The sequence below is a fragment of the Phacochoerus africanus genome, chromosome 8 (assembly GCF_016906955.1).
Source record: "Phacochoerus africanus isolate WHEZ1 chromosome 8, ROS_Pafr_v1, whole genome shotgun sequence".
Lineage (NCBI taxonomy): Eukaryota > Metazoa > Chordata > Mammalia > Artiodactyla > Suidae > Phacochoerus > Phacochoerus africanus.
Window position 1 is genome coordinate 127,682,424 of NC_062551.1, and position 72,089 is coordinate 127,754,512.

The 72,089-nt window shown below is 40.4% G+C and overlaps 1 protein-coding gene across 3 annotated transcripts; it reads left to right on the plus strand.

Moving 5' to 3' along the window:
• Positions 1 to 1,635: 1,635 nt before the first annotated feature.
• Positions 1,636 to 42,521, plus strand: ADNP2 (ADNP homeobox 2). Of its 3 annotated transcripts, none has more exons than XM_047794179.1 (4): positions 1,636 to 1,729; positions 14,735 to 14,855; positions 32,894 to 32,983; positions 37,796 to 42,521. In XM_047794179.1, the coding sequence occupies exons 2-4, from the start codon at positions 14,748 to 14,750 to the stop codon at positions 41,069 to 41,071; spliced, it is 3,474 nt and encodes a 1,157-aa protein (XP_047650135.1). In that variant the 5' UTR covers positions 1,636 to 1,729; positions 14,735 to 14,747; the 3' UTR covers positions 41,072 to 42,521. The 3 variants fall into 3 exon arrangements, with proteins under 3 accessions (XP_047650135.1, XP_047650134.1, XP_047650133.1); XM_047794178.1 differs by lacking the exon at positions 1,636 to 1,729 and adding an exon at positions 4,326 to 4,414; XM_047794177.1 differs by lacking the exon at positions 1,636 to 1,729 and adding an exon at positions 10,487 to 10,670.
• The last annotated feature ends 29,568 nt before the right edge of the window (positions 42,522 to 72,089 follow it).

The following is a 72,089-nucleotide window of genomic DNA, read 5'->3' on the forward strand; positions in this document are numbered from 1 at the left end:
GCCTGGGAACCTCCTTATACTGAGGGTGTGGCCCTAAGAAAAGAAAAAAAAGAAAGATAGAATGAGAAATAGTCTGTCACCTGGCTTTAGGACAAAAATGATGAGAAAGTATCCAGAATAAAACCTGTAACCCTGCAGATCAAACAACTAGCTGCTTCACTCCCCAACCAACCATCTATTGACAAGGACATGATGTGTGTATATACTGTATAACGAGGGACACTAAAATACAGATTGTCCCATCTTGCAAAAGAAAGACCAAGACAAAGTCTCGATTCAGATCACCGAAGGTGCTCCAAGGAAGGGAACCTCACCCTTAAATACTCAAGGTGAATTAGCTCATTAACATCACTCCATGTGATGTTCGACCTAAGCAGTTCCTGGTCCATACGAGTGTGTCTCTTCCCACATTAAATTCTGTTACTTTTCAGTAAACACAACACAACAGGTGGGAAGTATTGCAAATAACCCCCAGGTTTTCCAGATCTTTCAGTCCTTTAAAGTCCTATGAAAGCAGGGATTGAGTTTCTTTTCTGCTCATCACTGTCTACTTGGCATGTAGTAGATACACACAAATAAATGTAGAACAAAAGTGAAAAAGGCAAGATCATATGTAAGCTGTTCACAAAGAATATCATCTCCCCTTTCTATAGAAATGTCAGTGGTTTTGGATTAACCTCAGCAATGTATTTATTATAGATGAGCATGTGTACAGCTGTGTCCTTGTGTGTAGACCAAGCAAGGTTGCCAGATACAGCTGTAGAAGGTGCGTAGGAGACATGGAAATCCAGCCTACTCTGCTTGTTGAGGTTTGCACCCTGATGTGGGTCTGCCTAGAGGAAGGGACACTTTCTTTTTTAACATTTAAGCCACTTTTATCTGGAAGCTGGGGTCCTCAGGGCAGTGCACACCCAAAGGGCTTCCTCTGCGGGCTGGCATGTCAGGCTCTGGGGCCAGTTTAAGATTTTTCCCCATTCTCTGGTCACCCAGATTTCTCTCTTTATGATGGACAATTATTTACAAAAGCTGATGCTAATTATAAGAGAAATTGGATGAGAGAATAGGAAGAATCCAGCAAGGCATCTTTAGACACAGCTGAACAACTAAAATCAAAGCATCTGTACTCATATTGACACCAAGTAGGTTGAGAAGAAGCAGAACATACAGTGATGTGACATGACTAACATATAAATCCTCAGGTCTAACTTCTGATTTTGAATGATTTGATGACTAAGTCCCACTGGGTCACATTGTGCATTCCTTTTATCATGGGGAGGAGGAGTCCTTTCAACATCAAAGCTGTTGATTGTAGTTTTAAACTTCATTTGTTACATATCCATGTCTATTGTGTTTAGGGACACAATAGACAAAGTCCTCATTTTCCTTTGCATGCGTCAAAAAGAAAAGATGGATCAAGAGATGAATAGTTGGATAACTGGGTGACAAAGCAAATAGAGCAAAACTGTTAATTGTAAGATGTAGGTGATGGTGCTCGCTCTACATTTATTTCAACTTTTTAGGATGTTCAAAATATTTCATAATAAGATGTTGGGAGAAAACTTAATTCATTCAACATTTAACAAAACTATTATATTTACTAAAGTAATTATTTATATTTATTATAGTGACCTAGGCATCAGGGATACAGTGATGATCAGAAGACATGGTCCCTGTTGGTACAGCATCCTCGAGAGACAGACAAATTAGCAGATGATGATAAAACAGCATGGTGAGTTCTGGGAATATCAAGAAGAACCTCCCATTTTGCCATGTTTATATGTGTGGTGCTGGTGGGCAAGGGGATCTTCCTGGAAGAGAAGCCAGCAGAACTCAACCATAAATGGCAATGGGGTAGAAATCAGTTCAGGTAGTGGAGAGGGAAGGAATTTCATGAACATTGCATAGTGTTTGCAGGAGCAGGAGATGGGCTGGGATGGGCCAGCTCTGGAGAGTTTATGTTCCATGCTGTTCTCCTGTTGGGAGGGGTTGGAATGCCCGAAAGTAAGGTTAATGACACAGTCAGATTTGCTTTTAGCTATATCTCTAAGATGGCAGACTGGAGAGCATCCCTGAGAGGCCAAAGCTGGAGGTCAGGTGGGTGCCTGTGCCTGTATTCCCATCAGGAGATGCACATGTAGTAGGAGGGTTACAGGTGAGGGAACAGATTTGAGGAGCATTAGGATGTACAATTAGAGGACTGGAGGCTGGAAAAATAAAGGATAGAAGAGCATACTCTTTACTGTTAGAAGGGCTGTTGACAAGGGGATGATGGGCTCAGCCTGTGGGGCACCTGAGTGGAGCTGCCAGTTGGCAACCAGAAAACTAAAACTGGAAACTTAGGAAAGAGGTGGATACACTGATTTGGAATTGAAATGATGAAGTTTGAAGCTGTAGTTGAGATTAACAAGAAAGAGTATGCAGAGTAATAAACACAGGCATGGGGTTTCCAATAACTGGAACAGTGCCTGGCATATAGGATGTGGTGATAAATAAGAACGGAAGTGGGTAGAATTCTGGGACAAACATTCAAGGACGGGCTGAGAAAGGGAAACTGGTAAAGGTTAAGGACAAATCAGAGAAGGTGAAGAAGATTAAAGGTTATTTTGGAGGGAAGGGCTTCAGGAAAGGGAAGAGGTTACAAATAAAAGATGAGGACTAAAATCTGTTCTTGGGTTTAATTGTTAGGAGGAAACTCACAATGGTGAGAAGTGGAGATAAGTGATGCCATGCTTATCACAGTGGTGATAAGTGGAGCTAAGCGCTTCTGTCTGGATCAAGGGGGAATGGAAGGCTTTAACTTTTCATCATACTCATGATTTCTTGAAGAAAGTTATATAGGGACATCATACTCATTTACTGCTGATTTATTATCAAATTAAGTCATAATTCATAAATAATTATAAAGAGCAAACTCTCCTTCAATTGTGACTTATATTCTTGTAGGGAGAAAAGGAAACTGTGATTAAGAAACATCAGCCCAGCATTTAACACAATTTTAAAATTAATTCAGACATTTATTTAGTACCTGTTATGTTTTTAGTCACTGGGCTAAACTGAGCAGAAGTTACCAAGAGAAAGAGAGAAGCTAAAATTATGGGAATGGGGTGACTTGACAATGAGGTGTGGTGCAGGGCAAACAAGGCCTAAGGTTGAAGGGACTGGCTGGTGAGCACGAGTGGAATGCATCCTCTGATCAGGATGGTTGCTGAGGAAAAATGTATGCATGTAGCGCGGGGGAGGTCTAGGGAGATCAGGACTGATGGTCTTGGTGTGAAGGAGGAGACATGGTCTTCTACTGAAGAGGAAGCTGATGAGGAGCAGGTATTGCCCTGGCAGCTTCAATGAAGTGAGAAAGATCTGGAATGGTCATTGTGGAGTGGAAATAGAACAGGTACCTGATAAATTAAAGTTGTTCGCACAGCATGAGGCCTCTAATTAAAGGGCAAGCTCCCTGAGGCCGATGTGGTCCTTCTCTTCCCTCCTGGACACTTGACTCAAAGGATGAAGACCCAAAGCCATTTTGAAAGCTCTCAGTCATTTTGAGAAATACGTTATTGCTTCACAATTTTTAAGAAATCTGGGGACAAGTGATGAACTTTTATGCCATTTAAGAGTTTTTGCAAATGTATGTACACAACACGAAGCTCTAACTAAAAATCAGAATTCTCAAAAAGGGTGTGACATTAATTTTCTTAGAAAATATTCATTAAGTCAGGAGACCCTATCCAGTCAAATCACCAAGATGTGTCCATCAAGAGCATACTTGTCAAAGTTCTGATAGAAGTTCTATCCTCCAATGGCAGGGCAGAATTCTCCTCATAGCTGGTTTCCCATTGGTTCTGAGATGTGGGCGGGGTCACCTATTCCTGGGGCTGCCAATAGCTCCACCCCATCACATGCAAATGAAGTAAAGGCTCTGGTGAAACCACGTGATTGGTCATGTGGTGAAGAACGACCCACTAGCTCCACCCCTTCTAATGACGTCACTACCCACTCACTCTCACGAGAGTTTGTACAGTTGCTGGTGAGAGGCTGACAGGCCAGTCCACTGTGGCAGGAGGGGGTCAAGGGAAGGTGCTCCAGTACGGACCCCCATTCCCACTGCTGGGCCTCCAGTTCAGCTTAAGGCAGTGGCCCCTAGGGGCCTGTGGGGCAGTGCTCAGGGGGGGTCCATGCACTCTCCCCCCATTGGCTGGCTGCACTGGTATGCAAATGAGGGCACGCGTCACTTCCGGAGGCCAATCGAGCGCCATTTTCTCTTTCTGGCGGAGCTGGGAGGAGGGGACGGGGTCGCGCGGGGTGGGCGCGCGCCGAGCGGGGGTCCCGCCGCGCGGGGCGGAGGAGGACGGGCGCGGGGCCCCGGCGGGCGCTGCGAAAGCTGCGGGGGACGTGGCGGCGCTGCGGGCGCCTAGCGGTAGGTAACCCCGGCCTGACCGCGGCGACGCCCCCGGCCCTGCCCGCGAAGTCCGGGCGGCGGCCCCGCCCCACCCCACCCCGCCCACACCCAGCGGCTCGCGGCCTGTGGCCAGCGGCCCGCGGCAGCCGCACGAATCCTGCGACGTTCTCCCAGCGCGGGGTTCGCGGCCAGAAGGGCGCCGGTCGTCCCTCCTCGTCACGTGGGGGCTGGGGGTGGGGTGGGGGCGGGGATGGGGTTCGGGGGCGGGGCAGGGGACCGGACGGGGTTAGAGGGGGCTGGGGGGCGGGGCACCGTCAGAGGAGGGGGCTGTTGTGCAGGGGGATGGGGATGGAGCTGCCCGCAGCGACTGCGAACGCGGGCAGTGTAGGTGCGCGCATGCCGAGCCCGCCCTGTGGCGGATTTTTCTCGGGAGGAGAGGACATCTATTGCAAACCCCAGTTCCTACACTTTTGAGCTTCCCAGGCGAATATTGATGACATGCAGATGTTGACATTACATTTTAACTTTTCATTTGCTGTCGCTTACTGCGTTGACGTAGTCTGTGTCGTGTTAGTAGCAGAATTTCAACATTTGATTTTAGAATGTCAAAAATTGTAACCACAGGTTCAGATAGTGCACAGTTACAGAATGATAACCGTAGAAAGTATTTTCTTCGAATTTGAATGGGAGGCTAGCCTGAATGCTCTTAGAACTCTTTGTAATTGAATAGAGTGGGTAATCGCAGCCTTTTTAGACCCGAGAGGGATCCGTGTGGAGCGGAGTTTGGATGCAGATTGACAAGTGCTGGAAGGCGCAGGCGGCACCACAGGCAGGTGCTGCCGAGTAAGTAGGGCTTAGGGGGTCGGGCTTGGGACATTTTGGGGAGAGAGGATTTTAGAAAGTGCTTGTTCATCTTTGGTTGCAAGTCAAGTAATTATGTGTAATTAGAGTTATTACTGGAGAGTGTGCAGTATTATGAAGGAACTTGATATTTTGGTTGGAGTTGGGACTTGGTTGAGCCACTGGCCTTTAGGTGTCTCTCTGTAGAAAGGTACTAGTCTGGACAATGGACAGGAGTGGAGAGGAGACTCGTTCAGTGGTAAGGATGTGAGATCTGGATTTAGGGTTAGGAATTGATAATTGGTTATAGGAGATGAAGGTGGAGTTGTGGCAAAGTTTTTAGTTGAAGAGATCCTGGAGCACCTTTTTAATTTGTACCCAGGTTTGTAATATACTGTTGATAAATTTATGCTTGTAGTCACTTTGAGGGACATGCTCCAGCATTTCTCGGTGGCTCTACTCTGTCACACACTTGTTAGCAGTGTGTCTCACACCTGTTAGGGTAGTGTGTCACACCTATTAGTATGTTACAAGTAAGAAGATTGGAAAGTTCTGACTTATTGAAGGCCTCAGGTCTGGGAAGGGATCTTCTTGTGTTTGAACCCAGACCTTTGGATTGTGCTTTTGTATATTATATAAATATTATGTTTTTTAAGTTGCTTAAAAAAACCAAAAAAATCCTGTATTCTAATAGTTGGGACATTTCATATAGATTTTTGGAGTTAGATGATAGCAAACTTACAGTCTAATGTTCTAAGTGCTTTTCTTGTATTATTAAACCATTGAATTTCAGAACTACTTCACAGAGTAGGTTGTGCTCTCCCTGTTTCGCAGGAAGGACCTGAGACCCAGGAATTTAGTAACTTCCAGAGATCACACAGCCAGTAAACTGTGGAGCTGGTTTGAACCCAGGCAGTGCAGCTCCAGAATTCTTGCTCCTAAGATCATTGTGCTGAGTTGCTTCTCTTGCGGGAACTCGGCCTCTGCCTCTGTTCACTTGTGCTGAATAGAAATGGGGAGAGAGCTTTGGGCCAAGGAGAAAAAATAGCTTTATTACTTTGCTAGGCAAAGTAGGGTCACAGCAGGCTAATGCCTCAAAGACTCTGTCCCCTTAGGAAAATTTGGGAGGTAGTTTTATAGTTTTGGGAATGAAAAATAGGGCCACAGATCAGGATCAAGGTAGAGGCAAGCTTGAATTGTTCTCAAAGCTGGTGTTCAGTGGTCTGGTGGTCTTCTTTCCCGAATAAAGAATGCTTCATTAACATCTTCCATTTTGGGGAGAGGTTTAGTTCTGCAGAAGAACTCAAAAATACTGTTATCTATATTCCCTGAGGAGGGACCAGGACCCTGCCCCAAAGCTACACTATTGTTTTTTGACTGCTCCTCTGTGGTCTCTGCATCCCCGCCCTTCCCTGATTAGCAACTGTTTGAACCTGCCCTTTGAACTCAGGGAAAATCTTGGAGGCTGAAGGTTATTCTTTAAAAACAAGAAATGGGGGACATAGAAAGGCTTGTATGTCCAGGAGCCCCACAGGGCCCTGCTTGGTTTCACCTCTAAAGTGAAATCTTTTTAGAACTTAGATTTCACAGGAACTCGAAAGAAAGTACTGTTGCTTAAAATGTGTTATTTAAATATTATTACCTGAATGACTTTCTTTTTGTGGTGTATTTTTTCCAAAATGGGATATTCTTAAATGATCAAGATACTAAAAAGAAAAAAAAAAAAAAAGCCCTTTAAGTACTCCTTTGGGAAATAATACTTTCCTTAGGCACATCAGTGGAACTTTTGGTAATTCCATGTCTCCTACATACTGTGAAATTAAAGGTAATTTACTGTGAACTGAGGTTGATAGATTAGTGTGGCTGCATTAGTCAGCTGTTTTCTAATGGTGAAAATACAGATTTAACTAAGAATAGAGGAGTTCCCCTTGAGGCTCAGCGGTAATAAACACAACTAGTATCCATGAGGATGAGAGTTTGATTCCTGACCCCTCTCAGTGGGTTAAGGATCTGGCATTGCTGTGAGCTGCCGTGTAGGGTGCAGATGAGGCTCAGATCTGGCCTTGTTGTGGCTGTGGTGTAGGCCACCAGCTTCAGCTCCAATTCGACCCCTAGCCTGGGAACTTCCATATGCCATGGGTGTGGCCCTAAACAAACACAACAATACGTAAGAACATATAAAGTACAGCATCAATAGAGGATCTATAAATTTGGAAATATTGAACAGCTTCTTTCCTACTTAAAGTACTGGGTCTTTTGTATGGAATCTTAGAATGGAAAAATTATGGTGAAAGTCAGCTTCTTTTCCCCAAAGTGATTAGCAACAGTAGACTGAGGATCTTGGAGGAATTGATTTAATGTAATGAAACTTGTGAGATTTACCTATGTTTTATTTCTTTTTTTTTTTTTGTCTTTTGTCTTTTTACCTGTGGCATATGGAGGTTCCCAGGCTAGGGATCGAATCGGAGGTACAGCCCCCGGCTTATACCAGTGCCACAGCAGCGCAGGATCTGAGCCACGTATTCCACCTACACCACAGCTCACAGCAGCGCCGGATCCTTAACCTACTGAGCAAGGCCAGGGATCGAACCTGAAACCTCATGGTTCCTAATCGGATTCCTTTCTGCTGAGCCAAAATGGGAACTCCCTACCTATGTTTTATTTCTTCTCTTTTCTTTTGTTTTCTTTTTTGTTTTTTAGGGCTGCACTTGTGGCACATGGAGGTTCCCAGGCTAGGGGTCTAATCAGAGCTACAGCTGCCAGCATACACCACAGCCACAGCAATGCCAGATCTGAGCCACATCTGTGACTTACACCACAGCTCACGGCAACCCACTGAGCGAGGCCAGGGATCGAACCCGAAACCTCATGGTTCCTAGTTGGATTTGTTTCCGCTGTGCCACGACGGGAACTCCAATTACCTGTGTTATATTTCTCGTTGTCTTTACTTGCTTTCCTTAAAACAGCACACTGCTAATAAGGGGACAATTTTTTTAGGAAATAACAATGGATATGTGTACTTATTTTTTTGAGGGGGAACCACAATAACAATGGTGAGGGAATGGGGACACTGGCTTTTGAGAATAAAAAGCTCTATTCTCTAATTTCAAGAAAGACAGACTTCTTGGCCCTTGAACAAGTAACTGGAGAGCCCTTTAAAACTTGCCCAGTCTTTTGAGTTTTTTCCTCCTGAAAGTCAGCCAGTCTGTAGCAGCCTTGGGACCAGCTTGTGAAAACCAGCCAATCCCTACACTGCTTCCGAGAGCCTACCAGTCCCTGTACTCCTTGATCTCAAAACTCTGATAAGATCAGCACTTGCTATGCAAGTCCAGATTTCTTCCCAAGCAATGAGTTTAGCTTCTTTGTTTTAGATATATGTGGATAATGGTCTTAATCTTGGACAGTCCTATTTATCAGCCAACTTTTGGGAAAGAAGAATCCCAAAGGGCAGAGAGGATAGTGGAACTATACAGGGGAAATGATAACCAAGTCTGATAGAGTGAGTGGAAAGCATCAGATTTTTGGTGAGTCTTGTTCTGGCCAAAGAAGCCAATCTGGACTGAAAGTGACCTTGTGCCAAAGTTTTAGTGATGCCATGAGGTTTTTTACAGCTTCTCTTTGAAATTACGCTTTAAAGGCCAGAACCCAATTCAATGCCTTTTTTTTTTTTTCTTTTTGCCACTTCTTGGGCCACTTCCTGTGGCGTATGGAGGTTCCCAGGCTAGGGGTCCAATCGGAGCTGTGGCCGCCGGCCTACGCCAGAGCCACAGCAATTCGGGATCCGAGCCGCGTCTGCAACCTACACCACAGCTCATGCAATGCTGGATCCTTAACCCACTGAGTAAGGCCAGGGATGGAACCTGCAACCTCATGGTTCCTAGTCAGATTTGTTAACCACTGAGCCACGATGGGAACTCCTCAGTGCTTTTTTAAAACATATTTTTTTTTTTTTGCTTTTTAGGGCTACTCCTGTGGCATTTGGCAGTTCCTGGGCTAGGTATTGAATCAGAGCCGCATCTGTGCCCTATACCACAGCTACTGGCAATGCCAGATCAATGGGGCCAGGGATTGAATCTCCATCCTCAGGGATACTAGTCTGGTTCATTACATGCTGAGCCACAATGAGAACAACTCAATGCATTTTATTGTTGGTAATTTTAGTATTTTTTACTTTATTTCCTGTGATTTTTGTATCTCCCTGTGAAATGATCCTTCAAACTGATCTACTGAGCCTGAGATATATTTTTCATGTAGATAACTTGTCTGAAAAATGTACCCATTCCAAATCACCTTCTCAAATACTTCATGTTTTCTTATTACCCACCAAAAATTCCTCCTGCTGTTAACCCTCCTTACCCCCCCCACCAGCCCTGACTTCCCATTTTATTCCAGTCCACTTTTTTTTTTTGAATGGCCACACCTGCAGCATATGAAAGTTCCCTGGCCAGGGATTGAATCCAAGCTACAGCTGCAACCTAGGCCACAACTGTGGCAATGCTGAATCTTTAACCCACTGCGCTAGGCTGGGGATTGAACCTGTACCATCACAGAGACAATGCCGATCCTTAACTTGCTGTGCACAGCAGTAACTCCACCACCTTTTTGTTTTACTTAGCTTTTGCCAAATATATTCGGACTGTCATCCATTACCTCAGTCATTTTTTAATGTTAATCTATTCACTTGGAATGTCTTGGACTCTAACTCTCCAGCCCTCCATGGAGCCATTCTATTTTGAACTTCTGTGATAGGCCCAGATATGCAAAGAAAGCATGATTCTTGCCCTGAAGAAGTTCAGTCCAGTAGGGAAAACAGGTGTGTAAGTAATTATAACATAGTGAGGAGAGTGCAATGAAATAAATATAAAGTGACCACTCGGGCAATTCCTAGGAGGGGCATCAAGATTATCCTCAAGGAAGGAAGGGTTACAAGAAGGTTTAGAAGTAGAATTTCTGACTCATAGAAATTATTATTTAAAATCTTGGCGGAGGAGTTCCCGTTGTGACGCAGTGGAAATGAATCTGACTAGGAACCATGAGGGTTTGATCTCTGCTTCCCTCAGTGGGTTAAGGATCCAGCATGGCTTCGAACTGAGGTGTAGGTCGCAGACGAGGCTCAGATTTCGAGTTGCCATGGCTGTGGCTTAAGTCAGCTGCTGTAGCTGTGATTAGACCCCTAGTCTGGGAACCTCCATATGCTGCGGGTGTGGCCCTAAAAAGCAAAATAAATAAATCAGTGAATCTTGGGAGATACTGCCAGTTATTCTCTAAACATGTAGAAATTACAGGGTTTTTTTGCTTATCTTCATTATCAGTTGATATTACCAATCTTTAAAAGTTACTGTTTTGATCATAAAAAAAATTGCTTTTCAGGAGTTCCCCTTGTGGCTCAGCAGAAATTCATGGAGGACGCAAGTTTGATTCCTGGCCTGGCTCAGTGAGTAAAGGGTCCAGCGTTGCCGTGAACTGTGGTGTAGGTCGCAGATGCGGCTCGGATCTGGCGTTGCTGTGGCTGTGGCATAGGCCAGTGGCTACATCTCCCATTCAACCCCTAGCTGGAAACCTCCATATGTTATGCGTGCAGTCCTAAAAAGACCAAAAAAATTGACTTTTATTATCTTACCTGGTGTTTCTTTAACTCGAATTTAACTGATTTTGTTTTTAGCTTTTAGAGCTTGCACATTAAAAAACTTTTTGGGGAGTTTCCGTTGTGGCTCAGCAAGTTAAGAACATAGTATCTGTGAGGATGTAGGTTTGATCCCTGGCCTCACTCAGTGTGTTGAGGATCCAGCATTGCTACAAGCTGCAGCGTAGGTTGCAGATGAGGCTTGGATCTGGTGTTGCTGTGTCTGTGGTGTGCTGTGTCTGTGGTGTAGGCCAGCGGCTGAATCTGGATTCGACTCCTAGTCCTGGAACTTCTGGAAAAAAAACCTCTTATGAAATAGTTGCAGATTTATAGAAGTTGCAAGTATAGTACAAAGAACTTTTTCCTCTGAATCATTTAAAAGTAAGTTGCCAAAAAAGATACCATTACCCCAAATATCATCTGTTTACTACTGTAGGAACTTTCTATTCAGAACACAACCATCAAAATCAGGAAATCCATATATTATTACTGTCTAATCCTCAGACCCCATTGAAGTTTTGCCATTTGTTCCAATAACATCATTTATAGTAAAAATCTTGTTAAAGTTGCATATTGTATTTAGTTATCTTTAATCTTTTTCAATCTGGAACAGTTCCGTAGTTTTTCTTTTCATGACCTTTTTTAAAGTGTGTAATACATTGATTTTTAGTAAACTTACAGAGTTATATAGGCATTAACACAAGCTGACATTAGAGCATTTGGCTATTGTGAATAGTGCTCCTTTGATCATCTGGACACTCCCCCTGAATGTGTCCATGTACATTTACTACCTGTTTCCACTCCCAGCCGATGGCTCACTTACCTTCTATCTCTAGCTTTGTCTTTTCTGAATGTAAATGGAATCAGACCACATGAGAACTTTTGCACCTGGCTTCTTTCATGCAGCATCATGTTTTTCAGACTCATTTCTGTTGTAGCATGCATCGGTACTTAGTTACTTTTTATTGCCAGATAATATTTTGTAGTGTGGATATGCCATCTTTTTTTAATCCATTCATCATTTTATGGACATTTGGATTATTTCCACATTTTGGCCATTAGGTATGAGTAGTGCTCCTTTGTATCATCTGGACACTTTTGAATATTGTACTTTAGTTATTTTGTACATTGTGTCTTAATTGAATTTGCCTGCCAGACTTTTGTGAATTACTCTTTTCTCCTTGGTTATTAATGAGTATTTTGTGGGGAGGTGCTTGGAAACCATTCAGATTATCTAATTTCTCACTAAACGCTCAATTATTTATATCACCATGAATTTAAGTTTCTATTCTAGTGGGCTATATTTTGTTACTATTTATGAATACCAAACCACCCCAAAACTGTAGGATAAAATATTCTATTAAAAAAGCTCTAATTTTGGGTCAGGAGTTGAGGTGAGAGCTGGGGAGATGGCTCATTTATGTTCTACCATTTCTGGAGTTTCATCTGGGTTTTCCCAGGCTCTAGAGCATCTTCACTTTCATTTCTTGGTGGTTGATGTGGAACACTTTTACATAGTTGAGCTTCTCACAGTATGTTATCTGGATCCAAGAGTAGTGGTACCAGAGGACAGGAAAAATGTATGGTATTGTTATGGTCTAGCCTGGAATTCACATGGCATTACTTCTCCCATACTTTATTGGTTTAGGTAACCACAAAGTTCTGTTCAGATTCAAAGGGTGGGAGCATGGATACTCCTATTTTTTGAAAGGAGTAAAGGACATGTTTTAAGGAGAGCATGTGGGCTGGGAGTAGAAATTCAGTGCCACAGGTTATAATCTGTTACTGTCATTGTTTGATGCCCACATGTCCCGTATTTGGCTTGTGGGAACTTCCTCAAGCTGACTTCTTTTGAGTCCTTTTGACGTGTCTCATCATTTTTTGAACAACTTCCTTGCTTTTTGGCATAAGACATTCTAGGCCCATCTTGTCTTTTCCATGCTCCAGCCCTAGAATCAGCCATTTTTAAGGAGCCCTAGTTCCTTTTAATAGAAAATGGTATTTAGAAAGTAAGATTTGGGTCTGAAGATTGCTCACTGCTCAAAGGGTGTATAACTGCTACCAGGCTTTTGCAATGGACAGAGCTATATGATATATACACACACATTAACAAATACACACACTATTTTATATCTATGTATATATTAAAAATAATAAGGTCACAGCTGTATCTCCTGTCTGATCAAGTACCACAGGATTCATTTTAACCTTATGCCTTTTCAGCTATTTTAAAAATAGCTTTATTGAGATGTAATTTACATATCATGCATTTCACCCATTTAAAGTGTATAGTTCGGAGGCTTTTAGTATATTCACAGTTGTGCGTATATCACCACAGTCAATTTTAGAATATTTTCATTATTCCAGAAAGAAATGCTCTTCCAGTTAGCCATCACCTTCCAGTCCTCTTCAGCCCTAAGCAACCAGTATTCTACTTTCTTTCTATGTGTGTCTGTTCCTGACACTTCATATAAATTGAATCATATAATATGTGATCCTTTTTCTGACTTCTTTCACTTCGAATAATGTTCCCCAAGGGTCGTCACATTGTAATATGCATTGGTGTTTCATGCCATGTATTTAATTTTTTTAATGGCCAACTAATATTCCATGGTATGGGTATACCACACTGTATCTATCAGTTGATGGACATTTGGGTTGTTTCTACTTTTTGTCTATTATGAGTACTGCTGCTATGAACATACTTGTATAGGGTTTTGTTTGGATGCATGTTTTAATTTCTCTTGGGTGGTATTGCTGGTTCATATGGTGCATATATGTTGAATCCTTTTGAGAACCTGCCAAACTTTTCCAAACCGGCTGTATCATTTTACATTACCACCAGCAATGTATTGGAGATTCAGTTTTTCAATATCCTTGCCAGCACTTCCTTCTTTTCTTTTCTTTCCTCAGCCACCCCTGTAGGTGTGAAGTGTAGTATCTTATGGTGGTTTTGACTTGCATTTCCCCATAGCTAATGTTTAGCATCTGTGTGCTTAATAGCCATGTATATATTGTCTTTGGAGAAATATCCAAATTCTTTGTCCATTTTTAAGGGTTTTTTTTGTCTTTTAAGTATTGAGTTATGAGAGTTCCTTTCATGTTTTGTATAAGTTCCTTCAAATTTCAGAAATAAGATTTGTGCATATTTTCTCCCTGTGGATTCTCTTTTCACTTTTTTGGTGGTTTGCTTTGAAGCACATAGATTTTAAATTTTGATAAAGTCGAACTTATCTTTCTTTTCTTTTCTTTTTTTTTTTTTGTCTTTTTAGGGCTACACCCGCGGCATATGGAGGTTCCCAGGCTAGGGGTTGAATCAGAACTGTAGCCACAGGCCTGTACCATGGCCACGGGAATGCCAGATCCAAGTTGAATCTGTGAACTACATCACAGCTCATGGCAACACAGGATCCTTAACCCACTGAGCGAGGCCAGGGATTGAACCTGTGTCCTCATGGATGCTAGTTAGATTTGTTTCTGGTGAGCCACTTGGGGAACTCCTGTTTTTTCTTATGTTGCTTGTGTTTGGTTGTTTTTTTTTTTTTTTTGTGTGTGTGTCATAGCCAAGAATCTATTACTAAATCCAAAGTCATGAAGATTTATGCCTCTTTGTTCTTCTGAGAGCTTTTAAAAACTTGTGCACAGAAATGTATGGTCCATTTTGAGTTAATTTTTGTGTGTGGAAAGAGTCCATCTTCATTCTTTTACATGTGGATAGTGAATTGTCCCAGAATGATTTGTTGAAAATTACTCTGCTTTACCAACCCTATTTAAAAATTACATATTGTATGTATTTATATTTATGTACATACATTCATACACATATATGTGTATATATATGCACTGATTAGAGTTTCATTTTCTTCCCTTTTAAGGAAAATTTCAAAAATGTTTCAAATTCCTGTGGAGAATCTCGACAACATCAGGAAGGTACGAAAAAAGGTGAAAAGCATTCTTGTGGATATTGGACTTGACAGCTGCAAGGAGTTGCTGAAGGTAAGAGGACTCGAAGTACCAGGTAAAGAGAAGACAGTAACATCGGAGATACTGAAGTTGGAGAGATTTAAACTGGGAGTTCTTTTGAAGAATGAGTAAGATGCCTCAAGATGGAAACTGCTGACTTGAAATGAGGCATAAGAGCAGCTTTTGTTTTTCATGTCTTTTTGACTTAAAGTGGGCTACTTTAGGCTGTTGCAGTTTTTGTTGTTGTTGTTGAGTAGTGGGAGGCAAGGCAGGGCTTCATAAGAGAGGCAGGTAGACTGTATGATTATGAATTTTTTTTTTTTTTGTCTTTTAGGGCCATGCCTGTGGCATATGGAAGTTCATACGCTAGGCGTCAAATCAGCAATGTGGGATCTGAGCCAAGTCTGCGACCTATACCATAGCTCATAGCAATGCCGGATCCTTAACCCACTGAGCAAGGCCAGGAATCGAACCTACGTCCTCATAGATACTAGCTGGGTTCATTAACCACTGAGCCACAATGGGAATTCCAGAGCTGTTTCAGTTCTTGTTATTACTTTTTTTTAATGATTTTTATTTTTTCCATCATAGCTGGTTTACAGTTTTCAACTGTCCAGCAAGGTGACCCAGTCACACATACATGTATACATTCTTTTTTTCTCACATTATAATCTCCGTCATAAATGACTAGATCTTGTTCCCAATGCTATACAGCAGGATCTCATTGCTTATCCATTCCAAAGGCAATAGTTTGCATCTATTAACCCCAAATTCCCAGTCCATCCCAATCCCTCCCCCTCCCCCTTGGCAACCATAAGTCTCTTCTCCGTGTCCATGAGTTTCTTTTCTGTGGAAAGGTTCATTTGTGCCGTATATTAGATTCCAGATATAAGTGATACCATATGGTATTTGTCTTTCTCTTTCTGACTCACTTCACTTAGTATGAGAGTCTCTAGTTCCATCCATGTTGCTGCAAATGGCATTATTTTGTTCTTTTTTAATGGCTGAGTAGTATTCCATTGTGTGTGTGTGTATGTACCACATCTTCTTAATCCATTCATCTGTCCATGGACATTTAGGTTGTTTCCGTATCTTGGCTATTGTGAATAGTGCTGCAAAGAACAGGTGGGTGCATATGTCTTTTTCAAGGAACGTTTTGTCCAGATACATGCCCAAGAGTGGGATTGCTGGGTCATAGGGTAGTTCTCTGTATCATTTTCCAAGGTACCTCCATACTGTTTTCCATAGTGGTTGTGCCAGTTTACATTCCCACCAACAGTGCCCGAGGGTTCCCTCTTCTCCACATCGTCTCCAGCATTTGCTATTTGCGGACTTATTGATGATGGTCATTCTGACTGGTGTGAGGTGGTACCTCATTGTAGCTTTGATTTGCATTTCTGTAATAATCAGTGATGTTGAGCATTTTGTCATGTGCTTGTTGGCCATCTGTATATCTTCTTTGGAGAAATGTCTACTCAGGTCTTTTGCCTATTTTTCCACTGGGTTGTTGGCTTTTTTGCTGTTGGGTTGTGTAAGTTGTTTGTCTGTTTTAGAGATTACGCCCTTGTCAGTTGCATTGTTTGAAACTATTTTCTCCCATTCCGTAGGTTGTCTTTTTGCTTTTTTAACGGTTTCCTTTTCTGTGCAAAAGCTTGTCAGTTTGATTAGGTCCCATTGGTTTATTTTCACTTTTATTTCTATTGGCTTGGGAGACTGACCTGAGAAAATATTTGTAAGGTTGTTGTCTTGTCTTACATTTAAGTCTTTAAGCCATTTGGAGTTAATTTTTGTGCATGGTGTGAGGGTGTGTTCCAGTTTCATTGATTTACATGCAGCTGTCCAGGTTTCCCAGCACCATTTGCTGAAAAGACTGTCATTTTCCCTTTTTATGTTCTTGCCTCCTTTGTCAAAGATTAATTGACCATAGGTGTCTGAGTTTATTTCCAAAGCTGTTCCAGTTTTTACAGTTACTTTTAAAAGGGACTTGTTATAGTCATTAGTTGCAAAATATATTTGTGTATTTTTTGTTTTGTTTGGTTGGGTTTTTTGGCTGTGCCTACAACATGTGGAGGTTCCTGGGCCAAGGATCGAACCTGAGCTACAGCAGCTACAACGCTGAATCCTTAATTTATAGGCCACCAAGGAACTCCTGAAATATACACTTGTTTTTGACCTTTGACGGGAATGTGTTGAATTATTTATATTTCATTATCAGAAGACCCTAACTTAATTTTCCAGTATTGTTAGAGTAATCAGCAGATGGGGGTGCATATTTGGCATAATAGGGTTTTTTTTTTCTCTTCTTTTGTTTTTTAGGGCCGCACCTGCGGCATATGGAGGTTCCCAGGCTAGAGGTCAAATCGGAGCTACAGCTGCCAGCCTATAGCACAGCCACAGCAATCTGAGCCCCATCTACAACATACACCACAGCTCAGTGCAATGCTGGATCCTTAACCTACCTAGTGAGGCCAGGGATTGAATCTGCAACCTCATGGTTACTAGTTGGAGCACAATGGGAGCTCCAGGTTTTTGTTTGTTTGTTTGTTTTGTTTTTTCTGAGTTTTTCATTTAATACATGCAGTCTTACAAAGGTTTAAAAATTAAGGTCATAGTCACACTTTATTGGTAAGTTATGTTCTCATGTAGTTTTATCGTTTTTTATAACTTGAGAATAAATGGCTGGCATGTATAGCGAGGAAATACAAATTGGTTTTTCTTTGGTCTTTTAGGGCCATACCTGCATCATATGGAGGTTTCAAAGCTAGGGGTCAAATTGGAGCTGTCGCTGCTGGCCTATGCCACAGCTATAGCAACACAGACTCCGAGGCTCATCTGTGACCTACACCACACTCACAGCAGTGCCAGATCCTTAACCTACTGAATGAGGCCAGGGATCGAAACTGCGTCCTCCTGGATGCTAGTCAGATTCATTTCTGCTGAGACACGATGGTAAAAATTGATAAATAAGGTTTGCAGTGTAGCTTTATAGCCACTTAAAGTACTATGCATATTTAATTCATAATTATTGAAATAGAGACCGTGTCTGCACTGAAGTTTTCAGACTTATATGAAGAATTCAATTCAAAATATTATTGGCCTTGGGAAGAATTCAGCTTCTTAATTTTTAAATCTCAGATTTTGAACCAGATTGACTTTATTTATAAAATGCTGTTCTGATACTGAAAGACTAAATAATCACCGGGATTCTCATTAATGGTCAGAATTGAATTTTTGCTCTGAAGTAAAATTTCTGAAAGATTTCAGATAGTTCTCTGCTCAAACATTACCACCCTTGGAGAGATTGTCCCCTAAAATGTTGCGCCCTCACTTTATTCTCTATCTTATCTGCTGTTTTTCTTCAAAGTGCTGATAATACCTGGTATTTGTTTATTTGTATCCCTCACTTGAACGTATGTAGGCATGGACTACACTGTTTTGTTATCCACTCTACTGCCTGTAAATGCTTAACAAATATGTATTTTTTTTAAGAAATATTTTTAAAATGAATGAATGAAAGTAAAGCCCAAGTGGAGAAATGCTTTTAATAATAGACTGACTGCCTGAAAGTTTATTTGGAAATAAAAGGATGGTGGAGATAGTGAAGTGGAAAACTCTTAGATGCTGTTGCTCAAGAACAGTCTTAAAAGTAAGAGGACTCTCAGTGTTGTAGCTCTGTCTATAAGTCGTATTTTATACTTGAGGAAGAAAGCAGGGTAATTATTTGGAGATATATTTGAGAAGGTAGCTAGTAGACAGAGTCCACTAGTAATATATATGTTTTTGTGAGTTTAATATTTCCAGAGAATATAAAATAACAAGCTAAGAGCACAATATGTATAGACTGAGAAAGTTTTGGATGATAACATATGGGAAGCTTTTGGAGTGGTGCCTGATAGGTGGTGGATGCCAACAGAATGTGCTCTGAAGGTACAGCAGTGCTCTGTAGTAGACACACTGGGAATTGTCTTGAGTTAATTAGTGGGTAAAGAAAGACATGACTCTTATTTTAATCCTGGCTTGTAGCTAATTGTGTGACCTTGGGCAAGTCTTGGGTTACTCTTGGGGCCTCAGTGTCCTCACCCTTAAGGGTTAGTCAGGATACTTACCCCTGTTAGGGGATTGATGGTCTGTCAGGAGCTGAGACAAACCTGAAACAATCATAGTGAGAAACAGGCAGAAAGATCCTTTCTAGCTAGCAAAGCTGGAGTAGCCTTTATGGAAGAGATGAGGTTTGAGTTGTTTTTTGTTTGTTTTTAAAGAGAGGCTAGGATTCTCCAGTGGAATTAGAAAGAGTATTCCAGGAACCTGAAATTTAGAACCACAGTCCAATTGGTTAACCACCATCAATGCAGGCTGAGTGAATTCATTTTTTTTTAATTGTTCTATTTGGAAATAATAATTCAAACTTATAGGAAAGTTACAAGAATAAAAATAGTACAAGGAACACTCATTACTAGATTTACCACTTGTTAACATTTTCTCCCACTTGCTTTAACATTTGCTCACTCTTGTGTGTATAGTATTTTTCTTTGAGCCACTTAAGAATAAGTTGCATGTCTCATGAACATTATTACCTAAATACTCCAAGCGTGTATTTTTTAAGAATAAGATTTGTCTCTTATATTGCCGCAGGATGCTTACGAACTTAGATGAGTTTAACATTGTTATGGGAGTTCCCATTGTGGCTCAATGAGTTAAGGACCTGATATCTGTGTGAGGATTCAGATTCTATCCTTGGCCTTGCTCAGTGGGTTAAGGATCTGGCATTGTCTCAACCAGTGGCGTAGGTCACAGATGCAGGTCAGATCTGATGTTGACGTGGCTGTGGTGGGGGCCTAAGTCCCTGGTCTAGGTATTTCCATATGCCATAGGCGTGGCTGTAAAAAGGAAAAAAACAAAACAAAAACATACTGATGTGACATTTTTGTGTAGTCATTTTTAGCATTTTTTGCCCTGTCAGTGGTGGACCCAGTCTAGGACCGGGTATTGCATTTGGTTGTCACGTCTCTTTAGTGACGTAGTTTTTAAACAGAATTCTGTTTCAAAATTAGTTATATTTTTAGATAAAATGTTAGTAACAACTAAACTTTTTCTACTTTGTTTTTGACAAGGGGTAGAACTGATCATTCCTCACTAGCTTCCTTAGTCAGCCTAAGATTGTGTTCACTCATCTAAATTTGTTCAAGACAGTTTACTTTTTCTTTCTAAGACTGTATGTCACAGATAATGTACATATTTCACAAGGGAAAACTAGGAGATTTGAATGGCATACAGCTCTTAAGTTAGATTAACTATTGGGTTAATTTTATTAATTCTTTGGGGGGAGTTTTGTTTTTATTTGTAGTTGGTCCTATATTTTGTAAAATTTTTGAAAATTCAAGCAGTGTTAAAGTGCATTATAGGAAAAATTAGAAAGTATACACAGAAACATAAAGAAGAAAATAATTTGTGTGTACACGGTTACCCCAGGATCTCCATCGTAAACATTGTTACATCTTTCTGGGTTTTTAGAAACAGAACATGATCTCTGTAAGATACCATAGTAGGAGTTCCCGTCGTGGCGCAGTGGTTGACGAATCCGACTAGGAACCATGCGGTTGCAGGTTCGGTCCCTGCCCTTGCTCAATGGGTTAAAGATCCGGCGTTGCCGTGAGCTGTGGTGTAGGTTGCAGATGCGGCTCGGATCCAGCGTTGCTGTGGCTCTGGCGTAGGCTGGCGGCTGCAGCTCCGATTGGACCCCTAGCCTGGGAATCTCCATATGCCGAGGGAGCGGCCCAAAGAAATAGCAAAAAAAAAAAAAAAAAGATACCATAGTAGCTTTGTTATGTCTTTTCCCTGAATCTTATATTAAGAATTTTTTTCCATGTCAACTGCATTTATTCTTTTTTTTTCATTCTTTGATTTTGTGTATTGATACTGTGGATTTTTCTAAATTCTATTTGGTGCAGTAGCTTTCTAAAAATTATTTGTGGTGTTCCTATTGTGGTGCAGCAGAAACAAATCTGACTAGGAACCACAAGGTTGTGGGTTCAGGCCCTTTCCTCGTTCAGTGAGTTGGGTTAAGGATCCGGCTTTGCCATGAGTTGTGGTGTAGGTTGCAGACGTGGATTGGATCCTGCATGGCTGTGGCATAGGCTGGCAACTGTAGCTGCAATTTGATCCCTAGCCTGGGAACCTCCATATGCTGTGGGTGTGGCCTGAAAAAGCAAAAAAAAAAAAAAAAAATTATTTGTAAAAAAAATTCATGGGATTTACACAATGTTTTTGTCTCCAAATAAAGATGTTCACTTTATCCTTCTCTTTTTTAAAAATTTTCTTTCTTTTTTAAAAATTAAAATATAATTGATTTTATTCTTAATCCATTGTAGTATTTAGAGTTCCTTGGTTTTAAGCAATGAAAATTAACACTGACCGAGTTCAGAGGGGATTTATTGGAAGTCTGTAGGGGCATACAGAGTTAGCCCTGGGAACACCTGTCCATGGTCCTTTTCATTTCCTTACCCAGGCACTTCAGATTTCACAGTGAGAATTCACTTTGCCTTCTCTGATTTCCAAAGCGTAGGTGACTCCATTCATTCTTAGAGTTGGGGCATCAAATAGTAGGCTGTACGGTTCTTGTCAAAAGCCTGGCATGGGGTGTGGGGACACACAGCAGGGATGGAATCTGTCACGAAACAGTGGAGATAGGGCTGTGCATGAGCTGAACACCCTGACACATGCTTTATCATCCTATCAGACTTCACTTTATCAGACAAATTCGAAAATAAAATTGTAAACACTTTGAAGATGGTGATAAGGATGAAACCCCAGCCTTGGCCTTTCTGAGCACAAGGCCCCACTGATCTTTTCTAAGACCCACCCAGTTTGTTTGTTTTATTGGTTTGGTGGTGGTTTTTTTTTTTTTTTTGGCTTTGCATGTGAAAGTTCCGGGCCAGGGACTGAACCCATGCTACAGCAGTGATAACACCAGATCCTTAACTCACAAAACAGAAAAAAACAAAACAAAAACATATTGATGTGACATTTTTCTTCTTTTTTAATTTAATAATTAAATTAAAACGTCCTTTTCTTTTTTAATTTAATAATTTATTTAACCTCATATGTTAAAAATACTATTTCAGTATGTAATCTGTGTAAAATAAGTAATGAAATATTTTGCCCTCTTTTTTTTTCTTAAACTTTCCAAGTGTATTTAGAATTTTTTTAACTAGGTAAGGTATATATAACATAAAATTTGCTGTTTTAACCATTTTTTAGATATACAATTCAGTAGCATTGATTATATTCACACTGATGAGTGACTATATTTTCATCACCTCAAACAAATTCTGTAACCATTAATAATTCCTCATGTCCTCACCCCAGCCCCTGATAACCTCTAATCTACTTTAAGTCTCTGTGGATTTGCCTGGTAAAGATATTTCATGTGAGTAAAATCATGCAATATTGATCCTTTTATAACTGGCTTATTTCACTTAAGGTTTTCAAGGTTCATCTATGTTATGGCATGTATCAAAATGTTATTCTTTGGGGGGAGGGAGGCTTGACCTGTGGTATGTGGAAGTTCCTTGGCTAGGGACTGAACCTGTGCCACAGCTGAAACCTGGGCCTTTCCAGTGACAATACCAACCTACTGTGCCACAAGAGAACTGCAAAATATTACTCCTTTTACTGGCTAAGTAATCTATGGTAGAAATACCACATTTTATCAGTTCACCTTTTTTTTTCCGTCTTTTTGCCTTTTCTAGGGCCACTTCCTGCAGCATATGGAGGGTCCCAGGCGAGGGCCACAGCAATGCGTGGTCTGAGCCGCACCTGCAACCTACACCACAGCTCATGGCAATGCTGGATCCTTAATCCACTGAGCGAGGCCAGGGATCAAACCCGCAACCTCATGGTTCCTAGTCGTAACCACTGTGCCACGACGGGAATTCCTATCAGGTCGTCTTTTGATAGACTTGGGTTGATTCCCTCTTTTGGCTATTGTGAATAATGCTGTAGTATACTTTGGCTTACAAGTATCCGTTTGAGTCCCTGTTTTCAGTTTTTGGTATATACCTCAGAGAATTGCTGGGTCGTATAATAATTGTCTGTTTAGCTCTTTGAGAAACCACCTGTTTCCACAGTAGCTGCACCTTTTTTTCAATTCCCACCAGCCAGGCCTGAGGGATCCAGTTTACCCACAGCTTGGCAACATTTGTTCTTTCCTTTCTTCTCTCCCTTTCCCTCCCTTTTTCTTTTCCTCTCCTTCTCCCTCCCTCCCTCCCTTGCCTTTGTGACCACTAATGGCGTCTTTTCATGTGCTTATTGGCCTTTTGTTTATCTTTAGAGATTTGAATTCAGGTCTTTTGCCCATTTTTAAATTGGATTGTTTGTCTTTTTGTTTTTTTTTATGTATACTGGTTATTTGTAGATATTTTCTCCCATTCGGTAAGTTTCTTTTTCTTGCGATGCACAAAAGTTCTAAACTTCAGTGAAGTCCATTTTATTTATTTTTGTGTTTGCAGTGCTTTTTTTTTTTTTGTCTTTTTTGCCATTTTCTTGGGCCATTCCCGCAGCATATGGAGGTTCCCAGGCTAGGGGTTGAATCGGAGCTGTAGCTGCTGGTCTACACCAGAGCCACAGTAAAGCAGGATCCAAGCCGAGTCTGCAACCTACACCACAGCTCACAGCAATGCTGGATCCTTAACCCACTGAGCAAGGCCAGGGATCAAACCTGCAACCTCATGGTTCCTAGTCGGATTCGTTAACCACTGAGCCACGATGGGAACTCCTGCAATGCTTTCTATATGATATCTAAGAATCTGTTGCGGAATTAAAATCAAGAAGATTTTCTCCTATGTTTTCTTCTAAGAATTTTTTGGTTGAAACTCTTTTTGTTTAGGTTGTGGATCCATTTTGAATTAATTTTGTGTATGGTGGGATGTAGCAGCCCAAGTTTCATTCTTTTGCATGTGGAAATTTCAGTTGTCCCAGCACCATTTAATTGACTCATTCCCCCGGCCACATTGAATGGACTCAGTCAGCAGCCTTGTAGAAAATGATTTGGCCATAGATGCATGGATTTATTTCTGGACTCTCTGTTCCATTAAACTGTATGTCTGTCTTTATGTTAGTATTATACTGTTTTGATTATCATAGTTTTGTAGTAGGTTTTGAAATTGGAAGATTTTGTTCTTTTTTTTTTTTTCTTTTTAGTGCTGTACCCGTGGCATATGGAAGTTCCCAGGCTAGGGGTCAAATTGGAGCTGTAGCTGCCAGCCTGCGCCATAGCCACAGCAATGTGGGATCTGAGCCTCGTCTGCAGCCTACACCACAGCTCATGGCAATGCTGGATCCTTAACCCACTTAGTGAGGCCAGGGCTCGAACCCATGTCCTCATGGATCCTAGTTGAGCTTGTTAACTGCTGAGCCATGAAGGGAACTCCCTCTAACTTTGTTCTTTTTTTTTTCTTTCCTCCAGTATTGTTTTGGCTGTTCATGTGAATTTAAGGATTGATGTTTCCATTTTTGCAAGAGTTTGTTAGAATTTTGATGAGGATTGTATTGTAGGTCATTTTGGATATTATTAATATCTTAGCAGTATTCCTACCCATAAACAATAGGATGACTTTCTATTTGTTTTGGTCTTTTAATGTCTTTCAGTAATGTTTTGTAGATGTCAGTGTACAATACCTTCACCTGCTTGGTTAAATTAATATCAAGGCATTTGATTATTTTAGATGATATTTATATATCTATCTGTTTATTTTTATGGCTGTACTTGCAGCATATGGAAGCCCCAGGAATCAAATCCAAACCACAGCTGTGACCTATGCCACAACTGTGGCAATGCTAGATCCTTAACCCACTGCCCCAGGCCAGGGATCGAACTCCAGCTGCTGCAGAGACAATGCTGGATCCTTAACCTGCTACACCACAGCAGAACTCCTAGAAGGGATTTAAATGAAATTGTTTTCTTAATTTCCTTTTCAGATTTTTCATTACACATGCATAAAAACACAACTAGCATCTGCATGTTTTGTGTACCCCGCAATTTTTCATTACCTGGGGTAGCTTTCTGTGGATTCTTAGGCATTATTTAAATATATATATATATTTCTTCCATTCTAATGTGAATTCCTTTTATTTGTTTTTCTTGCCTAATAACTCTGGCTAAGACTCCAGTACAATGTCGAATGGCAGTGGTAAAAGCAGGCATCCTTGTCTTGTTTACCCAATCTTAGGGGGAAAGCTTTTAGTCTTTCACTGTTAGGTATTATGCCTTTCATAAATGCCTATGTTGAAGAAGATGTTCTGGTATTTTGAATGTTTTGTAAGTAATGAAAATGTGTGGATTTTGGAGTTATCGTGGTGCAATGGAAACAAATCTGACTAGAAACCATGAGGTTGCGGGTTCGATCCCTGGCCTTGCTCAGTGAGTTAGGGATCGGGCATCGCTGTGAGCTGTGGTGTAGGTCACAGATGCGGCTCGGATCTGGCATTGCTGCGGCTGTGGCGTAGGCTGGCGGCTACAGCTCCAATTTGACCCCTAGCCTGGGAACCTCCATATGCAACAGGTGTGGCCCTAAAAAGACAAAAAAAAAAAAAAAAGGTGTGGATTTTGTCAGATGCTTTCTCTCAGTTGAGATGACTTTTTTTTTCCCTTTGTTCTTTGAGTGTTGGTATAGTACATTGGTTTTTATGCTGAAGGCCACTAGTATTCCTGGTGTAAATTCCATTTGGTCATAGTGTAGAATCTTTAATATACTGTAGAGTTTTGTTTGCTAGTATTCTGTTAAGGAGTTTTCATTTTTATTCATAAGGAATTTTTGAAAAATTTTTTTCTTGTGATGTCTTTATTTGGCTCCGGCATTAGGGTAATGCTGGTCAAATAAAATGACCTCCTCTTCGATTTTGAGGAGAAGAGTTTGAGAAGAACTGGTGTTAATTGTCTATATGTTTGGTAGAATTTACCAGTGAAGACATCTGGTCCTGGAATTTTCTTTGTTTTGATGGTTTTGATTACTATTTCAGTCTGTACTTGTTATAAGTCTGTTGAAATTTTCTTATTTCTTGAATCAGCTTGGTTAATTACTGTGTTTCTAGCAGTTTGTCCATTTCATTGAGTTTATCTATTTTGTTTGTATATAACTGTTATGGTATTCTCTTCTGATTCTTTTATTTCTGTAAGGTCAGTTGTGATGTGCCCACTTTCACTTCTGATTTTACTTTTTTTTTGGTCTTTTTAGGGCCGCATCTGCTGCATCTGGTAGTTCCCAGGCTAGGGAGCCAACTGGAGCTTCAGCTGCCAGCCTGTGGGACAGCAGCTTGGGATCCAAGCCACATCTGAAAGCTACACCACAGCTCCAGGCAGCACTGGATCCCTCACCCACTGAGCAAGGCCAGGGATCGAACTTGTATCCTCATGGATATAAAGTTGAGTTTGTTTCTGCTGAGCCACAACAGGAACTCCTGATTTACTTACTTTTATCTTCTATTTTCTGTCAGTCTAGCTAAGCATTTGGTAAATTTTGTTGATCTTTTCAAAGAAACAGCTTTTGGTTTCTTTGATTCTCTTTTATTTATCTTTGTATAGTTCCCAGGTCAATTTAATTTTGATGTGCAGTCTGTTCAGTTGCGAACACCAGGAAGCTGGGAGTTAAATCACATGAACTTCTGAGCTTCATTTGATTTTGTTGTTGCTGTTGTTGTTTTGCTTTTTAGGGCCGCACCCGAAGCACATGGAGGTTCCCAGGCTAGGGGTCTAGTTGGAGCTACAGCTGTTGGCCTATGCCACAGCCACATCAACGCCATCGAGCCGCTTTTGTGCCACGATGGGAACTCCAAATCACATGAGCTTACTTTGAATTATATTTTAATGCTGTAAAATAGTTATAGGAAGCTTTCTACTGCATTGCCCTTAGTATGTTTTCGATTACCTTCATTATTTTACTCAGATTTCTCCCTGTAAAATCTTACAAGAAGTTTCTTTTCAAAACTAGTGCTGGGAGAATGTTTGGCATGTCTTGAGTGTACTATATACACAGCAGGGGTCAGTCCTGACAATTTTTTTTTTTGTTGCTTGATCAACTTAGGCAGTCCTATCCCTTCAATCTTATTAAAATGTAGAAGAAACTAGTATTGGGTTGCTTGATTTAAAACACACACACACACACACACACACACACACACACGTATTCAGTGGGAAGTGAAAGAGATGCTGGATGTTCTTTCTGTGTATGACGTGTGTGTCGCCTGGAGTAGAGACTTCCAATATGCCATGGACCCTTGAGGAATCATGAAGTTATTAGGGAATTATTACAGTTTCTCTGGTGGCTGAAAATTCACAGGTAAATGAAACATTGTTTGAGAACTGAAAGTAGTCTTCCCATTGTATATCAAATGTTATGTATCAAATGTTATATATCAAATATTCATAGATACTGAAATAATACTACCTAAATTTATTTAAAAGTATTGTTGTTCCTAGCAGCTTTTGTCATCCTGTGTTTTCTCAATTAATAGCTATCAGAAATACAAATACTGTCACATGAAGGCCAGAAACCTTTGATGTTAAAGAAACAGTCGAGGAAAAAAGATAAAGAAGTTCCCTAGGTTAGAGTTTCAAAGTATCTATCAGGTTTATTGAGGAAAGATGAAATAGGAGGAGTTAATGTTCACCATCTAGTAGAAACTTGGATCCATGGTCATTTTTTGTCTTTCTGTTGACTTGAAGGTTATTACCTTGTAACCCTTTTTTCATATCTATCCTCTGTTGCATCCTTGTGACTCTGACACTCTCCCTTGAGGTAGTACCATTCTTCCCGCACCTTAGAAACCCACCAGGAGAGTCTGCCTTTGGTGGAGAAGTGTGATTGCTCTCCTCCTTGCTTCTTCGCTGCACTGCACCACCTCACTTTCTTTTTATGGCTGCACTTGTGGCCATATCACTTTCTATGCTGTTCTGCTCAGAGCTGCCATTTCTGAGGCAACTTATGCTCTTCTGTGCATCAAGTTAGACATTAGATCGGGACATTTAAACCAATGTTTACAAATTTGGGGGTGCTCCATCTGAGTCAGGGAAGCTTTAAAAAAAGAGTGCTCTGCACTCCCCTGTCCCCTGTGACAATCTTCTGAGACATATGTATATATATATATATATATATATATATATATATATATATATATAAACAGATTTTTAAAAATGTATTAGCCTATGTTTCTACGTCTTACCTGCAAAAATATATTGAAATATTGTTACTCCATTTATTTCTTAATAATTGTGTTTTTTTTCTTACTAGCTCTTTTTTTTTGCTGTGTCTGACAATGGAAGGCACTCCTTGCTAGAGCATTACTATTTCCTTCCTTTTCCAGTATTTTCTTATGACAAATTGAAGCCTACAGAAACAGTTTTACAGTGAATACCTTTGTACTTACCACCTAAATTCTACAAAATGAACACACATACATTTATATCTTTACCCATCATTTTTTTTTTTTTTTTTAAGGCGCGCATGTGCGGCATATGAAAGTTCTCAGGCCAGGGGTCAAATCGGAGCTGCAGCTGCCAGTCTACACCACAGCCACAGCAATGCTGGATCCTTAACCCACTGAGTGAGGCCAGGTATCAAACCCGTGTCCTCATGGATACTAGTCAGGTTCGTTACTGCTGAGCCATGATGGGAACTCCAGTTTATTTGGCTTCTTAAGGTGGCAGTTTAGATCACTGCTTTTTTAAAGTTCTTTGTTTTCTAATTATTTAATGCCATCAATTTTATGTTAACTACTACTTTAGCTGTGTTCTTCAAATTTGGTTTATTGTGTCTCCATTCAGTTGAAAATATTTTCTAATTTCCCTTGTGATTTCTTTTTTTTTTTGGTCTTTTTGCTATTTCTTGGGCAGCTCTCGCTGCATATGGATGTTCCCAGGCTAGGGGTCGAATCAGAACTGTAGCCGCCGGCCTACACCAGAGCCACAGCAACGCGGGATCTGAGCCGCGTCTGTGACCTACACCACAGCTCACGGCAATGCCGGATCCTTAACCCACTGAGCAAGGGCAGGGACCGAACCCGAAACCTCATGGTTCCTAGTCAGATTCATTAACCACTGCAGAACGACGGGAACTCCTTCCTTGTGATTTCTTTGATTCATGGATATTAAGAAGTGTGTTTAATTTCTAGAAATTTGGGGATTTTCTAGGATTTTTTGTTTGTATGTTTGTTTTTAACCCTGCCCTTGGCATGTAGAAGTTCCCATGCCAGGGACTGAACCTGTGCCACAGTTATAACCAGAGCCACAGCAATGATGATTCCAGATCCTCAACACACTAAGGCATGAGGGAACTCCTCTAGTTATTTTGTTACAGATTTCTATTTAATTTTGCTTTGGTCAGAGCCTGAACTTTGTAATTACTTCAGTTCTTTTAATTTATCGGCATTTATTTTGTGACTCCGCTTAAGATCTCTTGGGAAGTGTTTCATGTGTCTTTTGCTGGGTAGCGAGTTCCATAAATGTCAGGTCAGGTTGCAATTCAGTCTTCCCTCTCCTTCCTGATTTGTGTGGAGTTGTTCTATCAGTTATTGAGAAAGGAGTGTTGAAGTCCTCAACTGTAATTTTGCATTTGATTATTTCTCTTCTTAGTTCAGTCAGTTTTTGCTTCATATGTTTGAAACACTGTACAGTGCAAACACATTTAGGATTGTTATGTTCTGTTGATGAATAGACCCCATTGTCATTATGAAATGACATTCTATCCATGTTAATATTCTTACCACCCTGAAATCTACTTTTATTCTTATTAATATAGCTCCTTCAGCTTTCTTTTGATTAGTGGTCTCATGACATATCCTTTTTCATCTTTTTACCTTTAACCTGTCCTTATTTTTTTATTTGTAAAATTTTATTTGTATTTTTATTTTCCTATGGCCACACTCACAGCATATGGAAGTTACTGGGTCAGAGATTGAATCTGAGCTGCAGCCTCGACCTGAGCCACAACTGTGGCAATGCTGAGTCTTTTAACCCACTGTGCTGGGCTGGAGATTGAACCCACACCTCCACAGAGACATGAGCTACTGCAGTTGGATTCTTAACCCACTATGCCACAGTGGGAACTCACCATGTTTTTGTATTTAAAGTGTTGTAGACAACATGTAATTGGATCTTTTTTTTTCCCCCCATCTGATATTCTCTCTCTCTTTTTTTTTTTTTTTGGTCTTTTGTCTTTTCAAGGCTGCACCAGCGGCATATGGAGGTTCCCAGGCTAGGGGTCTAATCAGAGCTACGGCTGCTGGCCTATGCCAGAGCCACAGCAACGCCAGTTCCCAGCCGCATCTGCAACCTATACCACAGCTCACGGCAACGCCAGATCCTTAACCCACTGAGTGAGGCCAGGGATCGAACCCGAAACCTCATGGTTCCTAGTTGGATTCGTTTCTGCTGCGCCATGATGGGAACTCCGATATTCTCTATCTCTTATTTGATTATTTAGACCAGAGATAAGCAGACTATGGCTTGTGGGACAAATCTGTCTTGCTGTAAATAAACTTTCTTGGAATGAAGCTGTCCTTATTAATGTTTGATAAAGTCCGAGGCTGCTTTTGTACACAATAGTGGGATTCAGTAGTTGTATCAGAGATTACATGGCTGGCAAAGCCTTAAATATTTGTTATCTGACTTTTTACAGAATAAGTTTATCAGCTGTTGTTATTTAATGTGATTGTTGACTTGGGTTTAAATCTCCATCTTGCTGTTTGTTTTTAGCCGTCATGTCTGCTCTTTGTTCCTTTTTAATTCTTTTTTGTTTGGATTAATATTTCTTATGATTCCATTTTATCTCTGTTTTTGGTTTATTAGCTATATATACTCTTTTGTTGTTCGTTTTTACGGCCATACCTGTAGCATATAGAAGTTTCCAGGCTGGGGGTCTATTTGGAACTGCAACTGGGGCTACGCCACAGACATGGCCACACTGGATCTGAGCCGCTTCTGTGACCTACGCTGCAGGTTGTGGCAGTGCTGGATCCATAACCCATTGAGTGAGGTCAGAAATAGAATCCGCATCTTCACAGAGAAAATGTGGGTCCTTAACCTGCTGAGCCACAATGGGAATTCCAGCTATACATGTATTTCTTTTCTTTTTTTTTTTGCTTTTTAGGACCGCATTCACGGCATATGGAAGTTTCCAGGCTAGGGATTGAATCGGAGCTGTAGCTGCCAGCCTATACCACAGCCACAGCAATGCTGGATCCTCAACCCACTGAGCGAGGCCAGGGATCAAACCTGTTCCCTCATGGGTACTAGTCAGATTCGTTTCTGCTGATCTAAGACAGGAACTCCTACACACATTTTTTTTTAATTGTTATTTCTCCAATACATTTTTTTTTTCTACTGTACAACATGGTGACCCAGTTACACATACATGTATACATTCTATTTCTCACATTATCATGCTCCATCATAAGTGACTAGACATAGTTCCCAGTGCTACACAACAGGATCCCTACTACATTTGTGATACCTTCCTAATATAATACTACTTCACATATAGTATAGAACCTGAAAACAGTATGCTTTCATTTCCCCTTCCAGCCTTTGTACTATTGTTGTCATATATTTACTTCTATATATATTATAAATCTCACAATAAATACATATTTTTCCAGTTTTAAATCCTTGTAATAATTAGAATTTTAGTTCTGAATTGACTTGGTAGCAGTGTATTAGCATACTCAAAGGCAAATGTTATATTAACTGTCATTCTCTGGCTTAACTGATTCTTTTTATATTGAAATAATCTTTAATTATTTTAAAAAACAATAATAAAAACTATGGAGGTTAGAAAATACAAGTAATCCGGAGTTTTCTCGTTTCGTCTCTGACCAAAGCAAAATTAAATAGAAATCTGTAACAAAAAAAATACCTAGAGGAGTTCCTGCCATGGTGCAATGGGTTAAGAGGCTGACTGCACTGTCTCTGGTTGCTGCAGAGGTGTGGGTTTGATCCTCAGCCTGGGAACTTCCACATGCCACGAATGTGGCCAAAAAAAAAGGGAGAGTAGGAAACACAGGTAATCTTTTCTTTAGAAAATGAAAATATTAAGTGCCATGTTTCTACCATTCGGAGATTACCACTATTAACGTTTTATTGTTTAGTCTTCTCTTTCTGTATGTAAATACACACGTGGGTAGTGTTTGCCACAATGAGCTCGTATTGATCATACTTTATTACTTGCTTTTTTCAGTTACCTTCATCTTTCTGTGTCATTAATTGTTCATCTTATACCCAGTCCATATTCAGATTTCTCCAGTTTCCCCCAAATATTTTTCGTACTCAGTTTGTTGGAACCAGAATTCATTCTGGACCCCATGCATCTTGTTAGGGTCTCAGTTTTGTCCCTTTCTGTCTTCCTTCTCTCCCAGTCCTGTTGGCCACACACTGGAGCCCTGCTTCATATCCACCTGGCATTCTTCTGACCATGTTCACCACTGATGGGAGACAGTGTCTGCTCATGCAGTGTCTCTCTTTCAGAAATTACTTGTGGGAAATCTCGTCTGTTTATTTCTTATAAAACTATTTCTTATAAATTTCTTATAAAACTTTATGGAGTTCCCTTTGTGGTGCAGTGGTTAACAAATCTGACTAGGAACTATGAGGTTGAGGGTTCGATCCCTAGCCCCATCCAGTGGGTTAAGCATCCGGCGTTGCCGTAAGCTGTGGTGTAGGTTGCAGATGAGGCTTGGATCCCATGTTGTTATGGCTCTGGTGTAGGCTGGTGGCTATAGCTCTGATTTGACCCCTAGCCTGGGAAACTCCATATGCCACGGGAAGCGGCCCTAGAAAAGGCAAAAAGACAAAAACCAACCAACCAACCAAAAAAAACCTTTAATATCAACTTGGATTATTTCAGTATTTTCCCCAGGTTTCTAACTTGATGGGAATTTGGTCACAATTTGCCATGGGCTGCATTTTCATTTCACTTTTCCTAGGTAGATTTCTTCTTAGGTGGCAAGTAATGCCGTCAGGTTCTAAATAAATATTTATCTTCTGAAATTTCATAATGATCTCTCTTTTTCTCCCTTTTTGAAAGGACCTTAAAAGCTTTGATCCAGGAGAGAAGTACTTTTATAACACATCATGGGGAGATATTTCTCTCTGGGAACCTTCTGGAAAGAAAGTGGTATGTATTTTTACTTTTTATTTTCATGTTTCCTTAGAACTTGGAGATGGGTGTCATTTCTGAGGGACATCATGTATATTGGGGTTGGAGATGGATGGGAACAGGAGGAGGTGTAGTGTAAATATTCAGGGGAGTAAAAAGGAAAACAAAGTTAAATGGTTTGTAATATAGGATTATTAAATATGAAGTTGATAAAGTGATATAGTGAAACTATTTGTCTTTGATTATTAGATGCCACTGATGTACAAAGGGCTTCTGATTTACATAACTATTCTGAGTAAAAGAAATGGTAGTGACATATAAGTGTATACAATGAGGGTGCATCCTGGTTTCAGAAATTAAAGTAAAAATATGGTTCTTTGAATAAGGGAAAATAATATATGATAATCAAAAGCTCACACTTTGCAGATTCAAGCAAAAATATGTGACATACCGCTAACGTCTCCTTATTAAACTGTTTTCTGGAAAACCATTCCTACCACCCTCCATTAAATTAGCACCTTCATCAGTATCAAACTCAGCATGCCCCAGATTTGACGTAACTGTCTCCCCCTCGCCACTGCCCCCACCTTCCCCTCATTTGTCCAAATCTTGTTGGCCTTGGGAATTTGGGCTTAAAAAAATTGTGGTAACTAGTCAGTTATTTTACTGTCAATTTTTTTTTTTGTCTTATTCGTTTAACCTCCCAGGAAGCCACTCATCCTTCTGGGCATCTGGCTCTTCATTGATAAATGGGGTCCAGGAGGTTGAAGAGCCTTGTGGAGTGCAGGGAAAACAGTTTTTTGTTTGTTTGTTTGTTTGTCTTTTTGCCATTTCTTGGGCCGCTCTCACGGCATATGGAGGTTCCCAGGCTAGGGGTCCAATTGGAGTTGTAGCCACCAGCCTATGCCACAGCAACGGGGGATGTGAGCCACGTCTGCAACCTACACCACAGCTCATGGCAATGCCGGATCCTTAACCCACTGAACAAGGCCAGGGACCAAACTCGAAACCTCATGGTTCTAGTCGGATTCGTTAACCACTGCGCCACGATGGGAACTCCTTTACTGTCAAAATTTTATTTAAAAACATACTTATTGTCAGGTTGTCTTATGGAGTCCCACTTTTCTGCCTTTGTGTTTCTCGCCCTCCTGGACCCGACACCCCTCTCTCTACCAACAGACAGAAGATTTCTTGAAACCGCTTTGATTTGGTTATTACCTCTCGCAATAGCAGTAGCTCATGGTTTTTCAAATATGCCTTGTTCTGAAGACCTTGACTTCATGAATATTTTCTTGGGCCTCACTAATTTTTCTCATTTGAATTCTTGAAAAAGCCTATAATGTAACATGCCATATAATATAGAAGTATATACTTTTCATACAGAAAACTTTTTTTTTTCTTTTTACGGCAGCACTCAGGGCATATGGAGGTTCCCAGGCTAGGGGTCTAATCGGAGCTACAGCTGCTGGCCTATGCCACAGCCATAGCAAAACAGGATCACAGCAACGCCGGATCCTTAACCCACTGAGTGAGGCCAGGGATCGAACCCGCAACCTCATGGTTCCTAGTCAGATTCGTTTCTACCGCACCACAACAGAACTCCCCATTTTGTTGAATTTCCACTACAAAGTAGGTAAAACTTTCTTAGTGCTTTATACAAAGAACTATTGTTTTTGTTGCGGTGAATAGAGCCTGGCATAAAATGTTAAATAACAATATGAAATAGTAGAGATTGAATTTATTAAGTAGATATGATATTCAGAAATAAAAGAAACCACTGTTGACTGGCATGGTAGAGAATGTGTTGTTTGCTACTCCTCTTCATTCCATGGGTAGCCTTCTTGATTTGTCTCTGAGAAACAGGATTTATGAACAGACAGTTTGGGGCACTGTAGGAGAAATGTTGTGTGATCCTGCTGGAGTATGTGGCTCATGCTGCAGAGAATTGAGATGTGTTGAACTTTTGGGTGTGAGACAGAGATGCTCAGGTTACATACATCAGGTGATGGAGCCCAGCTATTGTGGGATCCGAGGAGCACAGCCTTAGGCTGATTGGGGAACCTACAGACTGTTATGGGGACGGAGATTTCAACCAGCACCCAGAGCGCCTGACTCCACCTCATTTCTGCTTTTCTCTTGGTTGTTTTTTTTTTTTTTTTCCTCTGTTGCAGTGAGCCAATGTCTCACACTCAGGTTGTTTCTCATTGATCACTATTCTAGAACTTTCTCATATAGGTTTTTTCTGAACATTTACTTTCACTTCTCTTGGGTAAATGCCTAGGTGTGAGATTGCTGGATTATATGTGGTAAATAAGTATATATTTATCTCTGTAACAAACTGCTGGACTATTTTCCAAAGTGGCTGTATGTGCCCACCATCGATGTGATTCCTGGCTGCTCTGTCCTCACCAGATTTGATTTTTGTGCTTATATTCCATTTTAATAAGTGTGTAAGTGGTATCTCCTCTGGTTTTAATTTGCATTTCCTCAGTGATTAATCATGTTGAGCATCTTTTCATGTGTTATTTGGCATCTGGATGCCCTCTTTACTTTAAAGTACTCAACACTCAAATGTTTTGCCTGTTTTCTAAAAATTGGGCCATATGTTTTCTTACTGAGACTTGAACATGTCCACACTATGAATTCTGGACACATGTCCTTTATTAGATACATAGTTTGCAAATATTGCCTGTGGCTTATCTTTTTATCTTTTTTTTTTTTTTTTTTTTTGCTTTTTAGGGCTGTACCCTCGGCATATGGAGGTTTCCAAGCTAGGGGTCTAATCGGAGCTGCAGCTGCCGGCCACAGCCACAGCCACAGCCACACAGGATCCAAGCCACGTCTGTGACCTACACCGCAGCTCACAGCAGTGCCAGATCCTTAACCCATTGAGCGAGGCCAGGGGTGGAACCCAAAACCTCTCGGATTTGTTTCCACTGTGCCATGACGGGAACGCTGTTTTTTTATCTTTTAAACAGTATCTTTCAAAGAGAAGAAAATTTCTTACTTTGATGAAGTCCAGTTTACAAGTTTTTCCTATTACGGTTCATATTTATGGTATCATATTTAAGAACTCTTTCCTTAACCCAAAGATCTATTCAGTAGTAGCAGATAGTAATATGTACTTGTTAGTAAGTTCTCTTGACTCTTTGAGTGTAATCTTCATTAAGTATTTGGTTTTTCAATACAATATTTTATTGAGTATAAGGTGCACCATTAAAAAATGAACCACTAATGAAATTAGTTTTTCACTTAAACTCTGTTGCAGCATTGAACTGTCAGTTGTAAGGTATTCCCAGATTTCAGAGATATTAATATGGGGGAAAAATAGTAACTTTTTTAAAAAAAATTTGAGATCTGTGCTTGGCTGTTGCCTTAAGTTTATTATAGATCCTCCTTGAAGTTTCAGAACCTAGGATTTCTGATTGCTGAGGATTCAGTAGTAGCATGTTGTTGAATGTGTTGGATGATTTCTCTGACCTATGACCTAAGAGGAAAACTGCATGACTAGGAGAGGGCGACAGACTCACGGGAGGGGAACATATATATGTGTGTGTGTATGAGATAGTGATCTTGAGATCACAGATCTGGGTAGGATAGGTGTCCTGTGGCTGCTGTGATAACTAAAGGCAGTGTTGCAGAGTGGGAAGACCTCTGCTCCAGTGTTTAACCTGCCCATGCTATACCTCCCTCCTTTGTGAAAGTAGGGCCAGTGTTTCCTGGTGCACCTGCTCTAGGATTCAGAGGCCATCGTAAGACCACCACTTTACTGCTCTCAAGTCATCACAAACCAGCAAGGTTTCCTGTGCTCCTCAGTTGGCCTAATCTCTCTTCTTGTGCTGCACACTTGTCAAATTCCCCATATTTGCCTTACAGAGAAATACCGTATTGTTAGAGTTATGGTCTGTGCCCTGAAACTTAGCTTAGGAGTGTTAACGATGAGTTAGGCACAGTCCCTCTTCCTTCAAGGCTTGTCACGTGTTTATTGAGTCCTTGCATGTGGTGATCACTGTCCATTTGGCTCTTGCCTTCTCCAGAGACCTGGGAAATGAAAGACAGTGATGAAGGCTTTAACAGATTGTGTAGATAAATTGCTGAAGTTTTGGAATATGGAGTAAAAACAACATTGGAACTTAAGAAATGGGATGAGAAAGGGAGAAAATAACTTTCTTGTGCAGAAGACTGAGTTCATTTTAATTGATAGTTAATTCCGAATATAGGAATAAGTAATGAGATTTGTAGTTTAATGGGTGGCTTGGAAACAGGATTCCAAGCAAACTATGTTTTTTTTTTTTTTTGGTCTTTTTGCTATTTCTTTGGGCTGCTCCTGCGGCATATGGAGATTCCCAGGCTAGGGGTTGAATCGGAGCTGCAGCCACCGGCCTACGCCAGAGCCACAGCAACGCTGGATCCGAGCCGCGTCTGCAACCTACACCACAGCTCATGGCAACGCGGGATTGTTAACCCACTGAGCAAGGGCAGGGACCGAACCCGCAACCTCATGGTTCCTAGTCGGATTCGTTAACCACTGGGCCACGACGGGAACTCCCAAACTATGGTTTTTAGGCCAGCTCTGTTTTTGTACTGCCTACGTACTAAGAATAGTTGTTACATTTCTAAATGTTTGAGAAAGAGAAAAGAATAGTTTTGTGATGTGTGGTTAGGGTCTGTAGTGTTATTTACACATTATTTGTGTGTGCTTTTCCATTACAACACAGTACTAGACCTAGCAAGTTAGAAGAAAAAGAATCATCATATACTGTGAACTATGGAAGATACAGCATCTGATAGTTTTATTAAACTATGCTTGGCTTTCTTTTCTTTTAACAGAGATACCGAACAAAACCATACTGTTGTAGCCTTTGTAAATACTCCACAAAAGTGATTACATCATTCAAAAATCATTTACATCGTTATCATGAAGATGAAATTGACCAAGAGCTGGTGATCCCTTGTCCAAACTGTGTGTTTTCCTCTCAGCCCAAAGTTGTGGGAAGGCACTTCAGAATGTTTCATGCACCTGTTCGGAAAGTCCAGAACTACACAGTGAATATTCTGGGTGAAACCAAATCATCTAGGAGTGACATTATAAGTTTTACATGTTTAAAATGTAACTTTTCAAACACTCTGTACTACAGCATGAAGAAGCATGTGCTGGTAGCTCATTTTCACTACTTAATTAACTCCTACTTTGGCTTGAGAACTGAGGAAGTGGGTGAGCAATCAAAAGCTGACGACACCCTTTCTGCAGAGAAGATGCCCCCGTCTGACAGGTATTACTGTAAAAAATGCAATGCCAATGCCAGCAGCCAGGATGCATTAATGTATCATATTTTGACATCAGATGTACACAGGGATTTGGAGAATAAGCTTAGGTCTGTGATTTCAGAACATATTAAGAAGACTGGACTCTTGAAGCAAATGCATATTGCTCCAAAGCCAGCTGCTCATGTGGCCGTACCACCGAACAGCAGCGCACCGGGGATCCCAGCCGCATCTCCCTGCTTCCATCTTGCCTTGCCACAGAGCAGTCAGAGCCAGACAGTAGTGCAGCCAGTTCAGGGCCCAGCTCCGCCGGGGACAGTGGCCTCAGGCGCTTCTGGAAGCCTCACCCACTCTCCACCTGCTGTCGCACAGTCCCACGTGACTCTGGTCTCCAGTCCTCTGCCAGTGGGCCAGAGCAACCTCACTCTGCCACCCTCAACACCTCAGCCTGTCTTTCTTTCTCACGGAGTCCCTCTTAACCAGACAGCAAACCCTCCAGTGTTGCCTTTGAGTCAGCCAGTTGGACCTATAAATAAGTCTGTTGGAACCAGTGTCCTTCCCATAAACCAGAGCATCCGTCCAGGGGTTTTGCCCCTCAACCAGCCTGTTGGACCCATAAGCAGACCAGTTGGGCCTGGAGTTCTTTCAGTAAATAGGCCTGTTGGGGCTGGTATCCTTCCTGTCAACCCCTCGGTCACCCCCGGGGTTCTTCAGGCAGTCTCGCCGGGAGTGATTTCTGTGAGTCGGACAGTCCCGTCAGGCGTCCTTCCTGCAGGACAGATGACCCCTGCTGGGGTTATCCCTTCAGGGCAGACAGCAACTTCTGGGGTTCTCCCTGCTGGCCAGATGGTTCAGTCAGGGGTTCTCCCCATCGGCCAGACCGCCCCATCAGGGGTGCTCCCCACTGGCCTGGCAGTCCCACCACGGGGCCTCCCTCCTGGCCAGACTGTTCCGCTGAGGGTCCTCCCTGCAGGCCAGATGGTTCCACCTGGGCTCCTTCCTCCCAACCAGACGGTCTCATCAGGTGTTCTCCCTGTGAACCAGGGTATTAACTCTGGTGTTCTTCAGCTCAGTCAGCCGGTTGTGTCGGGAGTTCTTCCTGTAGGCCAGCCAGTGAGGCCTGGGGTCCTGCAGCTTAATCAGTCTGTGAATACTAACATTCTGCCTGCAAATCAGCCCGTTAGACCTGGTGCTTCGCAAAACACCACCTTCCTAACATCAGGCTCTATTCTCAGACAGCTGATACCCACGGGGAAACAAGTGAATGGGATTCCCACATACACGCTTGCCCCGGTGTCCGTCACTTTGCCTGTGCCACCTGGAGGCGTTGCAACTGTTGCCCCTCCCCAGATGCCCATACAGCTCCTGCCGTCAGCCACAGCTTCACAGATGGCCAGTTCCATGGCCAACATGCCTTCCACGCCAGTGGTGGTCAATGCTACTCAGAACATGTTCGTTCAGGCCTCTTCGTCTGTGGCAGATTCGAATCAGGTGCTCAAGCAGGCGAAGCAATGGAAAACCTGTCCAGTTTGCAATGAGCTCTTCCCTTCCAATGTCTACCAGGTTCACATGGAAGTGGCACATAAACACAGTGAGTCCAAATCTGCTGAAAAACTGGAGCCAGAAAAGCTGGCAGCATGTGCACCGTTTTTAAAGTGGATGAGAGAGAAGACAGTTCGGTGTCTATCTTGTAAGTGTTTCGTCTCAGAGGAGGAGCTTATTCACCACTTACTGATGCACGGCCTGGGGTGCTTGTTCTGCCCGGGCACTTTCCACGATATTAAAGGTCTTTCAGAGCATAGTAGGACTATGCACCTGGGGAAGAAGAAGCTGCCCGTGGATTATAGTAACAAAGGTTTTCAGCTGGATATCGATGCCAACGGCAACCTGCTGTTTCCCCACCTTGACTTCATCACCATTTTGCCAAAGGAGGAGCTGGGGGAGCGGGAGGTCTACTTGGCTGTCCTGGCTGGGATTCACTCCAAGTCGCTCGTGCCCGTGTATATCAAAGTGAGGCCCCAGACTGAGGGTGCATCTGGGAGGCCTGGCAAACAGGTGATGACCTGCCCCTTTTGCTTTGGCACCTTTGTGACGACTGAGGCATATGAGCTGCACCTGAAGGAGAGGCACCACATCACACCCACAGTCCACACGATTTTGAAATCTCCAGCCTTCAAGTGCATCCACTGCTGTGGGGTTTACACTGGCAACATGACCCTGGCAGCCATTGCCATCCATTTGCTGCGCTGCAGGAGTGCTCCCAAGGACAGCAGCTCAGACCTTAAGGTGCAGCCTAGTTTTATTGAGAACAGTGAACTGCTTTTAGTCAATGGCGAGGTGATCCATGACTCGGGATTTTCTGTAAAGAGAAAGCTGCCTGATGGCCACTTTGGGGCCGAAGACCAGAAGGATGGGGAGGAGCGACCTCTCATCATAAATGCCGACGAAGACCCAACACCAGAAAAGGTCACAAGTGTTGTGCCTTTTAAAAGACAGAGGAATGAGAGCAGGACGGAGGGACCACTTGTTAATGATGACGCTCTTCAGATTTTAGCATTAAATCCTAAAAAATATGAAGATCGTTCTTACGAAGAAAAAAAGCAGTTTCTTAGAGATTATTTCCACAAGAGACCGTATCCCAGTAAAAAGGAAATAGAGCTGTTGTCGTCACTCTTATGGGTATGGAAGATTGACGTGGCTTCATTTTTTGGAAAAAGAAGATATATTTGCATGAAAGCAATAAAAAATCACAAGCCGTCTGTACTTTTAGGCTTTGATATGTCTGAACTTAAAAATGTTAAACATAGATTGAACTTTGAATATGAACCACAAAACTTGTAAAAAAAATTAGGAAATTTAAAATACTAGATAATTAGTTTTTTCAATTGAGATTTAAAAAAATGTTATTTTCTTCACTGTACGTTGAAATAATCAATTCAGTGGTCTTTATGCTGCTCTTTAGATTTATTTCAGGTGCTCAGAAAGACTTCTATATAAAGAAGTGAATAGGTCTTTCAGATTTATTGTTTCCTGCAGTTTGATTTTGTAACAATTATTTTTCATTTTTTCTTCTGTCATGTAAATTAAATCTTTTGATATTTCATGCACGCCTTGTTTTCCAGTAGTGTCAGTATCGTATGATTAAAAACAAATCTATGTATGTTCTTCATTTAAGGAAATTTCAGCTTGTTTCACAACACTTGATTAACTGCGAATTTAGACATTGATCTCCCTCAGTTAGCAGCACACGTAGCAGCAAATGGTAATGTTTAGAGAAGAGTAAACACCCCTGTGACATGTATGGTTCCTTAAGGATGCACTGCATTAACTTATGCTGATTTCTTCTCTGCAGGGTATTTGCTTATTAGATTATAATTTGGATTTACATTTTTTTCAGGTTTCCCCTACAGTTGTTTTTGATTATAACTCAGAAAACCAAATGTTTTCATTTGTTAAAAATACACTGAACCTGGTCTGGTATTTAAGCTCACAAGTCAAAAGTTATTTTACAAATAAAGTAGGTACAGAAGTACTTCTCAGTGTACACTTTTCTCTTCTTTTTGATAGGGTGATAAGTCTTTTCTCCATTCAAAGATAAGACAGTAAATCTTTAGTGCCTTTAGAACAAACACTGAAAACACACACAAGCTCTCCTCCTAACCTCTTCATAATCCAGTGAAAGGGAAGGACTGTGTTACTCAGGAATAAGATACTGACCCCTGAGTGTGGCTACTAACTAAAATTTAAACACAGGTGTTCAGGGGACAAGGCGAAATGAGTAGACCAGAGCTAGTCTTCTGGTTGTTGTATTCAATCTCTGACAGTTTCCTAGAGGTAAACATATTCATTGTGGGGACATGAGCTTTCCCATACCTCAGTTGTCCAGGATAATGGGACGGGGTGTTTATAAGCAACTCAAGTGTATTACTGTCCTCTAGACAGCTAAACTTTGGTTTGTCACACAATATAAAATAAAGCACCAGAACCAGTAACAGAGACTGGCCTGTTTAGACCTTATGTCATGTTGCTGGTGACACACAGCAGAGGCACCTGTGCAACATATGTAGGAGATACAACAGTCTCTGGGAAATAACAGAATGTTACCATGTGGGTTTTTAAAATATAATATTTGCATGTCATTGCTGTAATGTGCATTTTTGAGGCAATCGTGAAACTGGTGTGTGATTGTTGGTGTGCTCTGTTGTAAATTCAAAGAGCTTGTTTGAGTTTTTTTTTTTTTTACTTATTGTTTTCAGAGTGTCTATTTTGAATTAAAACTTGTTACACCACTGCAAGTAGAGCTGTTTAATTCTTTTAACTGTTAAAACATCGTAGTGACTCAGGAACAATCTAAATGTGAAAATGCATACTACATTTATTTTCTAAAAAACATTACTGGTCACTGTGAAAATAAGCATAACCCCAAAGTGCTTAATGGATGTGGCAGGGATCCTTGTTATGTCTCTTGGAGGCTGGGACCCGGCCTCTCTCCAGGCTGTGCTCTCCGCTGACCACGCATCTAGCTGTCCACATGCTTGGATCCTTCCTTATTTAATCATGATGTTAGGGGTTCTGTTGGTGTTTGGTGCCTGATCATTCTTTGCTGGGGTGACCTTCCTGTCTCTTGTAAGACTGGAGCAGAACCGTGGCTTCTACCCTCTAAGTCAGTAGCACTTCCACTCTATCCCCTGGTGCTGGCAACCAGATGTGTCCCTGCCAAGTGTCCCTGAGGGGCAGAATCAGCCCTGAGGAGAACCACTCTGACGAAGGGATTCTGATTTCTAACCGTATTTCAGCTGTTGTTCAGCTTTTTTTCCCCTCTGGCTGCACCCACAGCACGTGGAAGTTCCTAGGCCAGCTATCAGACTCACACTACAGCAGGGATCACACCTGATCCTTAACCTCTAGGCCACCAGGGAACTCCTCTAGTTCAGCTTTTGATATGAAGTCTTTTTTACTGTGTTAGTTACTGGTCATTAAACAATTTTTTGGCTTATAAAAATAGTTTTAGGCTTATAGATCAAAATGTGATATAAGCTGAGCTTCAAAAAGCATGTGGTAGTTCTTGCAAATGTAAAAAATTAGTAAATTTATTATTTGAAAATGGAAAACTAAGCCACGAATTAATAGCTTAGTAGTGGAAGTTTTTTTTGTTTTGTTTTGTTTTTTTGTCTTTTGTCTTTTTTGTTGTTGTTGTTGCTATTTCTTGGGCCGCTCCCTCGGCATATGGAGGTTCCCAGGCTAGGGGTTGAATCGGAGCTGTAGCCACCGGCCTACGCCAGAGCCACAGCAACGCTGGATCCGAGCCGCGTCTGCAACCTACACCACAGCTCATGGCAACGCGGGATTGTTAACCCACTGAGGAAGGGCAGGGACCGAACCTGCAACCTCATGGTTCCTAGTTGGATTCGTTAACCACTGCGCCACGACGGGAACTCCAAGGAAGTTTTTTAAAGTATCATTTAAAATATTAGAAATTGAGAAAAGAGGGAAACACTTTTTTTTTTTTTTTTTCTTCTTGGCTGCACCTGTGGCATATGGAAGTTCCCAGGCTAGGGGTCAAATTGGAACTGCAGCTGCTGGCCTACACCACAGCCACAGCAACGCCAAATCTGAGCCACATTTGCAACCTGCACCACAGCTTACGGCAATGCTGTATCCTTAACCCACTGATTGATGCCAGAGGTGGGACCTGCATCCTTGTGGATACTGGGTTTGTAACTGCTGAGCCATGACAGGAACTCCCAATATTCTTTTATTATGGTGGTTACAAAAAGTTGAATACTTAATGTAGCATAAACTTTAAAATATTATGAGTATTTGGAGACACTGCTTTGGGAAAGATCTCTGGTATTCTTTCGCTGCAAGTAATAAATCCTTCTAGTGCTAAAAAAAAAAACTTATTAGAAGACAAAATGTAGCATTCTATTTTAGCATCTGAATTCTATTTTTTGTTTGTCTTTTTGCCTTTTCTAGGGCTGCTCCCGCGGCATATGGAGGTTCCCAGGCTAGGGGTCTAATTGGAGCTGTAGCCGCCGGCCTAAGCCAGAGCCACAGATCTAAGCCATGTCTGCAACCTACACCACAGCTCACGGCAACACCAGATCCTTAACCCACTGAGCAAGGCCAGGGATCGAACCCGCAACCTCATGGTTCCTAGTCGGATTCGTTAACCACTGAGCCACGATGGGAACTCCTGAATTCTATTACTTTCATTTTTTCTTTTTGGATGTCATTTCTTTATTTGTTTTTTGGCCACACCCAGGGTATACAGAAGTTCCTGGGCCAGGGATTGAACCCATGCCATAGCAGCAACCCAAGCTGCTGCAGTGACTACACCAGATCCTTGCTGTGCCACCGAGAAATAACGGATATGTTAATTTTTAATAACCAGAGACCAAATCCCTTCGTTTGTTAAGAGTGAATAATAAATGAAAAACTAATTCAAAAGGGCCCCAGAAAGCTTTTCTTCCACAAAACAATAAGGATAAGCACTTTTCACTGCCCACATCAGCAATTGCTTTCAGAATGGAACTTGACCTTCAAATCTTAGTCTGCCGGCGTTCCTGTTGTGGCTCAGCGAAAAGAATCTGACTAGCATCCATGAGGATGCAGGTTTGACCCCTGGCCTTGATCAGCCGGTTAAGGATCTGGTGTTGCTGTGAGCTGTGTAGGTGGCAGACTCTGCTCAGATCTGCTGTTGCTGTGGCTGTGGTGTAGGTCAACAGCTACGGCTTCGATTCGACTCCTAGCCTAGGAACCACCATGTGCCATGGGTTCAGCCCTAAAAAGACCAAAAAAACAAAAAAAAATCCTGGCACCAGAATTCACATTGCTACCGTAGTTGTTCTTGGTGCCCTATTTCCTTGTCATATGTATCTCAGTGTTGACCTTTTTTAAGTCACAGATGGTGGTAGTGACCATCTTGGTACAATCAGTTAACCAATGAAGAAGTAAGCAGAATACACATATATCAACACCCAGTACTGCAGAATTTTCCAAAGTGCCCTAGCTATTGACAGCGCCACTGTGTAGATCACAGACGTGGGTTGGATATGGCGTTGCTGTGGTGTAGGCTGGCAGCTGTAGCTCCAATTGAATCTGTAGCCTGGGAACTTCCATATGCCACAGGTGCAGCCCTAAGAAAGCAAAAAACAAAACAAAAAATGAAAAAGTCATAAAAAAAGATAACTTATGGAATGGGAGAAAATAGTTGCAAATGCTGCGACTGACAAGGGCTTAATCTCCAAAATATACAAACAGCACATACAACTCAACAACAAAAAGCAAACAACCCAATCAAAAAACTGGCAGAAAACGTAAATAGATATTTCTCCAAAGAAGATGTACGGATGGCCAGCAGGCATGTGAAAATATGCTCAGTATCACTAATAATTAGAGAAATGTAAGTCAAAACTACACAGGTACCACCTTATACTGGTCAGAATTGTCATAATTAGTAAGCCTACAAACAACAAATGCTGGAGAGAATGTGGCGAAAAGGGAGACCTTCTACACTGTTGGGAATGTAAATTGGCACAACCATTTATAGAAAACATTATTTAGATGCCACATAAAACTAAGCAGAACTACCCCATGCTCTAACAATCCCCCTCCTGGGCATATATCCAGACAAAACTTTCATTCAAAAAGATACATGCACCCTTATGTTCATTGGAGCCCTGTTCACAATAGTCAAAACATGGAAACACCCTAAATGTCCATCGACAGAAGAATAGATTAAGAAGATGTGGTACATACACACAATGGAATACTACTTGGCTTAAAAAGAACAAAATAATGCCATTCACAGCAACATGAATGCAGACCATACTAAGTGAAGTAAGTCTGAAAGAGAAAGACAAATATATGATGATCATACTAAGTGAAGTAAGTCTGAAAGAGAAAGACAAATATATGATGTCACTTAAATGTGCAATCTAAAATATGGCACAAATGAACCTATCTACAAAACAGACACAGAAAACAGACTTATGGTTGCCAAGGGGAAGGGTGGAGGGAGTGGGATGGGCTGGAAATTTGGGGTTAGTAGATACAAATTATTGCATTTAGAATGGATAAACAACAAGCTTCTACTGGGAACGATATCCAATCTCCTGGGAGAGACATGATGGAAATGTAAAAGAAAGAATGTATATATGTATATGAGTCACTTTATAAAAGAATGTGTATGTATATGTGCAGCAGAAATTGGCACAGCATTATAAATCAACTATACTTTAACTAAAAAAAAAAAAAAAAGCCTATCCCAAAGGCAAAAAGAAAGAAAGAAAAAGAATAGAAGTTCCTTCTGTGGGGCAGGATTTGGCGTTGCCACAGCTGTGGCATAGGTCATAGCTGTGGCTCAGATTTGATCCCTGACCTGGGAACTTCCATATGCAGTGGGTGGGGCTGAAAAAAAAAAAAAAGAAAAAGAACATGAAATCTAAAGGAACATGAAACATAAAAAGAACATTACTCTGTCTATAGGTTCTTATCTATGAGTTCCACTTAGAAATCTTTGAATATATGTTTAGAACTGCAGACTGTTAACCAAATGAAATATATCTTATTTCCAGGATCGCAATACTTATAATCTCTGAGGGCTGGAGAATAATTTAAATGAGATCCCCAATCTAATTTTTCAACACTTAAGAAGTTCTGGCTATGAACTTTTTAACTTACTTTATGTCATCTGAGGACCTAGGCTAAGTTCTCCCCTCACTATGCATGTCTTTCCATTTACATAATGGCAGGTGGAGAGAGGTGATTCTTTCTGTATTTCATTAGAAATGGCCTCAATATAATCACATGTTTAATTTTCAACACACTAAAAATATAGAGAATGGGTCTTTGCCACTTTCTGAACAGTTAGTTAGCAAGCTGTGTACTTGCAGTGACCTGTGTAAGAATAGATTAGTTGGCATCTATGTTTTCTCTATTACAGGATTGCCAAGGTGGCCACAAAAAAAAAAAAAAAGACTAGAAGTTCCCACTGTGATGCAGTGGGTTAAGGGTCCAGCATTGCCACAGCTGTGGCATAAGTTTGCAGCTGTAGCTCTGATTCAATCACTGGCCCAGGAACTTCCTTGTGCTGTGGGTTGTGGCTGAAAAAGAAAAAAAAGACTAGACACGCAATATCTTGTAATAACTTATAATGGAATACAGTCTGCAAAAATTCTGGTCATTACACTGTACACTTAAAACTAACACAATATTGCTAATCAACTATACTACAAAAAAAGAAAAAAAGAAAAAGAAAAAAGAAAAGATCCAAAGAGTTCAGAACACAGTATATTCTCAAGGGTAAGCACAGCAGTCTTTTTGCTTTCCAATATTAGGTCTACCTCAGTGCAGATCATTTGGTTGTGTAACTCAAACTACTTAGACTAGCATAAAAGTCTTAAGATTGTCTTTCTTTGGTGTTCCTCTGTGGCCCAGTGGGTTAAGGGTCTGGCTTTGTCACTGCTGTGGCTCAGGTTCTGCTGTGGCGTGGGTTCAATCCCTGACCCAGAAACTTCTGCATGCTGTGGATGCAGCCAAAAAAAAAAAAGAGATTGTCTATCCTTACATTTCTCCACGCACACCTCATGGTCCTGTCCTGTCCATGAGGATAAGTGATGTACAGAAAGTCAGTGACATAATGATTAATTTTCTTTGATTTAAAATTTAATACTCATTTATTTAAAAAATATTAAACTTCTGTCTACATTTGGTAACATAATCTTCCAATAGTGGTTCCTCACTACTAAAACACTATTTGTGTTCATACTTTTAAGATTGTCAGCAACATTATTTTATAAATATTTCACTATAGGGATATGATTGCAGACCTTTTTTCCTAAGACAATAAAGTATCTTTGGACTAAGTTTTGCTGGGTATATGCCAAATACATTTGTCTGCCTAGCAAAGCTTCCATTGGTTAAGATGACATCCAGTAGTAGAAAGATGCTAATAAAAATGCAAAGGCAACTTGAGTCTCAATAAAACAGTTCAACTGTTGAACTTATTTGTATCAACCTGAGCTCTTTTGAATCTTTCAGAGTGTGTGTATTACACACCTCAAGTGTCCGGAGGCCTGTATCTGCCCTGTTTCGGTGGCTTTAGGGTAAGTGTGAGATGCACTTTCATGTACAAGGTGTGCTGAGTCACTGCAGATCTAAAACCTAAAAATAAAGGGTCAGGCTAGAACAAGTTACTCTGATGCTTAATTTTGGATTAATGTGGTCTTCATTACTGTATTACATATTATAGGTTTCTAAAATTTATCAATATCTGCCATTAATATTGGACTTTTTGATTTCAATGAGTCCCTTGTCATTGGAGGGTCCTGGAGTTTATGCATATAGGTGTGACTTGGGTCTGTGTTTACATTTCTTCAGGCCCTCCCCCCCAGTTCTAACGTTTTCACTTCCACCTACTTGAAAGTTGGTGTTATGTTGTTGCCACAGACTGAAAGCATGAACCACCCAAGAGATTTAAATCCTAACATTGATTCCTTGCTAGGTGCTAGTTACAAAATCATAAGCTGAAAAAACAGTAAATAGAGCAAATAGCTTTTTTTTTTTTCCTGTTACAAATGGGTCTGGCATCTGAATATTTGGATATTAGTTAAAATTCCAAATATCTTGGAAATTTAAATATATGACTACATCTTATTGTTTAAAATCACAGCAATGTTTGAGATATAAACCAAACATACCAAATCCAGCATGTCCACAAACTCAACTCTCATTAGAAATTCTTGGAGGGAGTTCCTGTCATGGCGCAGTGGTTAACGAATCCGACTAGGAACCATGAGGTTGCGGGTTCGGTCCCTGCCCTTGCTCAGTGGGTTAATAATCCGGCGTTGCCGTGAGCTGTGGTGTAGGTTGCAGATTCGGCTCGGATCCAGCGTTGCTGTGGCTCTGGCATAGGCCAGTGGCTACAGCTCCGATTTGACCCCTAGCCTGGGAACCTCCATATGCCGTGGGAGTGGCCCAAAGAAATAGCAAAAAGACAAAAAAAAAAAAAAAAGTTCTTGGAAGTCCCGTCATGGCACAGCAGAAACGAATCCAACTAGGAACCATGGGGTTTCGGGTTTGAGCCTGGCCTCGATCAGTGGGTTAAGGATCCGGCGTTGCCATGAGCTGTGGTGTAGGCTGGCGGCTACGGTTCTGATTAGACCCCTAGCCTGGGAACCTCCACATGCCGCAGGTAGGCCCTGAAAAAGACAAAAAGACAAAACAAAAAAAAGTTCTTCAAGACGCCTGTCTGAAGCTTTGTCCTATAACAAGGAAACATTAGCTTAGGAGTAAGTAAATCTGTGCATTTAATTTGTGAATAAAAACATTTTAAAAGGTTTGTGCAAAAAATAGAATTGGTTATTAACTTGATAATTTGACTTGCCAAACTGTTTTCACATGGAATGCTTATGTTTTTAAGTTGATAGGGTTGCTTAATAGAAGTAACCATTAATTCAATTAGTAAAACCTGACAGGAATAGTGCACTAGGGGCTGAGGTGCTTTCTGACTTGTATTCATTTTAAACTACACATGATCAGGAGTTCCCGTCGTGGCGCAGTGGTTAACGAATCCGACTAGGAACCATGAGGTTGCGGGTTCAGTCCCTGACCTTGCTCAGTGGGTTAACGATCCGGCGTTGCCGTGAGCTGTGGTGTAGGTTGCAGACGCGGCTCAGATCCCGCGTTGCTGTGGCTCTGGCGTAGGCCGGTGGCTACAGCTCCGATTAGACCCCTAGCCTGGGAATCTCCACATGCTGCGGGAGCGGCCCAAGAAATAGCAAAAAGACAAAAAAAAAATAAACTACACATAATCAAAAACATTTTTATCACATGCAATGGTGCCAGGCTATAGATGAGCTGCAGATGGCAATTAGTGTGGCGTATACGGGCACAAGCATCACCCACGTACCTTATTCATCACTATTGTTCCCAAGAGCTTAAGTAATGATGCCAGAAGGTGCAGGCTCAACTCACCATGACTGTAGTGTAACCTGAGCTTGAGCTTGGCACCTGCCTCCTGTTGACTAAGAAATGTGCCTTCTGGAGCTGCTTCCTTAACAAGGGTTCATACTTTGTGCATTTAAGTTGTCTGATGATAAGTGATAAGATAAGAAGTGAGGTTTTCTTTAAAGGGAAGTTTCGAGAATGCCAATAAGAAATAGGTGTGATTTTTTTTGATATTTCAGTAGAAACTGGTTCCCAAGAGTATTTCGTGTTTGCATAGTACCTGCAGTCTGCTCACCTGAGCCTCTTGTCAATCCTGAGAGAGACCATGCTTTTCTTGTGGACAAGCAAACTGGCTCAGAAGGTAAATGACTTTTGTTTGTCCGTATGATACAGTGGTTGGCAGAACCAGATCTATATTGGAGTTGCTAACTTATTTCCTAGCATATGCTACTTCATCATGAAGACGAGTGTTTAAAAACGTTTTAACCATGTGATAACAGCCCCAATGAGAGAGAAATGGGCAAGTGCAAGTGCAGCCGAGGTTGCTCACTGGCCCCCAGCCAGAGAGGGGAGAGGCAGCAACACCAGGAAGCGCCAGAAGCAGCACCTGCTAGCAGTTCTCCTGCAGGAACCCATCACACCTGCTCTTGAAACGCTCGCCATGTCGACAGATGTAGGGAAACAGACGTGACTTGTATTTGGCTCTCAGATTTTCCAACGATGTTTTTCAACCTGGAAAGGGCAGAATACCCTCCAGAGAAGGTAAAGGAGAGTGAGAAAGAGAGCGTCTCAAAGCTAGACACTCCTAAAACCCATGTGAATCCCAAGCTGCTAAAAGCATTGCCAATATGACCACAGAAGCCCTGCCGGTGATTCAGACGCCAGCAAACCTCCCTGCATCCTTCGGCAGGGCTGAATGCTGCCCTGTGGACAGTCCAGGACTTAGTGAGGAAAGGTGTCTGCTGCTTGCAAAGGTCAGAATAAGTCTGAGAGGGTGTGAGCGACTCTGTGGGTCCACAGCTGGAGACTGCCTGCCCACACACCTCAGCCTTACCTCATTTCTGGGTTCAGAGAGATTCAAGCTCTGGCTCTGCTAAAACCCTATAATGTTAGCACCACCCTCTCAGCTGAGGCCTCTGGAGCTTCCGTGCCTCACACAGCTCGTGGCACAGATGGAGCACCTTTTCCATGACACTGTGGCTGCTCTTCCAAGGTGGGTGATGGTACTTCCCTAAGCGCTGTGCCAGCTAGGCTTGTGCCAAGCACTGCATAAAAGCTTTTGTTCTTTTAAACCCTTAGGCCATAAGAGGCACATGAGTCCTGTCTGTTGCAAGGGTCCACGGTTTCATTATGTGCTTTTCCTTTGTGTCCTGAGTTCTGCATTCAGTTAGAAAACATCACAGTCAAGTTTTTACTTGTCCCAGACTAAAAGCCCTCAGCTTTCCCACTGGAATACTCCAAATCATGGTTAAATCACTACCCCTTTTCGTTCTTCAAACTAGGGACCATTGTGATCCTGATTCATGGTTGAGAAATTAATGTAATCTGTGAACATGTCATGTGGCCTTTAAAGTTTTTTCAAATACGGACCCCAAAATGATTCATTTTTCCACATATTTGGTCCTGAAGTGTTATGTAATATTCCACAGGTAAACAGGGCAGGGTGTGTGCCAAAGAAAGCCTGTACACAGGAATCCTGTGAAGGGAGAGAGGAGCCTGGATGAACAAATCAGCTGAGAATTCCAAGTGTTTTTCTAAACTGCTTATGAACAGAAGTTTGTACTCATTCCCTCTTTTCCTCAGTTGAAAAAATTGTGTTAGAATACACGTAACAAATTTTACCATCTTAACCATCTTCAAGTGGACAGTTCAGTGGCATTAAATACATTCATATAGTTGTGCAACCATCACCACTTTCCATCTGCAGAATTTTTTATATTCCCAAACTGAAACTGTCCCTGTTTAACACTAACTCACAAATTTCCCCTCCCCCAGCCTCTGGCTCCCACCATCTACTTCTGTCTATGATTTTGCTGACTCTAGCAACCACGTGGGATCATACAGTTTTTGTCCTTTTGTGAATGGCTTATCTCACTGGGCATAATGTCTTCCAGGTACATCCTATGTTTTTGCCTGTGTCAGACTGTCCTTCCTCTTAAAAGATGAATAATATTCCATTGCATGTGTTTCCATTTTTTGCTTACCCATTCATCCTTCAATGGACACTAGGGTTCCATGCTTTAGCTGCTATGAACAAAGCTGCCATGGACATGGGTGCACCAATACTACACTCATTGGGTTTTAGTTTATGCACGTGTCCTGGGGGAAGGGCAGTGAAGCCATTGCTGCACCTGGTGTGAGATGAGATGAGACTCCTTGCTTTGTCCGATTTACTAATTTTATAATATTGATGTGTATTTATTTAGTTCTTTAAAAATACAAGTGGCGTGTCATCTAACAGAACTATCTGTTGAAAAAGTGCTTAAACCTAGTGACCCATACATGAATGAGACAGTCTTTGTCTTTGACTTACTTCACTTGGCATAATGCCCTCAAGGTCCATCCATGTTGTCACAAATGGCAAGATTTTATTCTTTTTAATGGATGAATAGTATTTCATTGAATGTGTATTGTGTGTGTTTGTATAAATATATGTTAAAATTATTTGCGTACAATTATAGTAGATCTGTTAATATTTTCTTTATATATTAAGGAGCTCCAATGTTGGGTGCATATTTATAATTGTCATATACTCTTATAGACCCCTTTATCATGATGTAATGCCCTTTTCGTCTCTTATTACAGACTTTATTTTAAAGTCAACTTTGATATATCTTTTGGTTTCCATTGTATGGAACACCTTTTTCCATCCCTTCACTTTCCGACTGTGTGTGTTTTTGCATCTGAAGTATAGACAGCATATAGATGGGTCTTGTTTTTTAAATCCATCAGCCACTCTGCCTTTTGATTGGAAACTTAAATCCATTTAAATTTAAAGTAATTAGTGATAGGTATGCATTTATTACCATTTTGTTAACTGTTTTCTGGCTGTTTTGTAATTCCTGTTTCTTTCTTCTCTTGTTCTTTGGTGATTTTCTTTAATGGTGTTCTTGGATTCCTTTCTCATAATCTACTGTAAGTTTTTGCTTTGTGGTTACCATGAGGCTTACATCTGACAATCTATATTTATAACAGTCTGGCTGAAGTTGGTAACTTAAGTTTGAACACATTCTAAAGCTCTACCTTTTAACTTGACCCCTTCCAAACATTTTTATGTCATTGAAGTAATTTTACATCTTGTGTATTCCTTAATATTATTATTATTTTTTACTTTTTTTGTCTTTTAACCTTCATACTAGCTTTGTAAATGATTAATCCACTATTTTTACTACCTATTTACCTTTATTAGTGAGAATTATACTTTCATATGTTTGCTTCTTACTAATTAGCTCCCTTCTTTTCAGCTTAAAATAGTCTTTTTAATATTTCTTGTAAGTCCAGTTTAGCGGTGATGAACTCCATTAGCTTTTGTTTGTCTGGAAAACTCTTTATCTCCTTTTCAATTCTGAATAATAACTTTGCCAGGTAGAGTATTCTTGGTTGGTCAGTTTTCTTTCAGCACTTTGAATATACTGTGTTACTCCCTACTGGCCGGCAAATTTTCTCTGAAAATATTGCTGATAGTATTATGGAGGGTTCCTTTGTATGCAAGAAGTTGTTTTTCTCTTGCTGCCTTTTTTTTTTTGAAGTATAGTAGACTTACAATACTACGTTAATTTCAGGTGTACAGCATAGCGAATAAGTATTTTTGTAGATATACACACCACTAAAAATTATTGTGAAATAATGATTATAATTTCCTGTGCTGTACAGTATGTCCTTGTTGCTTATCTATTTTATACATAGTATTTTCTCTATCTTAATCCCATACTCCTAACTTCCTTCTCCCCCTTCCCTCTCCCTGCTCATAACTAGTTTGTTCTCTATATCTGTGTTTCTGTTTTGCTATACACATTCATTAGTTTTATTTTTTAGATTCCACAAATAAATGACATCATAACAATATTTGTCTTTCTCTGTCTGATTTGTTTCAGTAAGCACTATATTCTCTCTATAAAATGGCAGTATTTCATTTTTTTTCTTATAGCTGAGTAATAGTCCATTGTGCATGTGTGTGGGTGTGTTTTCTTTCTATTTGTCTCTTGATGGACATGTAGCTTGCTTCCATACCTTGGCTACTGGAAGTAATGCTGCTATGAATATTGGGGTGCATGTATCTTTTTGAATTAGCGTTTTCATTTTTTCCAGATAATACCAAGTAGTGGAACTGCCAGGTCATATGATAATTCTATTTTTTGTTTTTTGAGGAACCTCCATACAGTCTTCCATATTGACTGCACCAATTAAAATTCCCAACAGTGCATAAGGATTCCTGTTTCTCTATATACTTGCGAACATTTGTTATTTGTAGACTATTTTTTTTTTATGGCTACACTTGTGACATATGCAAGTTTCAGATCAGAGGTTGAATCTGAGCCACAGCTGTTGTCCTATGCTGCAGCTGTGGCAAGGCTGAATCCTTTAACCCACTGCACTGGGCCAGAGATCTAACCTGTGCCTATGCAGTGATCTGAGCCACTGCAGTCAGATTCTTTTTTAATTTTTTTATTATAGTTGATTTACAATGTTCTGCCAGTTTCTGCTGTACAGCAAAGTAACCCAGTCATACATATATACATTCTTTTTCTCACATTATGCTCCATCATGTTTCATCACAAGTGATTAGATATGGTTCCTGGTGCTATACAACAAGATCTCATTGCTTATACACTTCAGATGCAATAGTTTGCATCTACTAACCCCAAATTCTCAGTCCATCCCACTCCTCCCTCCTTCATGGCAACCACAAATCTGTTTTCCATGTCCATGTGTTTGTTTCTTTTCTGTAGATAGGTTCATTCATGTCATATAGTAGATTCCAGATATAAGTGATATCGTATGGTGTTTGTCTTTCTCTTTCTGACTTCACTTTGTATGATCATCTCTAATTGTATCCATGTTGCTGCAAATGGCATTATTTTATTCTTTTTTATGGCTGAGTAACATTTCATTCTGTATGTGCCACATCTTCCTAATCCATTCATCCATCAATGGACATTAAGGTTGTTTCCTTGTCTTGACTATTGTGTATAAGGCTGCAATGAACATAAGGATGCATATGTCTTTTTGAATGAAAGTTTTGTCTGGATATATGCCTAGGAGTGGGATTGCTGAGTCATATGGTAGCTCTATATTTTGTTTCCTGATGTACCTCCATACTGTTTTCCATAGTGGCTGTACCAATTTACATTCCCACCAACAGTGTAGGAGGGTTCTCTTTTCTTGACGCCCTCTCCAGCATTTGTTGTTTGTAGATTTGCTAATTATGGCCATTCTGAAAGGTTGCTCATTGTAGTTTTGATTTGCATTTCTCTAATAATTAGTGATGTTGAGCATTTTTCATGTGCCTTTTTCCCATCTGTATGTCTTTGGAGGAATGTCTATTCAGATCTTCTGCCCATTTTTCAGTTGGTTGTTTGTATTTTTTGCTGTTGAATTGTATGAGTTGTTTGTATATTTTGGAGATTAAGCCCTTGTCAGTTGCATCATTTGCAACTATTTTCTCCCATAGGTGGTCTTTTCATTTTTTTTATGGTTCCCTTGCTGTGCAAAAGCTTGCTAAGTTTGATTAGGTCCCACTGGTTTGTTTTTGTTTTTATTTCTATTGCCTTGGGAGAGTGACCTAAGAAAACATTTATACGGTTATGTCAGAGAATGTTTTGCCTATGTTCTCTTCTAGGAGTTTGATGGTGCCTTGTCTTACGTTTAAGTCTTTAAGCCATTTTGAGTTTATTTTTGTGCATGATGTGAGGGCGTGTTCTAGTTTCATCGATTGCCATACAGCTGTCCAGTTTTCCCAGCACCACTTGCTGAAAAGACTGCTATTTTCCCATTTTATATTCTTGCCTTCTTTGTCAAAGATTAATTGACCATAGGTCTGGGTTTATTTCTGGGTCCTCTACTCTGTTCCATTGCTCTGTCTGTTTCTGTACCAGTTCCACACTGTCTTGATTACTGCAGCTTTGAAATACTGTCTTGAGGTCTGGGAAAATTATGCTCAGTTTTGTTCTTCAGGATTGCTTTGGCAATTCTGGGTCTTTTATGGTTCCATATAAATTTTTGGATTGTTTGTTTTAGTTCTGTGAAAAATGTCATGGGTAATTTGATAGTGATCTCATTGAATCTGTAGATTGCTTTGGGTAGTATGGCCATTTTAATAATATCAATTCTTCCAATCCAGGAGCAGGGGTATCTTTCTGTTTCTTTGAATCCTTTTTAATTTCCCTGATTAACATTTCATAGTTCTCAGCATATAAGTCTTTTACCTCCTTGGTCAGGTTTATTCCTAGGTATTTAATTTTCTTGGGCGCTATTTTATTTTATCTTATTTTTTTGCTTTTTAGGGCTTCACCCATGGCATATGGAAGTTCCCAGGCTAGGGGTCGAATCAGAGCTGCAGCTGCAGGCCTACATCACAGCCACAGCAATGCTGGATCCTTAACCCACTGAGCGAGGTCAGGAATTGAACCTGCATCCTCATGGATATTAGTCTGCTGCACCACAATGGAAACTCCCTGGGATGTGATTTTAAAAGCTATCGTAGGAGTTTCTGTCATGGCGCAGCAGAAATGAAACTGACTAGGAACCATGAGGTTGCAGGTTCAATCCCTGGCCTCTCTCAGTGGGTGAAGGATTCAGTGTTGCTTTGAGCTGTGGTGTAGGTTGCAGATATGGTTTGGATCCTGCTTTGCTGTAGCTGTGGTGTGGGCCAGCAGCTATAGCTCTGATTGGACTCCTAGCCTGGGAAACTCCATATGCGGTGGGCATGGCTCTAAAAAGGGTATTGTATTTTTACATTCTTTTTGTAATATTTCATTGTTAGTATTCAGAAATGTAATCAATTTCTGAGTGTTAATCTTGTGTTCTGCTACTTTGCTGAATTCATTGATCACTTCCAGTAGTTTTTATGTGGAGTCCTTAGGGTTTTCTATATATGGTATCACGTTATCTGCATAAAGTTACAATTTTACCACTTTTCTTCCAGTTTGGATACCTTGTCTTTCTTTTGTTTGTCTGATTGCTATGACTAGGACTTCCAATACTATGTTGAATCAAAGTGGTGAGAGTGGGCATCCTTGTCTTGTTCCAGATTTTAGCAGGAAGGCTTTCAGCTTTTCTCTGTTGAGTATCATATTGGCTGTGGGCTTGTCATAAATGGCTTTTATTATGTTAAGGAATGTTCCCTCTATATCTACTTTGATAAGAGTTTTTATCATGAATGGATGTTGGATTTTGTCAAATGCCTTTTCTGGACTTATTGAGACGATCACATGGTTTTTGACTTCTTTTATTAATGTGATGGATGACAATTGATTTTCGTATGTTGAACTATCCTTGTGAACTTGGGATGAATACTTGGTCATGGCATATGATCTTTTTTATATGTTATTGGATTCTGTTGGCTGGAATTTTGTTGAGAATTTTTGCATCTATATTCATCAAAGATATTGGCCTTTAATTTTCTTTTTTTTGGTAGTATCATTGTTTGGTTTTGGTATTAGGGTAATGGGGGCTTCATAGAATGTCTTTGGGATTATTCCTTCTTCAATCTTTTGGAAAAGTTTAAGGAGGATGGGTATAAGTTCTTTGTATGTTTGGTAGAATTCAACTGTGAAGCCATCCAGTCCTGGACTTTTATTTGTAGAGAGTGTTTTTATTACATATTCAATTTCATTTCTACTGATCTAACTGTTCAATTGATCTATTTATTCTTGATTTGGTTTTGGTGGGCTGTATGCCCCTAGAAAGCTGTCCATTTCTTCTAGGTTGTCAAATTTGTTAACATGTAATTGTTTAAAGTAGTCTCTTATGGTTTTTTTTTTTATTTTTGGAGTATCTGTTATGATTTCTCCTTTTCCATTTCTTATTTTGTTTATTATTATTGGTGAGTCTGGCCAGAGGTTTTTCAATTTTGTTTACCCCTTCAAAGAAACAGCTCTTTATTGATTTTTTTCTAGTGCTTTTTGAATCTCTATTTCTTTGATTTCCTCTCTGATCTTTATGATTTCTTTCCTTCTGCTGAATTTAGATTTTGTTCTTTTTTTTTCTTTTTAATATTTTTTTGTCTTTTTAGGGCTGCACCTGTGGCATATGGAATTTACCAGGCTAGGGATCAGATCAGAGCTTAGGCTGCAGGCTTATGCCACAGGCATAGCAATGCAGGATCCGAGCCGAGTCTGTGACCTACACCACAGCTCATGGCAACGCTGAATCCTTAACGCACTGAGCAAGGCCAGGGATTGAACCCACATCCTCATGGATGCTAGTTGGGTTCATCCACTGAGCCACTATGGGAACTCCTGTTCGTCTTCTTCTAATTCTTTTAGGTGGTAGGTTAAATTGTTGATTAGAGGTTTTTCTTTCTGAGGAAGGCCTGAATCACTATGAACTTCCCTCTAAGAATTGCTTTTGTGGCATACCATAGATTTTGAAATCTTGTGTTTTCATTATCATTTGTCTCGAGGTATTTTTTTATTTTTTAATAATCATTTATATATATATATATTTTCTACTGTACAGCATGGTGACCCAGTTACACCTACATGTATACATTCTTTTCTCTCACATTATGTGTTCCATCATAAGTGACTAGACAGACTTCCCAGTGCTACACAGCAGAATCCCACTGCTAATCCATCCCGAAGGCAACATTCTACATTTTTTAATTTCCCTTTTGATTTCCTCACTGATCCATTGGTTTTTTAGTAGCATGTTGTTTAGTCTCCATGTAGTCAGTTTTTTTTCTCATTTCTTTTCCTATGGTTGCTTTCTAGTTTAATGCTATTATGGTCAGAGAAGATGCCTGAAATAATTTCTGTTCTCTTAAATTTGTTGAGGTTAGTTTTGTGCCCCAGTATATGATCAATCCTTGAGAATGTTCCATGTGCACTGAAAAGAATGTATATTCTGATTTTTTTGGATATAATGCCATAAAAATGTCAATTTAGTCTTTTCTATTGTGTCATTGAAGATCTCTGCTGCCTGATTGATTTGCTGTCTAAAGGATCTGTCCATTGATGTGAGTGGGATGTTAAAGTCTCCTACTATTATTGTATTTCCATTAATTTCTCCTTTTATGTCTGTTAGTATTTGTTGTATGTATCTAAGTCCTCCTATATTAGGGTCATATATATTGATAATTATAATATTATCTTCTTTAAAGGAACCTTTTATCATCAGTATACTTCTTTGTCTTTATGTCCTTCCTTTTTTTTGTCTTTTTGCTATTTCTTTGGGCGGCTCCCGTGGCATATGGAGGTTCCCAGGCTAGGGGTTGAATCGGAGGTGTAGCCACTGGCCTACGCCAGAGCCACAGCAATGCGGGATACGAGCCATGTCTGCAACCTTCACCACAGCTCACGGCAACACCGGATCGTCAACCCACTGAGCAAGGGCAGGGACCGAACCTGCAACCTCATGGTTCCTAGTTGGATTTGTTAACCACTGCGCCACGACGGGAACTCCCTGTCCTTCCTTTTAAAGTCTGTTTCGTCTGATATGAGTATTGCAGCTCCTGATTTCCTGTCTTGTCCATTGGCATGAGATAGCTTTTTCCATCCCCTCGCTTTCAATTTTATGTGTCCCTTGCCATACGGCAAGTCTCTCATAGATAGCATATTGTAGGCTCTTGTTTTTCATCCAGTCTGTCACTCCATGTCTTTTCATTGGAGTATTCAATCCATTGACATTTAAGGTAACTATTGATAAAGATATGTTTATTGCCACTTTAAACCTTGTTTCCCAGTTGATTTTATGTTTCTCCTTTTTTTCCGGCTGGATGATTTCCTTTTATTTCATGCTCGTGTCCTCTTCTTTTTAGTTTTTGTGAGGGTAATGTTTGGTTTTGATTTGTGGTTGCCCTGCGTTTCAAGTATATTAACCCCTTTCTATATCTGCTTACTTTAGCCTGATAGTCATATAGGCTCAAACACATTCTTAAAAAAGGAGTCTAGATTTTATTTTCCTTCCCCACATTTTATGATTTTGAAGTCCTTTTAAAAATATCTTCATGTTTGTCCTTTTGTTCTTTCTTGTGTTTATCATTGCTTTTATAATGTTTTTTTTCTTTTAGATCTGTATACTGGCTTATTTAAGTGATTTCTAATTGTGATTTCCTCCATTCTATTTCTTATAACTTTTTTTTTTGGTCTTTTTGCCTTTTCTAGGGCAGCTTCCACGGCATATGGAGGTTCCCAGGCTAGGGGTCAAATCGGAGCTGTAGCCCCTGGCCTACACCACAGCCACAGCAACATGGGATCCCAACCTCGTCTGCGACCGGCATCACAGCTCACGGCAATGCCGGATACTTGACCCACTGAGCAAGGCCAAGGATCGAAACTGCAACCTCATGGTTCCTAGTTGGATTTTTTAACCACTGAGCCATGATGGGAACTCCCTTACTTCTTTTTTATTTATTTACAGGAGCCCTTTCATTATTTCTTTTAGAATGGGTTTAGAACCTCTGTACTCTTTTAGTTTTTGTTTGTTGGAGAAATTCTTTACTTCTCCTTTTATTTTAAATGATATTCTTGCTGGGTATAGTACTCTAGGCTGCAAATTTTTCCCTATTAGAATTTTGAATATATTTCATTACTCTCTTTAGGCCTGTAGTGTTTCACTAGCAAAATCAGCTGATAGCATGATGGGGGTCCCCTTATAATTAATTCTTTGCTTTTCTCTTGTTGCCTTTAGAATCCTCTCTATCTTTAACTTTTGTCATTTTTATTATGGTATATCTTGTTGTAGGCCTGTTTGGTTTCAGGTTGTTTGGGGCTCTCTGTGCTTCCTGTATCTTGATATCTGCTTCCTTTATTTATTTTAATTTTTTTTGGCTTTTTAGGGCCACACCCATGGAATATGCAGGTTCCCAGGCTAGGGGTCCAGTCAGAGCTGTAACTGCCAGCCTACTCCACAGCCACAGTAACTCAGGATCCAAGCTGCATCTGTGACCTTCACCACAGTTCACAGCAACTGCTGGATCCTTAACCCACTGAGCGAGGCCAGGGATCAAACCTGTGTCTTCATGGATACTAATGTTCATTAACCACTGAGCCATGATGGGGACTCTCGATTCCTTTAAATTTGGAAAGTTTTCAGCCATGATTTCTTCTTTATATTTTCAATTCTTTTTACTTTTTCTTCTCCTTCTTGAATCCCTATTATGCGCAGATTGGCCCACTTTATATTATTCCACAGATAATATTTTGCTTTCATATTTTTTCATTTGGTTTTCTGTCTGCTGTTCTGATTGGGTGATTTCCATTATTCTATCTTCCAAGTCACTAATTCATTCCTCTGCATTATTCATTCTACTCTTCAGTGCCTTTAACTCAGTTTACATCTATGCAAATTGATTTTCTAATTATTCTTGGCTCCTATATTTTCTGGTTCTTTTCTAAAGTAATCTGTGTTACTGTTCATATTTTCTCCTTTTATTTTTTGTCTTTTCTAGGCCTGCACCCATGGCATATGGAGGTTCCCAGGCTAGGAGTCTAATCAGAGCTGTAGCTGCTGGCCTACACCAGAGCCACAACAATGTGGCATCCGAGCCACCTCTGCAACCTACACCACAGCTCACAGCAACGCTAGATCCTTAACCCACTGAGCGAGGCCAGGGATCAAACCCGCAACCTCATGGTTTCTAGTTGGATTCGTTAACCATTGAGCCACAACGGGAACTCCCATATTTGCTCTTAATTCCTTCATATTTGCTCTTAATTCCTTTAGCATTTTCACTGTCTTCTTTTTGAACTTGCTGTCTGTTAAGACTGCAGAGGTCTGTTTCGTTGTTTGCTCCTTCAGGGAAAGTCTCCTATTCTTTTAACTGGGAATGGTTCCTGAGCTTCTTCATCTTGCTTATATTTTTCATATCCTGTGAGGGTAAGGAAAACAGCTACTGTAGTCTTGGAGGGATATTTATATGTGAAATTTACCCTGGGTATTTTGTGAGGGCTTACTATTTATTTTTGGTGTGAGGGCTGCTTTTGGTTTGGATATTTGTTGTCTCTTTTCTCAGTGTGTGCTGGAAGTTATCCCCTTGATAGTGTACTGCATGTGCTTGCAGGGAGGCAATGGGCAGGGCTAGTAGCCAGTGCCTGCTTCCTGGGCCCTTGACAGTGGCAAGGACCCACGGGAAGGTGGTGCAAGCTGCTCCTACTGGCAGGGCCCTGCAAAATGGTAGTGACCCTTATGCAGGTTTAGGCAGCATGTGGAGTGTTTGACAATGGCAAAAGCAGGGCAGGTGTGTTCCCAGGGGAGTGAGAACAACAATGGGTCGTTCTTGGTTACAGTGCCCTCCTCTGTGGCGAACTCTGAGTTGACTGGGGCTGCAGGTGGTGCCTGTTCATGGACCCCTAGTGGTGGCAGGTCAGGCCCACCTCTGGAGCATGAGATGACTGTGGCGGCTTGCCCCCACTGCCTGTAGACCACACAAGAGGTACACCATCCCGCTTAGTCTTTGCAAGAGGCGCTTTGCTGCCCATATCCCTACCCTCTGAGAGTCTGCACACATGCAGAAAAAGATATTCCTGGCATTCCCATCATGGCACAGCAGAAATGAATCTGACTGGGAACCATGGGATTGTAGGTTCAATCCCTGACCTCGCTGAGTGGGTTGGGGATCTGGCATTCCTCTGAACTGCCCTGAGCTGTGGTGTAGGTCACAGATGCATCTCAGATCCTGTGTTGCTGTGGCTGTGGTATAGGGCGGCAGCTGTAGCTCAATTGTAACCCTAGCCAAGGAGCCTCCATATGCCATGGGTGCAGCCCTAAAAAAAAAAAAAAAAGATATTCCTGTGGCTGGCTGCCTCTCTTCCTCTTGCCTTCCACAACAATGGTGCCTTGCTTTTCCTGTGGGTACAGACCTCTTCCCTGGTTCTCTCGGCTGTGGTGCTCTGCTCCCAGCCCTATCCGAGCATCTTAGGCTGTGGTATCCTGGCAGGGGGTACCAAAGATCTGTATGCCTCTCTCATTGCTTTGTCTTCCTCAGTCCAGTTGCTGCACTTTTCTCTGAGGCTTTGAGGTCCCTCTGTGTCAGCTGATATCCCATCAGCTAGGTGGCTTCCCAGGGTGTGGGTCCCTTTCCTCTTTCACAGATTCCTCTTAGGAGTGCTAGTCCTGTCCTGATTCCTTTCTCTGTCTATTTTTTCACTTTTGCTCTACCCAGTTATGTGGAGGGTTTCTTGCTGTTTTTGGAGATTTATTTTTATTTCTCATTTTCTTTATTTTTTATTCATTTTTATATTACTCAATGAATTTATTGCATTTATAGTTGTACAATGATCATCACAACCCAACTTTATAACATTTCCATCCCAAACCCCTAGCGCATCCCCTGACCCCCCAACCTGTCTCATTTGAAAACCATAAGTTTTTCAAAGACTCTGAGTCAGTATCTGTTCTGCAAAGAAGTTCATTCTGTCCTTTATTCAGATTCCACATGTCAGTGAAAGCATTGGATGTTGGTGTCTCATTGTTTGACTCTGTTCACTTAGCATGATAATTTCTAGGTCCATCTGTGTTACTAAAAATGCCAGGATTTTGTTCCTTTTAATGGATGAGTAATATTCCATTGTGTATATGTACAACATCTTAATCCACTCCTCTGTCAATGGACATTTAGGTTGTTTCCATGTCTTGGCTATTGCAAATAGTGCTGCAATGAACATTGGAGTACAAGTGTCTTTTCCAGTCATGGTTTTCTCTGGATAGATGCCCAGGTGTGGGATTGCTGGATCAAATGGTAGTTCTATGTTTAGTTTTCTGAGGCATCTCCATACTGATTTCCACAGTGGTTGCACCAATTTACAATCCCACCAATAGTGTAATAGGGTTCCCTTTCTCCACACCCTCTCCAGCACTTATTGTTTATAGACTTTTGGATGATGGCCATTCTGGCTGGTGTAAGGTGGTACCTCATAGTGGTTTTGATTTTCGTTTCTCTAATTATGAGTGATTTTGAACATCTTTTCGCATGTTTTTTGGCTGTCTGTATGTCTTCTTTGGAGAACTGTCTGTTTAGATCTTCTGCCCGTTTTTTGATTTTTTTTTTTTTTGGTATTGAGCTGTAGGAGGTGTTTATCAATCCTTTGTCAATTGATTCATTTGCAAATATTTTCTCCCATTCTGTGAGTTGTCTTTTTGTTTTGTTTAGGGTTTCCTTTGTTGTGCAGAAACATTTAAGTTTAATTAAGTCCCATTTGTTTATTTTTATTTTTATTGTAATTACTCTAAGATTGGGATCTGTGAAGAAGTTGCTGTTGTTTATGTCAAAGAGGATTTGGCCTATGTTTTCCTCTAAGAGTTTTATAGTGTCTGGTCTTATATCTAGGTCTTTAATCCAATTTATTTTTGTGTATATTGTTGGGGAGTGTTCTAATTTCATTCTTTTACATGTGGCTGTCCAGTTTTCCCAGCACCACTTTTTTCATTGTATATTCTTGCCTCCTTTGTCATAGATGAGTTGGCTGTAGGTGTAATTCTGGGCTATCTATCCTGTTCCACTGATTTATATGTCTGTCTTTGTGCCAGTACCATATGGTTTTGATGATTGTTGCTTTGTAGTATAGTCTGAAGTGAGGGAGCCTGATTCCTCCAGCTCCATTTTTCTTTCTCAGGATGGCTTTGGCTATTCTGGATCTTTTGTGTTTCCAAACAAACTTGGAAGTATTTTGTTTGCGTTCTGTGAAAAATGTCCTTGGTAATTTGATAGGGATTGCATTGAATCTGTAGATTGCTTTGGGTAGTATAGTAATTTTGATAATGTTAACTCTTCCAATCCAAGAGCATGGTATGTCTTTCCATCTATTTGTGTCGTCTTTGATTTCTTTCATTAGTGTCTTACAGTTTTCAGAGTAGAGGTCTTTTGTCTCTTTAGGTAGGCTTACTTCTAGGTATTTTATTCTTTTGGATGTGATGGTAAACAGGATTGTTTCCCTAATTTCTGTTTCTGATCATTCGTTGTTAGTATATAGAAATGCCATCGATTTCTGTGTATTAATTTTGTATCCTGCAACTTTGCATATTCATCGATGAGCTCTAACAGTTTTCTGGTAGAGTCTTTAGGATTCTCTAGGTATAGTACGTCATCTGCAAAGAGTGATAGTTTTACTTCTTCCTTTCCAATTTGGATTCCTTTTATTTCTCTTACTTCTCTGATTGCTGTGGCTAGGACTTCCAAAACTATGTTGAAGAGTAGTGGCGAGAGCAGACATCCTTGTCTTGTTCCTGATCTCAGTGGGAAATCTTTCAGGTTTTCACCATTGAGAATGATGTTCACTGTGGGTTTGTCATATATGGCCTTTATTATGTTGAGGTAGGTTCCCTCTTATGCCCACTTTTTGAAGTTTTTTTTTTTTTTAATCAGAAATTGGTGTTGGATTTTGTCAAAGGCTTTTTCTGCATCTATTGAGAGGATCATGTGGTTTTTATTCTTCAGTTTATTAATGTGGTGTATCACACTGATGGATTTGTGGATACTGAAGAACCCTTGCATCCCTGGGATAAAGCCCCCTTGATCATGATGTACAATCCTTTTAATGTATTGTTGGATGCTGTTTGCCAGTGTTTTGTTGAGGATTTTTGCATCTATGTTCATCAGTGATATTGGCCTGTAATTTTCTTTTTTGTGGTATCTTTGTCTGATTTTGGTATCAGGGCAATGGTGACTTCATAGAATGAGTTTGTGAGCGTCCCTTCCTCTGCAATTTTTTTGAAATAGTTTCAGAAGGAGAGGTGTTAGCTCTCCTCTAAATGTTTGATAGAATTAGCCTGTGAAGCCATCTGGTCCTGGACTTTTGTTTGTTGGAAGTTTTTAAATCACAGTTTCAGTTTTAGTACTTGTGATTGGTCCATTCATCTTTTCTATTTCTTCTTTGTTTAGTCTTGGTAAATTGTAGTTTTCTAAGAATATGTCCATTTCTTATAAGTTTTCCATTTTATTGGTGTATAGTTACGTAAGTAGTCTCTTATGATCCTTTGTATATCTATGATGTCCATTGTTATTTCTCCTTTGTCATTTCTAATTTTATTGATTTGAGTCCTCTCTTTTTTTCTTGGTAAGTCTGGCTAAGGGTTTATCAATTTTGTTGATCTTTTCAAAGAACCAGCTTTTCGTTTCATTGATGTTTTCTATGGTTTTCTTCATTTCTATTTCATTGATTTCTGCTCTGATCTTTATGATTTCTTTCCTTCTGCTAACTTTAGGTCTTGTGTGGTCTTCTTTCTCTAGCTGCTTTAGGTGTAAAGTTAGCTCCTTTATTTGAGCTTTTTTTTTTGTTTCCTGAGGTGGGCTTGTATTGCTATAAACTTTCCTCTTAGAAAGGCTTCTGCTGTATCCCATAGGTTTTGGAGTGTTGTATCTTTGTTGTCATTTGCTTCTAGGTATTTTTTAATTTCCTCTTTGATTTCTTCAGTGATCCATTGGTTGTTTAGAAGCATGTTGTTGAGTCTCCACATGTTTGTGTTTTATGCAATTTTTTTCTTGTTGTTGATTTCTAGTTGTATAGCGTTGTGGTCAGAAAAGATGCTTGATACCATTTTAGTTTTCTTAAAGTTACTGTGGTTTGATTTATAGCCCAGGATATGAGCAATCTTAGAGAATGTTCCATGTGCACTTAAGAAGAATGTGTATTCTGTCGCCTTTGGATGGAATGTCCTGTAAATATCTAAGAAGCCCATCTGGTCTAATGCTTCAATCAGGGCCTGTGTTTCCTTATTGAATTTCTGTCTGGACGATCTGTCCATTGCTGTAAGTGGGGTGTTAAAGTCCCCCACTGTGATTGTGTTATTGTCAATTTGTCCTTTAAGATTGTTAGCTGTTGGCTTATATATTGTGGTGAACCTATGTTGGGTGCGTAGATATTTAAAATTGTTATATCTTCTTCTTGGATTGATCCTTTGATCATTATGTAGTGACCTTTTTTGTCCCTTAAAATATTCTTCAGTTTAAAGTCTATTTTGTCTGTTATGAGTATTGCTACTCCAGCTTTCTTTTGCATCCCATATATGTGGAATATTTTCTTACATCCTCTTACTTTCAATTTGTATGTGTCCCTAGAACTGAAGAGGGTCTCTTGAAGACAGCATATATAGGGGTCTTGTTTTTGTATCCATTCAGCCAGTCTATGTCTTTTGGTTGGTGTGTTTAGTCCATTAACATTGAAGGTAATTATTGATATGTATGTTCTTATTGCCATTTTATTATTTGCTTTGGATTTGTTTTTGTTGCTCTTTTTTCTTCCCTTCTTCTCCTGTTCTCTCCTCTTGTGGTTTGATGACTCTCTTTAGTGTTGTAACTGAGTTGATTTTTCTTATTTGTTTGTGTATCAGTTGTAGAGTTTTGGTTTGCATTTATTCTGAAGTTTTGTTATGAGATTCTCTATGTATATGAGATTGTTTTAAGTTGTTGGTTTCTTAATTGCAAGTTCATCTCCAGTGTCCTGCATTTGTATCCTCCTCTTCTCATGATTTCTGATTTTGGTGGCATAATTTCGTGTGGATGATTTCCTATCTTTACTGTATTTATGCCTTTATTGGATGAGCCTTGTTATTTGTAGTATTTTTGTTTCTAGTTGTGGCCTTGTCTTTTCTGCCTAGAGAAGTTCCTTTAGTATTTGTTGTAAAGCTGGTTTAGTGTTGCTGAATTCTCTTAGCTTTTGCTTATCTGTGAAGGTTTTGATTTCTCCTTCAAATCTGAAGGAGAGCCTTGCTGGGTAAAGCAGTCTTGGTTGGAGGTTGTTTCCTTTCATCCTCTGAAGTATATCATGCCACTCCCTTCTGGCCTGTAGAATGTCTGCTGAAAACTCTCCTGATAACCTTATCGGGGTTCCCTTGTGTGTTATTTGTTTCTTTTCCCTAGCTGCTTTTAATATTTTCTCTTTGTCTTTAATTTTGGTCAGTGTGATTAATATGTGTCTCGGGGTGTTCCTCCTTGTGTTTATTTTATGACACTCATTGCGCTTCCTGAGTTTGAGTGAGTGGTTCCTTTGCTATGTTAGGGAAATTTTTGGCTATTAACTCTTAGAATATTTTTTCTGTCCCTTTCTCTCTCTTTCTTCTCCTTGCACCTGTATAATACAGATGTTGGTGTGTTTAATGTTGTCCCAGAATTCTCTGAGGCTCTCTTCATTTGTTTTCAATCTTTTTTCTCTTTTCTGTTCTTCATCCATTATTTCCACTAATCTGTCCTCAACCTCGCTTATTTTTTCTTCTCCCTCTTGTATTCTGCTGTTGGCTGCTTCTAATGAAATTTTTTTATTTCAGTTATTGTGTCTTGCTTCTCTATTTGCTTAAGTTTTATATCTTGTATCTCTTTGCTCAGTGTTTCCTCTAAGTTATCCATCTTTACCTCCAGTTTATTTCCAATGTCTTGCATCATATTTAGCATCAACAGTCTAACGTCTTTTTCCTGGAGGTTGAGAATCTCCTGATCACTTAGCTGTTTTTGTGGGATTTCTCTTTCTCCCTTATCTGAGTTATACTTCTCTGTCTTTTCATTTTTATATGTATGGTAACCTTTTTACAGATAATAGAGTTGTAGCCTCTCTTGCTTCTGGTGTCTGCCCTCCTTGTGTCTGAACTTGGTATGGGGGCTTACTGTAGGCTCTCTGATGGGAAGGACTGGTGCCTGCCCACTTGTATGTGGAGCTGCTTCCTATCCCTCTGGTGGGTGGGGTTTTGTCTATGAGTGAGATTAGGGGTGGCTGTGTGTCTGGAGGGTCTTTAGGTAGCCTGTTTACTGCTGGGCAGGGCTGTGATCCCACCTGGGTATTTTCAGCGCTGATGGGTTGGGCCAGATTTCCCCAAAATGGCCACCTCCAGAGAAACACACACTGATGAATATTCCCAAGAGCTTTGCTTCAAATGCCCTTCCCCTACAACAAGCCACATTCACCCCCTGTTTTTCCAGGAGGTCCTCCAGGAACTACAGTCAGTTCAGACCCAGATTCCTATTTAGATTTAGCTTTTTCCTGGGACCCAGTGTACATGAATGTCTGTCTGTGTGTTTTAAGAATGGATTCTCTATTCCCCCAATCCCATAGGGCTCCTGCACACAAGCCCCCCTGGCCTTCAATGCCAGATGCTCTGGGCTTTCTTTCTCCCAGTGCTAGATCCCCAGGCATGCAGACTTGATGTGGGTCTCAGTACTCTCCCTCCTGTAGGTGAGTCTCTGTGAACCAGTTACTTTCCAGTCTGTGGGGTTTCCCACTTGGGTGGTATAGGGTTGTTTATATCATTTAATCACCCCTCCTACCTCTTGATGTGGCCTCCTCTTTGTCTTCTGGAGTAGGATGTCTTTTTGAAAGTTTCTGGTCCATTTAGTTGACCATTTGGTTGTAATTTTGTTGTTTTTAGGAGAGAAGTTGAGCTCCAGTCCTTCTATGCTACATCTTTATCCCATCTGTTTTTGGAAATTTAAAGTATTCCACCAGTGTTCAGTAGATATTCTGTGTGAATCTTTATATAGATAGATTTTTTTTTTAAGGGCTGCACCCAAGGCATATGAAAGTTTCCAGGGTAGGTATCAAATAAGAGTTATAACTGCTAGTCCAAACCAAAGCCACAGCAACATCAGATCTGAGCCATGTCTGTGGCCTACAATACCTCAGCTCATGGCAATGTGGGATCCTTAACCCCCTGAGCAGGGCCAGGGACTGAACCCACATCCTCTTGGATACTAGTTTGGTCCGTTATTGCTGAGCCACAAACGGAACTCCTAGGTTTTTTTTTTTTTTTTGTTATTTTTGTTTGAGAAGATGAGCACCTCATCTTATAACCCCACCATCTTGATCCCACCTGTGGTTAGGTTCTTAACCCTTTGTGCCACAGTGGGTACCCATATTCGTAGACTTTTTCTTTTTTTGTCTTTTCAGTGCTGCACCTGCAGCATAGAGAAGTTCCCAGGCCAGGGGTGGAATCCGAGCTGTAGCTGCCGGCCTATACCACAGCCATAGCAACACCAGATCTGAGCCACATCTGCAACCTACACCACAGCCCATGGCAACCCTGGATCCTTAATCAATTGAGCGATGCCAGAGATCAGACCTGAGTCTTCATGGATGCTAGTCAGGTTCATTTCCACTGAGCCATGATGGGAAATCCCTGTAGACTTTTTGATGATAACCGTTTTGATAAGTATGAGATAATATCTCATTGTAGTTTTGATTTGCATTTCTCTAATAATTAGAAATAGTGTGTTTTCATGTGCCTGTTAGCCATCTATGTATCTTCTTTGAAGAATGCCTAGTCAGATCTTCCCATTTTTTGATTGAGTTTTTGTTTTTATTAATATTGAGTTATATAGTTACTTTATATATTTTGGATAGTAACTTCTTGTTGGTTATATAATTTACCACTATTTTCTCCCATTCTCTTGGTTGTCTTTTCATTTTGTCAGTGGTTTCCTTTGCTTTGCAAAAGCTTTTAAGTTTAATATTTAAAACAATATAAAACTTAGCTTTGAAGAAACAGATATAAAAATATTATGATTTATGTCAAAGGGTATTCTGCATATGTTCTCTTCTAGGAGTTTTATGATTTCAGGTCTCATATTTAGACACTTAGTCAATTTGTGTTTATTTTTGTATATGATGTGAGGAAGTGCTCTCATCTCATTTTTTTTTTTTTTGGCTGCACCTGCAGCATGTGCAAGTTCTTGGGCCAGGGATCAAACGTGCACCCTGGCAGCAGCTGGAGCCACTGCAGTGACAATGCTGAATACTTAACCTTCCAAGCCACATAGGAACTCCATCTAATCTCAATATTTCACATGTAGCTGTCCTCTTTTCCCAGCAGCACTTATTGAAGAAACTGTCATTTCCCCCTCTGTGTATTTTTGCCTCCATTTTCATAGATTAATTTTGTGCATTTATTTCTGGGCTTTCTATCCTATTCCATTGATCTGTATTTCTGTTTTTGTGTCAGTACCATATTGTTTTGATCACTGTAGCTTTGTAATATAGTCTGAAGTTGGAGTGTCTGATTCTTCCACTTCTTCTTCTTTCTTCAGATTGCTTTGGCTATTTGGGGACTTTGTGTTTACATATAAGATCTTAGAAGAATTAAAAAAAATTGTTTTGTTCTAGTTTTGTGAAAAACACCATTGGTAATTTGATAGGGATTGCATTACATCTATAGATTTCCTTGGTTATTAGAGTCATTTTGACATTTGATTCTTCCAATTCAAGAATATAGTATATCTTTCCATCTGTTTTTGTCATTTTTTTTACTTCTTTTATCAGAATCTTATAGTTTTTGGAGTACAGGTCTTTTGCCTCCTTAGGTAGGTTTATTTCTAGATATTTTCTTTTTTTTATGAGATTGTAAATGTGATTGTTTCCTTAATTTCTCTTTCTTATCTTTCATTGTTAGTATATAAAAATGTAACAGATTTCTATGTATTAATCTTGTATTCTGCAAATTTACCAAATTCATTGTTGAGATCTAGTATTTTTCTGTTACTGTTTTTAGGATTTTCTGTGTATAGTGTTATGTCATCTGCAAACAGTGACAGTTTTACTTCTTTTCCAATTTGGTTTCCCTTTATTTCTTTTTCTTCTCTGATTCCTATGGATAGGAATTCTAGAAATATGCTGAGTGAAAGTGGTGAGAATGGACATATTTATCTTGTTCCTGATCTTAGATGAAATACTTTTCAGGTTTCACCACTGAGTATGATGCTATGGATTTATTACATATATCCTTATTATGTTTAGGTATCTTCCCTTCATGCCCACTTTCTGGAGAGGTT

Coding starts and splice junctions, on each gene's coding strand:
- ADNP2 (XM_047794177.1), top strand. CDS start 10,636: ATGGAGGACGCAAGTTTGATTCCTGGCCTGGCTCA. Junction 10,671..14,734: donor TTGATTCCTGGCCTGGCTCA/GTGAGTAAAGGG, acceptor TTCCCTTTTAAG/GAAAATTTCAAAAATGTTTC. Junction 14,856..32,893: donor GCTGCAAGGAGTTGCTGAAG/GTAAGAGGACTC, acceptor CCTTTTTGAAAG/GACCTTAAAAGCTTTGATCC.